Below are 72,089 nucleotides of genomic sequence, written 5' to 3' on the forward strand. Positions count from 1 at the left end.
GTGACATAATCATTCTTAACACTTCTGGACATTGCACAAAGCTACTGGACATTAATGGAACAAAGAAATTCATCCAACATAGCAAAAGAGGCAATGCGAAATAAAAGGCAGAATCTGTCAAAATAGAACAGTTCGTAAAGACGAATTTTAAAGTGGCACCAGACATGCTCAGATGAAAATGCCCAAATTTAATGAAAGTTGCGTACATATCTGAGGATCACGCACGTAAATTGGCATAATTTTCTGAGTTACCTACAGAGAATTAGGCCCAGATTCGTGACAGCAAGAAATCTGTTCCTGCGCAGTAATCCAAATCTAGTATTGGCTTTACTATCAAAGACTTTACTTGGCACAACAATGCAATAAAATAAAGATAAGGAAAGGTTGCTACAGTAGTAAACAACTTCCAAGACTCAAATATAAAACAAAGGTACTGTAGCAAAAACATGGGTTGTCTCCCATAAACGCTTTTCTTTAACGCCTTTCAGCTAGGCGCAGAAAGTGTGAATCAAGTATTATCAAGAGATGAAGCATCGACATCATAATTTGTTCTAATAATAGAATCATAAGGTAACTTCATTCTCTTTCTAGGGAAGTGTTCCATACCTTTCTTGAGAGGAAATTGATATTTAATATTACCTTCCTTCATATCAATGGTAGCACCAACAGTTCGAAGAAAAGGTCTTCCCAATATAATGGGACAAGATGCATTGCATTCAATATCCAAGACAACAAAATCAACGGGGACAAGGTTATTGTTAACCATAATACGAATATTATCAACTCTCCCCAAAGGTTTCTTTATAGCATTATCAGCAAGATTAACATCCAAATAACAATTTTTCAATGGTGGCAAGTCAAGCATATCATAGATTTTCTTGGGCATAACAGAAATACTTGCACCAAGATCACATAAAGCATTACAATCAAAATCATTGACCCTCATCTTAATGATGGGCTCCCAACCATCTTCTAACTTCCTAAGAATAGAAGTTTCAAGTTTTAGTTTCTCTTCTCTAGCTTTTATGAGAGCATTTGTAATATGTTTTGTAAAGGCCAAATTTATAGCACTAGCATTGGGACTTTTAGAAAGTTTTTGTAAGAACTTTATAACTTCAGAGATGTGACAATCATCAAAATCTAAACCATTATGATCTACAGCAATGGGATCATTGTCCCCAATGTTGGAAAAAATTTCAGCAGTTTTATCACAAACAGTTTCAGCAGTTTTAGCAGTTTCACGTAATTTTGCACGCTTTGCACTAGGAGTAGAAACATTGCCAACACCAATTATTTTACCATTGATAGTAGGAGGTGTAGCGACATGTGAATCATTATCATTACTGGTGGTGGTAATAGTCCAAACTTTAGCTACATTATTCTCTTTAGCAAGTTTTTCATTTTCTTCTCTATCCCACCTAGCACGCAATTTAGCCATTAATCTTATATTCTCATTAATTCTAACTTGGATGGCATTTGCTGTAGTAACAATCTTATTTTCATTATCCTTATTAGGCATGACTTTGAATTTTAAAAGATCAACATCAGAGGCAAGTCTATCAACCTTAGAAGCAAGAATATCAATTTTATCAAGCTTTTTCTCAACAGATTTGTTAAAAGCAGTCTGTACTAATAAATTCTTTAAGCATGGCTTCAAGACCAGAGGGTACACTCCTATTATTGTTGTAAGAATTCCCATAAGAATTACCATAACCATTACCATTAGCAGAAGGATATGGCCTATAGTTGTTACCAGAATTATTCCTATAAGCATTGTTGTTGAAATTATTACTTTTAATGAAGTTCACATCAACATTTTCTTCTTGAGCAACCAATGAAGCTAAAGGAACATTATTAGGATCAACATTAGATCTACCATTCACAAGCATAGACATAATCACATCAATCTTATCACTCAAGGAGGAGGTTTCTTCAACAGAATTTACCTTCTTATCTTGTGGAGCTCTTTCCGTGTGCCATTCAGAGTAATTGACCATCATATCATCAAGAAGCTTTGTAGCCGCCCCCAAGGTGATGGACATAAAGGTACCTCCAGCAGCTGAATCCAATAGGTTCCGCGAAGAAAAATTCAATCCTGCATAGAAGGTTTGGATGATCATCCAAGTAGTCAGTCCATGGGTTGGGCAATTCTTTACCAAAGATTTCATTCTCTCCCATGCTTGAGCAACATGTTCATTATCTAATTGCTTAAAATTCATTATGCTACTTCTCAAAGATATAATTTTAGCGGGAGGATAATATCTACCAATAAAAGCATCCTTACATTTAGTCCATGAATCAATACTATTCTTAGGCAAAGATAGCAACCAATCTTTAGCTCTTCCTCTTAATGAGAAAGGAAACAATTTCAATTTTATAATATCACCATCTACATCCTTATACTTTTGCATTTCACATAGTTCAACAAAATTATTAAGATGGGCAGCAGCATCATCAGAACTAACACCAGAAAATTGCTCTCTCATAACAAGATTTAGTAAAGCAGGTTTAATTTCAAAGAATTCTGTTGTAGTAGCAGGTGGAGCAATAGGTGTGCATAGGAAATCATTATTATTTGTGTTTGTGAAGTCACACAACTTAGTATTTTCAGGGGTATTCATTTTAACAGTAGTAAATAAAGCAAACTAGATAAAGTAAATGCAAGTAACTATTTTTTGTGTGTTTTTGATATAGAAAGCAAGACAGTAAATAAAGTAAAACTAGCAACTTGCAGCGTGTCTTGATCTCCCCGGCAACGGCGCCAGAAATTTAGCTTGATGCGTGCAGTTGACACACGTCCGTTGGGAACCCCAAGTGGAAGGTGTGATGCAGACAGTAGCAAGTTTTCCCTCAGAAAAAAACCAAGGTTTATCGAACCAGGAGGAGCCAAGAAGCACGTTGAAGGTTGATGGTGGCGGAATGTAATGCGGCGCAACACCAGGGATTCCGGCGCCAACGTGGAACCTGCACAACACAACCAAAGTACTTTGCCCCAACGTAACAGTGAGGTTGTCAATCTCACCGGCTTGTTGTGAACAAAGGATTAACCGTATTGTGTGGAAGATGATTGTTTGCGAAGAACAGTAAAGAACAAGTATTGCAGTAGATTGTATTTCAGATGTAAAGAATAGACCGGGGTCCACAGTTCACTAGCGGTGTCTCTCCCATAAGATAAATAGCATGTTGGGTGAACAAATTACAGTTGGGCAATTGAGAAATAAAGAAGGCATAACAATGCACATACAAATATCATGATGAGTACTATGAGATTTAATCAGGGCATTACGACAAAGTACATAGACCGCCATCCAGCATGCATCTATGCCTAAAAGTCTACTTTCAGGTTATCATCCGAACCCCTTCCGGTATTAAGTTGCAAGCAACAGACAATTGCATTAAGTATGGTGCGTAATGTAATCAATAACTACATCCTCGGACATAGCATCAATGTTTTATCCCTAGTGGCAACAGCACATCCACAACCTTAGAACTTTCTGTCACTGTCCCAGATTTAATGGAGGCATGAACCCACTATCGAGCATAAATACTCCCTCTTGGAGTCACAAGTATCAACTTGGCCAAAGCCTCTACTAGCAACGGAGAGCATGCAAGAACATAAACAACATATATGATAGATTGATAATCAACTTGACATAGTATTCAATATTCATCGGATCCCAACAAACACAACATGTAGGATTACAAAGAAACGATCTTGATCATGATAGGTAGCTCACAAGATCGAGCATGATAGCACAATTAGGAGAAGACGACCATCTAGCTACTGCTATGGACCCATGGTCCAGGGGTGAACTACTCACACATCAATCCGGAGGCGATCATGGCGATGAAGAGTCCTCCGGGAGATGATTCCCCTCTCCGGAAGGGTGCCGGAGGCGATCTCCTGAATCCCCCGAGATGGGATTGGCGGCGGTGGCGTCTCTGGAAGGTTTTCCGTATCGTGGCTCTCGGTACTGGGGGTTTCGCGACGGAGGCTTTAAGTAGGGGGAAGGGCAGGTCAGGGGGCCACACGAGGTGGCCACACAATAGGCCGGCGCGGCCCAAGCCCTGGCCGCGCCGCCTTAGTGTGTGGCCGCCTCGTGGCCCCACTTCTTATCCTCTTCGGTCTTCTGGAAGCTTCGTGCAAAAATAGGCCCCTGGGCGTTGATTTTGTCCAATTCCGAGAATATTTCCTTACTAGGATTTCTGAAACCAAAAACAGCAGAAAACAGCAACTGGCTCTTCGGCATCTCGTCAATAGGTTAGTGCCGGAAAATGCATAATAACGACATATAATGTGTATAAAACATGTGAGTATCATCATAAAAGTAGCATGGAACATAAGAAATTATAGATACGTTTGGGACGTATCAAACTCCTACACATATAACTCAATGCAACCATTAGTCCATAGGAATTATCATTAATTACCAAAACCACACATGGGGGCTCTATGCACTTTCATCTAGTGCAAGGGCGCTAGAAATTATTTCCTCTTCGTTCGGCGGTTGGAATGGGGAAACCCAGCGGTAAGCCTAGCGTCGACGCAAAAGAATGCAGCGGCGTGAAACTCTTTCCTCCTATCCTAGCTAAAGCACCAGAGCCAACAGGAAGTATATCTGCCATCAGCAATTAGCGTTGCAGTGAGAGCGCTTAGAGGATTTTACAATCTTTTGACATTCATTTGTTCTCTATTAGCGCCATATAAGGGTGTGTTTGGCAGCCCGTATCAACCCAGAATTTCCCATCTCAACAGAGATTTTTGGCCATACCTATGTTTGTTAACCCGGGTGAACACAGATGAGCTATGCCCACCTCATACAGAAAATGCCCCTCAGCCTGGCCCGGTTGTGAAGCTCAAATCGAGCTTCACAATCCAGCCGAGCTGAGTCCATCCCGCAAACCTCCTCGGGGCCCCACCAGCGAACCCCCAGACCACAGCCCGGCCTCGTCATTTGCTCTCGAACGAAAGGAACGGAAAGTGGTCTCGCTCCCGTACCCGTCCCCAGGCCGTCGTCCGTCACCACGCCCTGGCCGCCCGCCGGCCGCCGCCCGCCACCACCCCCTGGCTGCCGGCCGCCGCCCGCCGCCACCCCCTTCCCTAGCCTCCCTGGACGCCGCTCGCCGCCCGCCGCTGCTCCCTGGTCGGCGCCTGCCGCCCTGGTCGCCGCCTGCCGCCCCTGGACGCAGCTCCCGCAAGTAAGCCCCGCCGCCGACGAGCCACCGCCCCACGGCCCTACTCCCGCAACCGCCGGCGCCCCACGGCCCTCCGACCACCGCCACTGGCGCCCCACGGCCCGCCATGGCCGGCGATCTGCTCCCAGCACGGCTGAGGGCCTGATTGCTTTTTAGTTGTTTTGTTTAAGGTCCTTAGTGCAAGAGTTTGGACCTCTTTGTTATTTCTTAGGTCTTGGGCAAAATCTCCACCCATCCGGTTGCCAAACAAAGTATCACTTCGAATTCTCTCAACACATACAAGCTAACAAACACATCACAAAATTCCAAATCAGCTTGTATGGGTTGAGATATCTCAAGTGGGAAAGTAAATCTGAAGTGACACGGGCTACCAAACACACCCTAAGTGTATAGCATTTTATTGCCCTTATCACTGGTAGAAAAAGGGGCTTTAGTCCCGGTTCGCAACGGGCATTAATCCCGGTTGCGCAACAGGGACTAAATATCCGCGACTAAAGGCCCCGCCTTTAGTCCCGGTTGCTTACGAACCGGGACTAAAGGTCCATCCGCCTGGGTTCCGTCCGTCAGGACGAAAAATGTCCCCAGTTGAATTTTCTAATTTTATTTTTTTCTAATTTTTTTCACTCCAATTTTTTCTATTTTTCCAGAATTTCTATTATTTCAGTTATTTGCATAGTTTAGTCTCTATCTCTAACTACACTTATCTCTAGTCAAATTTCATACTCGTGGTCAAACTTCTCGCTCGGTCACCCATCCTCCCACAACTCTAGCACTAGCACGCTTAACTTCCGAGTTCCATCCCGTTCCGCATCCAAGTGCTTCGCGCGCATGTATGTGATAGTAGTATCATATCAATCCTATTAATATGTTGGTCGATGTCATATTTCTTTATTTGTTGAATTTCAAATAATTTTTTTAATAAACAAAAGTAATGACGTAATAATAATCTTGAATCAATAAATAAACATTAACTTTTAAATTTGTATTTTTTTAATTTTTTTAATTAATTTTTTTTTTTTGCCAAACCTAAAACCTAAAAATTTGAAAATCTAAAAAATGGGTAAAAATGATAGTAATCTTTATGCATGATGGAATTAAAAAAATTAATTTTTTAAAAAATAATAAAAAAATATAAAATCCCGAATTTATAGCAAAAACTAAAATCTTCCTGCTTTCGTATTTTCATTTGGAATTTTGAGAACCTAAAATTGGGCTAACCGGGTAACCCATTTGAATTCGAATGTAACTTTTTCCAACGATCATTTTGATATATTATACGTTTTTTTTCGACGTCGTATGCAAAAGTTATTGCGGTTTTACCATTTTTCAAACCTTTTTTGCAAAAAAAATGAAAATGAAAATTTGTTAATTTTCCCTAATACTAGGTTGCATAACATACAAGAATCTGAAAACATTTTATTTTTTTTAATTTCCTATCATTTTATTTTCTATTTTACGGTGCTAAAAAGGCGATCCAGGGGGGTGGAGGTGCGTGGGGAGCCAAAAACCAGAAAAAACCTTTAATCCCGGTTGGGGACACCAACCGGGACTAAAGGGTACCCTTTAGTCACCTTTAGTCCCGGTTGGTGTCCCCAACCGGGATTAAAGGTTCCTGACCTGGACGCAGCCCACCGTATCCCCTTTAGTCCCGGTTGCCCGAGCATTAGTCTCGGTTCACCAGTAGAACCTGCAAAATATTTGAAATCGTGGTTTAATTTGAGGGCATAATTTTTCAAAAAAAATTGGGGAGTGCACTCTTGTTCACCAAAAGTTCATAATTGATTTTAAACAACTAGAAAGGGAAACCATCACTCAAGATTGGATAAGATTTAAAAAATTCACCTGCAACTTGGAACATGGGCTAAAAGATAGGATGCTATTAAATAGTTTTTCTTTGGCTTAAACCATAAAACTAAGTATCTCTTAGAGAAAGCATCTAGCATGCTATTTATAATCAACAAGCCTTATGATGCATTTACTATACTAGATGGAATACTAATAGAGACTAATATTACTAAAAGCCTGAAGAAAGCTTGATTTGTTGATATGGATATTAGTAAAGAATTGAATAGTAGAGAAGAAGAAGAAGATATTACTACATTTATTGATAAGGAAAATACACTTATGTTAACAAATTATGAACAAATAGAAGAGGTAAAAATGCTTAGTGAAGTAAACGTGCTATTACTAGATCTTGATAAATGTAGCTTGCAGGAACTAATTGCTATTCTTGATAAATGTAGCTTGCATGCTCATATATAGCTAATTATGTTATCAAAGAAGAGATGGAGAGGTATAACAATGAAGTTATGATACCACCTAAGCTTGAAGATTCTTTGATCCCCAAGACATTAATTGTTGTAGACAACTAGACACACCATGCTATTTTAGATCTAGGATCTAGTGTGTCTGTTTATCTAAACTGCTATATGAATTGCTAAATCTTAAGTATATGGAAAAAATTCTCTATAGATCTTTTACTTGCTGATGATTCAACTAAAAAAATATTATGGAAGAGTTAATAATGTTATGGTTGAATTACATATGACATATGACATATGTGCCTGTGGATTTTATTGTCATGGACATGGAGAGCAATACCTCTAGTCCTATAATTCTTGGAAGACCCTTTTTAAAAACTACATGGGCTATTATTGATTCAAAGGAAGGGGACGTTAAATTTCTATTCCCACATAAAAAGTGTATGGAGCACTTAACAAGAAAGAAGGGGGTAGCACCAAGATTCAAGCTACGACATGATGTCCATACCACTTAAATCAAGTAAGCCTAGATATATGGCTATAAAGAAAGCGCTTTACGGGAGACAACCTGAAATGTTTTTATTTTGGTTTTTTTGCATCCTTGATGTTGCAAGAAGTTTTCTTTTTTATTTACTCTATGTATTTTTAAAAAGTACCAAGTTTTTACCCTTTTGGATGTTTTAAAGTGCTGAAACAAAGTGGGAGTTGCTGATTTCTGCGCTGCACTTTTAGTGCAGAAATTTTCTGATTTTTTTGTAACTCCTAAAATCTTGATAAATTCATAGCAGCTTTCACTTTTCATCCTCTATGTGCATAAAAATTGGCTAAAATCCCTGACATGTCGCCACCACCGGCGAACCGCCGAACCGCCGCCGGAGGCGAAGGCCGCCACGCTCCACGTACCTACTCCTCAACGACGACCGGCGAAGTGCATCATACCACCGCCACCGCACCAGTGCCGCCCAGCATCCTCAGCATGCGCCCCACCGCCTCCCATGAAGCGCCGCCGCGGAGCCCTATCCATCCCTTCGTCCTTCGACGGGAGGGGTGCCATCACCGCCACCAGAGTCGGTGGCCTGAGGGGCGGGGGATGAGGGGGGCTGCTAGGGTTGTGAGTTTGGGGGCCTCCGCCGCTACTCGGGAGGGGGGAGCGGCATGGGAGGGTTTCTCGGGACAATGTGTCCGTGTGAGGAGCAAGGCTCGAGGTCATCATTTTTTCACCACAATTCTAGCCACGGCGTGAATAAGGTTAATGGGGCAGCACTCTGAAATCTGCTCCGCACCCTGCTTTTTTTCGGAAGAAGAGCAATATTCACCAAGATGAGCCATTGGAAAATTTATCGGAGTGTAGGTTGGACAATAGTTTGATGGCTTTCACCTTGATTATATATGCCAACATGATTTATAGAAACTGCCCATGAAGCCATTGGGGACCAGAAGTCCGGAACATTCTCGCTCGACATTTGCATGATTTCGTCAAGAACTTCAGTCTCAAGTAAAGGCGCATCTAGATCAGCCAAGTCAAAGTTATCAAATTGCAGCGAAAAGATGAACAAGAATAGGGGGAATAGAAGGCACAGCTAGTTTTCCAAGTTTTGATTCGGGCTAAGCTAATTCAGGTTTGACAGTAGTAACAACAGTCTAACAACGAGATTGGACGTAGCACAGTTAGAACTGAAGGACTGATCCTAATGGTCAGCCGCAGCAGCTGCTGCCCTGGCCCTGGCTGCTGCGATGGCTGCAATACGTCTGGACCTGCGGAGTGGGATCGGGAGGATGTTCTCGTCGCCGCCGGGAATCGGCAGGTTCTGGTCGTCGCCGCCGGCGATCAGCAGGTTGTTAGCGTCGACGCCAGGGATCGGCAGGTTGTTAGCGTCGACGGCGGCCTGCTGCTCATCATTGTTGTTCGGCTCGTCGCCGTGTGCAGGGTCGTCGCCGTGCGCGTCCACGTCCTCGGCATGGTCATCGCCGTGCGCGTCCTCGTCGTTGTCCGGCTGCTGGGCGTCGTCGGCGGCCGGCAGCTGCTCTTGCGCGGGGTGCATCTGCTCTTGCACGTGCGGCAGCTGGTCTTGCCCGGCCTGCAGCTGCTCTTGGGCGGGCTGGTGGGGAAGGAGCCCCTGCAGAAGACCGTGAGGGTCCACGTCCTCGGCATTGTCGTCGCCGTGCGCGTCCACGTCCGCGGCATGGTCGTCGCCGTGCGCGTCCTCGTCGTTTTCCGGCTGCTGGGCGTCGTTGGCGGCCTGCAGCTGCTCTTGCACGTGTGGAAGCTGGTCTTGCCCGGCCTGGAGCTGCTCTTGCGCGGGCTGGTGGGGAAGGAGCCCCTGCAGAAGACCGTGAGGGTCCTGGTCGATCGCCACGTTGGCGTGCAGCGCACCGAGAGCAAGGAACAGCTGGAATCCCGAGCAGAACGCGAGTACTGCGTTCTGAGACTGCACACAAAGCAAAGGAGTGAGATCAGAACCCCCTATTGAGTATTGAGCAGCTTGAAGCATGTAGAAGCAGGGGATAAAATTTTGCACTATGTACCAGCATGTAAGGATTTTGAGGTTCCATCGTCAAGGCTCTTACACACACAAGGCCGTGCACCGTGTAGAAGAGCAACAGCCACCATTGGGGCAGGAACTGCACGATCGGGCCGTCAAACTACAATAAAAGATTGAGCGGTGCAAGGTGCATGTCAGTTTATAGTACTACTACTCCGGCTGAACAGGACTAAGCAGAACACATGTACAACTACAACATGAGCAGAAGAGGACACATGGGCTGGCAGAAGGTGACTCACCAAGAAGCTAAATGTCAGGAGGGGTGCCGCGGAGCCAACCATTCCAGCGAATGCGCACAGGATCTGATAGACCTCGACTTGCAGGTGGGAGAGGCCGACCCCCAACACAGCCACGTAGTAGAAGCCAGCCAGGGTAACTGGTATAATGAGGATCTGGGCGCGCTGGTGGTCCGTGAGAACAAGAAACGCCACTAGGGCCGTCACCTGAGCTCCGCCTCCCACCAAATTGAGTCGAAGCGGCTCTACGAGGTTCTCCGTCAGCCCGAACAACAACCATGATGCGTTGGCAAGGAGCGCGGCAATGGTTGGCTCCGGCCTGCGGTCGGCTGCGCCGAGCTGGCCCCTCCACAGGTTCGTCACCGCCCCAATGCTGCATTAGGAAGGAAGGAGCATTACAAAGTTATTTGCGATGCACAGATGCAAAAAAGAAAGAAGGTAAATAGAAGAGAGGGTGGGTGATCGTCGAAAGCTCACAACGGGGGCACTGATGCCAGGACAGCCGTCCCAATGCAAACCCAATCCAGGACTGAGTACCCCATACCCATCTCGTTCAGCTCTCCGGCACCTGACCTGATCAAACAAAAATGCAGGATTGAGAAATTAATCGACACAGTAAATTCGCTGCATCCGTCTTTGCTGCCCACCAACGAGAAAGAAAACATCATGAACCAAAACTAGTGACAAGTCCCAACCCTGGCCGCAAATCGATCTAGCAAATGCGTGAACAGCTACGTAGGTACGATTCGCCAAAACAAGAACACCATTAGAGCACAAAAAATAAATCTACCAAGTAATGTCCATTTAATTTCATCATTTGCAGAATTGAAGCAGAATACTCGAGGGCAAATGGGTTTGCTAATGTGCAGTGGTATAGAAGATGTACTGAAGGCAGAAATCAGCAAGGTGATGGTGCAATTAGCAGAGACAGTATTTCTTCAGAAGAAGTTAAGCAGATTAATTAAAGCAAGTTGAGTTACTGCATGCATGCCAATGCCAACTCCAGCCGCGCGCGAATCCATCTAGCGAAAATGCGTGTGCACATCTACCTACTACTACGTTCTCCACAGCAAGAACACCATCACTTGCAACAAGAAAAAATATTAGTTCAGAAGCATAGAGAGATCGATGATGCTTCCAATCCAATGTCCCGGCCAATGATTCATGAAGTAAACATACGCGGGCGACCCGCGCTGCATGGATGCAAATCAGTCGTGAAGACGTCATCTCTAGCTATACGCAGGATCTCTCTCCCTCCCCACTAATCGATCAGAAAGCAGCAGCAAGGCCTCGAGATTCAGCAGGATGAACCGAATCAAAGTAAACATCAACTAAGTAAAGTCCATTTCATGATCATTACCAGGAGTCACGTACTTGAGGCAAAAAGTTGGCGAATGCACTACTCTAGTAAAAAAGATGTGCTCGATCAAGGTGATGGTGCAATTAGCAGAGACAGTATTTCATCAGACGAAGTGAAGCAGACTGATTAAAGCAAGGTGATCATGGAAATGTTGATGAAACAAATCTACTGCATGCCAATGCCAGCCCCGGCCGCGCGCGAATGCATCTAGCGAGAATGCATCTACGTACTACGTTCTCCACAGCAAGAACACCATCAATTGCAACACAAGAAAACATTAGTTCAGAGTTGAGACCCATAGAGAGATGATGCATGCTTCCAATCCGAGCTCCCTGCCAATGATTCATGCAGTAAACAAAGGGACACATACGCGCGCGGGATCTCTAGCTATGCGTAGGATCTCTCCCTCCCAACTAATCGATCAGAAAGCAGCAGCAGCAAGACCTCGAGATTCAGCAGGATGAACCGAATCACAGCACGGGATGAACCGAATCACAGACAGCAGAATGAACCGAATCAAAGCCCCCTACACACATGCTCAGCGAAAACCACCAAGGATTGGGAGCAGCGTCGTCCTAGCTAGCGATTCCTCCATGGACGATTTGGTGCACCAAATTAATCACCCGATGATCGAGCCAAGCGCGCGTGACTACGCATCACCATCATCTACACGCGCGCGCGCGCCTACGGCCCGGAAATGGAGATTCGGCCCTGCAAAAGCAACGCATGTACTCGTCCAACGTCATCTCCAACAGTTGGTGCGGGATCTCCCCCATCGGAAAGCACAGCAGGATCAAACCAATTCAAACCAGCGGAAGGCAACGAGAAAAAACAACAGGCCGATTTGGTTCCTACTCCTACAGGATCCACAAGCGCGCCGACGCACGCGCGCGCACGCGCACGCACGCAGGGATTCACCGGCGGGCGCGCGTCGACAAGAGCAGCAGCAGTTGCTCCTATGGATTCAGGAAGCAGCACCATGGACGGATTCACCCAGACCAGAGAGCGTGTAGCGCGCGCGCGTGCTTGGCTACAAGGAGAGGAGGAAGGGAGGGGCGTGAGTGACGGCGCAGCACGTACCTGGTGCGCGCGCGCGCGAGCGCTCGCCGCCGGCAGCCGGCTGGCCCAGTCCACCGCCTCCCGCCGCGGCAGCGCCTCCCGCCCTCCCGCCCGATTGGGTTGTGTTGCGTTGTGTTGTGTGTGAGGGTGGCCAGCCTTGGGTTTAAAGGCCGGAGAGAGAGAGAGAGACACCCCCGGCCGTCGCGTGTGTGAAACTCTGCCTGCGTGGATTTCCGCACAGTCACTGACCCGTGGAACCCACGTCCTTTGGTCCCATCGTGCAGTGAAAGAATATGTTCCATTCACCGTGAGCAAATCACACCTTCTCGCCCACCAAGTGCGTTACGCTGTAGTGGTAAAACGAAAAACGTGACGGCGCGGTGCTTCAGGGGACAAGAAATTGGAGTTTGTTACACCATGTCGATCGGTGCTGCTACCTCACTCTAGTTTGTAAAAATTTACTAATAACTATACTAAGTACCTCCTCCGTCCCATTTCGAAAAAAAAAATACATCCTCCGTTCCACGAAGGATATCAAAAAATTGTAAAAATTTAGATATATCTAGTCATAAATAGTACTAGAGACATCTAAATTTTGATAAACTTCCGACATTCTTCGTGGGACGGGGGGTGATGTGCAACGAATAATCGGCTAACTAATGCATGGATTACTAGGAAAACTACTTTCCATCACACTGCATGTCAGCTATGAGCCTTCTTTCTTTTTTCTCTCGCAAGACCAAACCCAGCAAATCCTTCCAACATTATACTTCTTCTCGAGTTATAGTTTTCATGTCTAGAAACAAGTCGGTGTTCTCTATCCGTCCGAGAAAATTGAAGGGTAGCTTTGCCGACGAGCTGTCTGAGCTCCTCCTTGGTGGATTCTACTGCGGATGCCGCCATCCGCCGCGCGGTGTGATCAAGGGGCCTACGTAACCAAAAAAAAAAAAAAAACGGGGTTGTGCTCTACAGTTGCAAGAGAAGGGTTCCAAGATCTTTTTTAAGATCCTTCCCATTAGTAAAGGCCATGCCTGAGCTTTTCCTTTCGCTAATTCTTAAAATTGTCTTGATGTGACTTGTGGCACTACAATCTCCTCTATCATCTTTCCGTTGCCGCAGTCGGTTACGCAAGTCAACTTTGGGTTTGGCTGTGGTGCAACATTTTCCGGCGGCGAAGGATCTCTCTGCATGTTACTTTTATGCGGCAATCAATTCTATTCCTCCATATCGAACGTTGTTTTCGGTTCACGCGCGTTGCCGAAGGAGGAGGGACGACGCCCTTGCGAGGTCGAGCTGCGCGCTCGGGCGATCGAGTTATCACCAGGATTTCGAAATTTCAGGGGTGTAACCGTAAAAGAAATGTATGTCCACTGCATGCATCCTTTTTATGGACCGAGGGTTATACACCTTACACAAGTCAAATGGTGCACCATTGTTCAAGCCATCCAAGCAAGTAAGTTAATTATCACCTAGAACTACTTTATCCAATAAAAAAAATTATGACCTAATTTACGATGTGTTTGAGTCGTACCATTCAAAATGAGAAATACACACTTTAAGGCATGGCTGGGGCCTCAAAGGACAAACTCAAGGGTTTGTTACAATATGTCTGAGCCGGTGTTTTTAGATTTACAGCCGCTCTCGTCATTAATTTTTACGGGCGACATGATAGAGAGCTTACTTACTCATTGTGGAAGAGTGTATTCTTTTTCCTATACGGAGTAGCCAAAATCACGGATGTGTTCGAGCTGGTAATTAGGAGAAAGCATTTACTAACCGTCTTTAAGAATAGCATAGCATGCCTGAGCATGCCAATCAAAGATCCAAATAGGACCCACTTTATCCAAATCAACAACCACCAATCGTTGCAGTGCAGAGCAATCACGAAGACGAATCATATGGGCTCCACACCTCCACTATTTTTAAGGGGAAAGATATTGATGCTCAGATAGCACATATGTCGCTTCAAACTAGAATCCACAATTAATCGTTCCCGAGACAGTAAATTTAACGGAAGTTGAAACTTCAAAAGTTGAAATAGATCCAGAAATTGGATAGTCACATTTTAATTTAATTTTTAAATTTTTGAAGAGATCCAAAAAAATGTTGAAATAGATCCGATTTTTTAAAAAGTTTTTAAAACTAATCGTACATTATTTGAAGAGAACACATAATAGACCAATCCGTAAACATGCTCTATCTAGCTTCTGTCAAAAGAACGATACGATCTAGCTACTTCCACAAAGCACCCAAAATAACATATTGCTTCAGAAAAAACAATGTACACACAATCTACAAAGCACCCTAAATAAGAATTTTAATATCTTAAAACGTGCAATTATATTTTTACGGTTTTGTTAGAAATCAGGCGCATGCTTTTTATTAAGTCTAAGTCGACTTCTTAGCCATTTGATTTGTCTCTTGATGCGTGCTGATATGGGAATTGCAAGTGGGTTGCAAGTGGTATTTCTTAGTTAGCACGAGTTGCAACTCATATTTTCTCAGTTACGCACGGGTTGTAACTAATATTTTTCAGTTGCATATTGCTAGGTTGCAACTAATATTTTGTCGGTTGTGCATGGGTCGCAACTGATATTTTTCATAGTTGCACATATATTGCAACTTGTATTTTTTCTAGTTGCGAACAAGCTGCAATTGGTATTTTCTCAGTTGCCTACTAGTGATATTTTATCAGTTGCGCAAAGTTGCAATTAATATTTTCTTTGTTACATATATGATCATATTTTTTCAGTTGCGCATGGGTTGCAACTTGTATTTTTCCAGTTACATATGCAAATTGAATAGCTATGAAATCAACTTAGACTTAACAAAAAACCAGTCGCGATCCCATATTTCTACAGAACATGCCTCCAGAAGTGAAATATAGAACCTTTACCGAAATAAATATGCATACCACTTATGAATGTATTACATTTTTTCCCAATCAATTATCTATGAGTATATATACTAAAAGCAATGTACAAGCCTAAAATAGAGACACCACATGTTTCCACATATATAAAATAATGTAATATTTTAAATATATGTTAAACATAAAATATTAACAGTGGAGATTTTAAGTGTATACACATAAAATATGTCCTGATACGACCAACTGCGCGGTGCCCTGATATAACAAGGCGAATGAGTTTGTATCATATCTGTGCAATTGGCCCATATCTGCTTTTGAAATGTATTTTTTCCGTACCAGGTGTCTAAGCCATGCTTGATGGTGCATGAAACATAATAAATTAATATATAGACACATCAATTCGAAGCACCGCATGAAGACTCCATGTTTACACGACAAGAGCGGCTTATCCTGCTTAATTACCGCATCGGCTATCTTCTTCAAGTAGAACACATATTAATCATTACTAGCTTTGTCTTCCATCTTCTTCAAGTAGAACACATGTTCAATGAGAGAGAATGGCCGAAGAATTTTAGATGAGAACACCGATAATTATATTGCCCTAACTGGCAAAAAGACATTCAAAATTAGAGTTAGCAGCATGTACTTGTGGAAATGTCATGAAATGTCTCTATGCAAAAAATCAGCAAACACAAATGTTGAAGTGTTAACCTCACATACTAATGTAACACCACGTATAACAATCATATTTCGTCCAGGAAAATAATACCAAATATTCCCTACCCAAACGATAGTAAATTTAGCGTTACATTTATGGTGACTATAGGACTATATATACAATGTGGAATATCCATATATTGTAAATTTATTCCGGTACGTTTTTTAGCACACTAAAAATGATGCACCTTGGTAGTTACCAAAAAAAGGAAAGTTCAACCATGAATGACTTTCCAAAAATAGAAAGTGTAGAGAAAATGACCTCTCAGGAAAGGCATTTAGGAAAATCTTTCAACAACTAAGATATGCTATAGGTATGATATCAAAATATGTTTCATGATGTATCTGTAATATTGAGCGATCAGGATTTTCTCTCTGGCGTCCAGCGTAGTGGATTTTACTACAGGTCTCCCTAGTTAGTGTAGTACAGTACTCCCTCCGTTCCTTTCTATAGTGCCTATTGTTTTTTGGCACGGAAATTAGCGCAAGCAAATTTATTGACACAAAACCCCCCAACTCTATTTGAGAGAAAAAAAAAGGAAACTGGAAACAGATCGGAGACGTGATCTGCTCCCTCCCGCTAGTCTTTCTTCCATGTACACATACAGATCAACTCCCACGTAAATACACTTGCCTTAACCGACGCGCGCGTGATCTACTCCCACGTACAGATCAAGGCTACTTTTACTCAACGTGATTGCATACCATATTTTCATACCAGATTTTCTCTACGTCAACAGATTCGCTCCAGATTTTGTTGACGGGAACAGATCGGTGATCGGTCGGAGGACGCGCGAGAGGGGGAGGGATGTGTCGCGGTAGAAGAAAGGCCGTGGCTTGGCGCGCTAGAGGAAGAGGGAGGGGGTGGAGCTAGGTGGGCGGCGGTCTAATTCGCAACCGTTCGACAAGAGAGAGAGGGCGCCGAAGTTGAGAGAATTTCTTATTTGGCCCTGGCTGAAGTTTTCCTTCCTTTTTTAGCCCTGATAAATTTTTCTTCCTTTCATGACCCATAAAATTTGGTTGGTTCCTTATTTGGCCCTCTAGTACAATTTAAGCACTAAGATGACCATTTTGCCCTTGCTGCAATATGCTGGCAAATTTTTGAGTTTCACAAAAATCTCAAATTTATTCCAGAAATACATGTATATGCTTGGGATGTACGTGCAATGTTTCGGGCACAAACTCGTTTTATTTTGGGCTGTGAAAAAAAATAAAAATCTGACATTATATAGGTGTATAGTGTACATATAATCTGTCAAAAATTTGTCTTTTTTGTATCTTCAAAAATACAATGTATTTTGGGCTGAAATTTCTAGCATGCCTGCGGATTGTCTCTATGTTTGTTCCTATTTAATATCAATTTTTTTTGGAGTTGTGGAAATACAAAAAAAATGGAGTAATTTCCGAAATAAATTTGAGATTTTCCGGAATAAATTGCAGTAGGGGCAAAATGGTGCGCCGGTGCCAGCCACAGTGGGGGTCGTTTTTTTAATAACCAACTAGTATATCACAACTTTTTTAGTGCAATTTTGTCACATTGCAGCAGGGGCAAAATGATCATCTTAGTGTTTAAATTGTACTAGAGGGTCAAATAAGGAACCAACCAAACTTTGTGAGTCATGAAAGGAAGAAAAAAATATGCCAGGGCTAGAAAAGCAAGACAAACTTCAAGTAGGACCAAATAAGGAATTCTCTCGCCGAAGTTAGCGAGGAGAGAGGGAGATGTCAGCAAGGACCGTAGGTTTGGTCACGGATTACTCAGGGTTGTTTTTTTGCAAAATGTCCTGTCTGACAAGTAATTCGTGACGGAAGGAGTACATATCATGTTTTTTTTGTTGAGGGCACATATCATGTCATCGCTATTCAAATTCTGAAACAACAAAAACAAAAAAGTCAACCGTGGTTGTGTTAGTGGGCTCAATGCACAGCCCAAGTTGAATCAACAACTCATGAGTCTCTGTGTGAAGCTCGCATCTCAGCCCCCTTCCAGTTCCATAGCAAACCCCGACCAAACCGCCGCCGGCCATGTCAGGATCCCAATTGGATCTGACGAGATTGGATCAACTAAAACATGAATTTGAGAGAAATTTAGAAATAAACTAGGTAATTGCTGGATAGAAATTGAAGGATAAAATGCAGTAATTGAAGAGCTGGAAATAAGAACAAGATAAATTTAGGTTTTTGATTTCTTGATTGATTTGAACATGATACAACGCTAGCCTTATAAAGGCATAGCTATCTACAGGATGACATCCTAGGTGAAATACCGATACTGCCCTCAAACCACTAATAACCCCATATTACCTACATATCCTATTCCCTGACATTCCTTCCCCCTTGAGACCATTGCTCAGTAATGGATAAACAAGTTTCTACAGAAACTTTCATCAATGTACTTGAAAATTGATCAGCCAAAGAGGAATTCCATGACAATGAAATAGTGAACTTATTGCATTGCATCTCTGAAAAATCTGCCAGTAGTGTAAATCATTGCACCAAGAACTCCATTGTTGGGGTATCACTGCAACCTTTTCCTTTTATTTTGTGAACCATAACAAACATATGGACTTGTACTGAAGTAACGTAGTACCAGGATCCCATGCAAAAGAAGCATTGTTCACCAGACTTAGCCATGTTGTGAGTTCTGGAGTTTGAAAGGAGGACAAAAGATTTTCAGTAGCAGCAATCAAAATTTGCAACCAAGAATACAAGGAAGAAGATGGTCTAATTCCAGGATCCCATATACATACAACACTGCTTACTGACTGACTTGACCAAGCTGCTAAATCTGGGATGCGTGTGCAAGACAACGGTTTATCAGTTTTACTCCATATTGTCAAACTATTCAACCAGCGATACAAGGATACTTTAACTCCAGGATCCCATAGTACACATTTCATGGAAGTTATTGATAATTCCCACAAACAGTTGCGGAGAAGAAATATTCCATACCATGGATTCCAAGGCAAGGTCCGCCTAGCTGAGAAGATATTGCTCTTTTTCATTGATGTATCAAGAATAAGCTGAGCTGAAGAAATACTTGTAAGGGTATATTGCCCCTATGTGTGGTTTTGGTAATCAATGACAACCCCTATGGACTAATGTTTTCATTGAGTTTATATGAAGGAATATTCCATAGGTACTACTTGCTCTCCATGTGTTGGATTCAAGTATGGATGCCATGAAGATAAAGATATACCTTGTGTATTGGCATCAAGATCATCGGTATGAAGATATATATGTGATATGATCAAGAAGAAGAAATGAAGATGGAGTTCTTATGTGGAACTCAATATTAGCCATGCTCTATCTTAAGTGAGTATGAGAAGATACAAGGTTGAATTGGGCAAGTTCAAGATGAGCATCTTGAGTGGATCACATGCTTGAAGCTTGCCGTCCATTTGGTGATAGTGAACATGTGAAGATGTGCATCAATAGAGCTTTCCCATCATAGTGTATGGGGAGCATTTGTGAGTATACACGAAGCGACAATGATCAAGTGATGGGATGCGCAAGGCAAAGGTATGGCCTTGCTAGGTTTTCCTTTTACCGGTCTCAAGGTGGATGTTGGGAGACCGGATTATAGGATAGATAGCCGCACTATTAAGAGGGGCTTTCGGTTGAGTAACTTGATCACATCGTCTTAGGGAGCTCAATCCTTTGCATACTTTGCACATTCTTATTGCTTCTTGGTATTTCTCAGTGTGAGGTTCTTGAGCTTGTTGCTAGCTTTACAACAAGCCCAAGTTCATCGAAAACGGAGTTCACATGCATCTTCTATTGCGTTTTCGAGGTTGGGTGATTTTACCGGTTATTCATGATATAAGGTTCTACCTTTTATATTCATGATAAAATCCCCTCCTACAGATTCTTGGGTTTTCACTTTCTATAAGATAGCATTTGTTGTTATCTTCCAAACAAAATTGGTTTCATGCGAATCGGAGTTCGGGAGCATTAGTTATTAAAGAAAAAGGAAAAAGGGAAAAATGATAAAGAGAAAAAGAAAAAAAGAGGCCAGCGGACCGGCCGGCCAGACCGGACCAGCCACCGGCCCACCCGGTCCGCGCCGGGGTTTCGGCTGGTGCCTTCCGGGCCACATCCAGGGGCGTTGGGCCCGTAACCGGCAGCAGGCCCGGTCCGCCGACCGGCCTGCCCGGCGCCTCCCGGCCCGGCCGGAACCCACTCCGGGCCGCCTTCCCGCCGTTCGGCCCACGCGGCCGCGTGCCTCTGCGCAGCCCACGCGCCCGCGCGCCTGGCCGGGCTGGGCCTCTCCGCCGTCGGCCCACCGCTGCGCAGCCCGTGCGCCTGGCGCCTTGCCTACTCGCGCCGCGCGGCTGCTGCCCAGTCCGGTTGCTGGGCCGGTCCGGCCGGACCCCCAGCTGGGCTGGTCAGCGCCAAATCCGGCCGGCCGGCCTGGCAGCCGGCTGGGCCGTTTTCTGTCTAGTTTTTTCTGCCCGATTTTCTGTCTTTTTCCCCCAACAGCTATTTTTCCCCTTTAGCTATAAATAGGCTTCTTCCACCTTGAGCCAAACTAGTTCTTCCCATTCTCTCTCCTCCATTGCTACTATTTGAAGAACTTGCTCTTCCCCTTGAATCCTCCAACCATTCTTGCTCATATTTGAGGATTTGAGAGAGGGGATCTAGATCTACACTTCCACCAAACCGTTTCTTCTCTAAGTGAGGGAATCTCTTGGGATCTAGATCTTGGAGTCTTTGGTTGACTTTCCCCCTTGTTCTTCCTCTCCAATCTCATCCTAGCATTCGTTGCTTTGGTGGGATTTGAGTGTGAAGGACTTGAACACCTCCGGTGTTCTTGCTTTGCATCATTGCATAGTGTTGAGCTCTCCACCACGATTTGTTCGAGTGAGAGACCGTGAGCTTGTTACTCTTGGAGGGTGACCTCCTAGTTGGCTTGGTGATTGGTGCTCCGGTGATCTCTTCAAGAAGATTGTGAAGAGGCCCGGGCTTCTCCTTCGTGGAGCTTGTGAAGTGGTTGTGGAGCTTGCCATCTCCGGAGCGGAGGAAAAGCTAACCATAAGGAAAGGGCCATCATCCTTCGTGGGTGTGGTTCGGAGAATAGGGTGAGCCTTCGTGGCGCGGGGAATCCTTCATGGGACCTCCACTCCTCCAAACGTGACGTACCTTGTTGCAAAGCAAGGGAACACGGGAATACATCCTCGTCTCCGCGTGCCTCGGTTATTTCTATACCCGAGCTCTCTTTCCTTGTGATAGCCATCGTGCTTGAAGTACATATATCTTGCTATCACTTGTGCTACATATATCTTGTGCCTATCTTGCTTAGCTCTAGTTGCTATTGTTACACTTAGTTGAGCTTAGCATATTTAGGGTTTGTGCTTGTAAACTAAACGATAGTTTAATTCCGCATTCATACAAGACAAATCCGCAAGAGTTTGTAATTGCCTATTCACCCCCCCCTCTAGGCGACATCTCGATCTTTCAATTGGTATCAGAGCAAGGTCTCTCCTTGTTTAAGGCTTCACCGCCTTGAGAGTAAAGATGTCGGCTAGTATAGTGCACAATGACACAGTTATCTTTAATGGCACAAATTATCTTTTGTGGAGAAATTGCTTGCTTTGTAAGCTTCGGACCTTGTGTCCACATATAGAGCAATTTCTAGATGTCGGTTTTTCTCCTCCGATGGATTCTCAAAATCTATCTTTAGAGGATGAGAAAAACTTACATCTTGAAGCTCAAGTATCTAATGAGCTTTTATTCTCTTTGAGACCCGATTTTCGTAGGTTCTTGATATATATAAAGCGAAAATCGTCTCATGAGATGTGGATCAAGCTTAAGGAAATGTTTGGTGGATCCACTTCTCAATTGGTCGGTGGTGACTCCGAGGAGCTCTCTTCCCCTTCACATCATGAAGAGCTCCAAGTTGCTTCCACCTCCGATCGTGATGAGTTATCATCTTCTTTCACTTCACCAACGTGTAGCAAGACACGAGGTAATGATATGGTGAGTGGTGAGGAAAATTGCAATGTTGATATTGTGCTCAATAGTGATGATTCTTCATCTCTATCCCATTGTAATGCTTCCTCTTTGGACTTAAACACATCTAGCATTGAAAATGACCTACATGCTTGTGTTGATAGTCCTTGCATATCATGTGTAAATTGCTTACATAGATCTCATGAAGATATGCTTACCTTGTCTTGCCCCCATAATCAAAATGCTTATATTTCCTCTAGTTGTTTGTTGACTAACAATGTAGAGGAAACCGAACACTCTATGGATCAAGACATGTTTTCAAATGAGGATTCAAGAATATCTTCATCTTCATTCTCCGGTATGCACATGTGCCTTATGGAAAATGGATCAAAGGTATCTCCTACTTTGACTCCTAACACTTCCTCTAATGATGAGAGTGATGATGATGATAATGATGAAGAATATAATACCTTGGTGCATAATATGGCAACGATATATGCTACTCTTCATGGTAATAAAAAGCTCGTGCTAATCTCGAACACTCTATGGATATCTTGAATAAATATAAGGAAACCATAGTGAAGTTGGAGTCCCATGTTGAAAATGAGGAAATGAGATTCACTCTCCTCAAGCATGAGCTAAAAGATGAGAAGCATGCTAATTTCATGCTTACACAAAAAGTTGAATCCTATATGCATGAAAATGAGAAAACTATTGTTGATGCTTGTGCTACTAACTCTAATTCTTGTGAAGCATCGACCTTAAAGGAGAATGTTGAGCTAAGGGCTCAACTTGAGTTGCTAACTAGCAATTATAGGGAATTGGAAGAAAGTCATAAAAAGCTCTCAAGCTCTCATGATGATCTTCTAATTTCCTATGATGGGCTAAAGTTAGCTCATGAGGCAAGTATCACTAAGGTAACATCTTGTGAGCCTCATATGGATGTTAGCACAATCTCTACTACAAATGTTATATTGCCATGTGCTAGTCCTTGTAATCCATCTAGTCAAACTAGTGATACACCTTGTGTTGGATTACTCACTTTGCCTTGTTGCTCTAACAATGAAGCTTCTACTTCCTCTAGTACTTGTATTTCTACTAACCATGTAGAGGAAATAAGAGAGCTCGAGGCTCAAGTCCTTTCTTTGAAGAAAGACTTGGAAAAGCATCATGAAGGGAAAACCGCACTTGACAAGATGCTAAGTGTGCAACAATCCCCCAATGACAAAAGTGGACTTGGATTCAACTCCAATAACAAGAACAAGTCCAAGAGCAAGAGCAACAAGAAGAAGGGCCAAGACAAAGTCAAGAATCCGGCCAAGTTAGTTTGCTTCAAGTGCAAGGTTGAAGGGCATCATGTTAGATCATGCCCATTGAAGAAGAAGAAGCACTTGAGTGAGAAACAACAAGGGAAACGGCCACAAGGTCAAGGTCAAGCTCATGCTCGACCTCAAGTTGAAGATAGGGCACTTCCCAAGAAGAATCAAGATATAGTTCCCCAAGAGAAGAAATCAATAAAGAAGAGAAAGGGGAACACTTGCTACTTATGTCGTGAGAAGGGGCACTTTGCTTCTTCTTGCTTAGGTGGTACCTTCTCTAACCCTATAATTGTTGATGATTGATACGTCTCCGACGTATCGATAATTTCTTATGTTCCATGCCACATTATTGATGTTATCTACATGTTTTATGCACACTTTATGTCATATTCGTGCATTTTCTGGAACTAACCTATTAACAAGATGCCGAAGTGCCGCTGTCTGTTTTCTGCTGTTTTTGGTTTCAGAAATCCTAGTAAGGAAATATTCTCGGAATTGGACGAAATCAAAGCCCAGGGGCCTATTTTTCCACGAAGCTTCCAGAAGTCCGAAGGAGAGACGAAGAGGGGCGACGAGGGGGCCACACCCTAGGGCGGCGCGGCCCCCCCCTTGGCCGCGTGGCCCTGTGGTGTGGGGCCCCCGTGCCGCCTCTTGACCTGCCCTTCCGCCTACAAATAGCCTCCGTGACGAAACCCCCAGTACCGAGAGCCACGATACGGAAAACCTTCCAGAGACGCCGCCAACGCCGATCCCATCTCGGGGGATCCAGGAGATCGCCTCCGGCACCCTGCCGGAGAGGGGAATCATCTCCCGGAGGACTCTACGCCGCCATGGTCGCCTCCGGTGTGATGTGTGAGTAGTCTACCCCTGGACTATGGGTCCATAGCAGTAGCTAGATGGTTGTCTTCTCCCCATTGTGCTATCATTGTCGGATCTTGTGAGCTGCCTAACATGATCAAGATCATCTATCTGTAATTCTATATGTTGCGTTTGTTGGGATCCGATGAATAGAGAATACTTGTTATGTTGATTATCAAAGTTATATCTACGTGTTATTTATGATCTTGCATGCTTTCCGTTACTAGTAGATGCTCTGGCCAAGTAGATGCTTGTAACTCCAAGAGGGAGTACTTATGCTCGATTTTGGGTTCATGCCTGCATTGACACCTGGGACAGTGACAGAAAGTTCTAAGGTTGTGTTGTGCTGTTGCCACTAGGGATAAAACATTGATGCTATGTCTAAGGATGTAGTTGTTGATTACATTACGCACCATACTTAATGCAATTGTCTGTTGTTTACAACTTAATACAGAAGGGGTTCGGATGATAACCTGAAGGTGGACTTTTTAGGCATAGATGCAGTTGGATGGCGGTCTATGTACTTTGTCGTAATGCCCAATTAAATCTCACAATACTCATCATGATATGTATGTGCATGGTCATGCTCTCTTTATTTGTCAATTGCCCAACTGTAATTTGTTCACCCAACATGCTGTTTGTCTTATGGGAGAGACACCTCTAGTGAACTGTGGACCCCGGTCCAATTCTCTTTACTGAAATACAATCTACTGCAATACTTGTTCTACTGTTTTCTGCAAACAATCATCTTCCACACAATACGGTTAATCCTTTGTTACAGCAAGCCGGTGAGATTGACAACCTCACTGTTTCGTTGGGGCAAAGTACTTTGGTTGTGTTGTGCAGGTTCCACGTTGGCGCCGGAATCCCTGGTGTTGCGCCGCACTACATCCCGCCGCCATCAACCTTCAACGTGCTTCTTGGCTCCTCCTGGTTCGATAAACCTTGGTTTCTTTCTGAGGGAAAACTTGCTGCTGTGCGCATCATACCTTCCTCTTGGGGTTCCCAACGAACGTGTGAGTTACACGCCATCAAGCATATTTTCTGGCGCCGTTGCCGGGGAGATCAAGACACGCTGCAAGGGGAGTCTCCACTTCTCAATCTCTTTACTTTGTTTTTGTCTTACTTAGTTTTATTTACTATTTTGTTTGCTGCACTAAATCAAAATACAAAAAAATTAGTTGCTAGTTTTACTTTACTTGCTATCTTGTTTGCTATATTAAAAACACAAAAAAAAAAATTAGTTTACTTGCATTTACTTTATCTAGTTTGCTTAATTTACTACTACTAAAATGAGTAATCCTGAAGTTAAAGTTCGTACGTTTAAGCAACGAGGGGGAGAATGTTTGAGAGATGCTTGGTATAGAATTAGCGATGCCCATAATAGATGCACTAAGAAGCACTCCACCATTATTTTACTCAGGAATTTTTATGTTGGTATCTCTAGCTGGAATAGATATGTTCTTGATAGTCTCGCAAAAGGTGACTTCCTAAGTACTCCTGCATTAGAAGCTAGTTGCATTATTGAGAGTTTATTTGGAATACCCCCTGTTGATAAAGTTAAAACTGAAATCTCTCTTGAAGATGTTATAAAAAAATTGGAAACCATAGAGAAAATTTTTCCAAGTATTGAAGCTAAATTGGAAATATTACTTGATAAAACTGATGAACTTGATAAATCCTTGGGAGGAATTGATGAAAGAATTAGTGTCCTAGGAACTAATGCTGTCCATGATGATCAAATCAATAGGATTGACGAACTTGAAAAAGCTATGGGAACCTTGGGTTCAACATTTTCTTCTCTTAAATATAAGGAGAAAGCTTATGTGGGTAAGGAGCAAAAGTTTATGTATGTCTCTAAAGTGCCTAGACCAAAGAAGTATTATTAAAGGCCTAAAATTGACAAAGCCCTTAGTACCACTATGGATGGGGGAGCTCATGATAACAATGCACCACCTCTTGATAATACTTGATACACACTTTCTGCGCCTAGCTGAAAGGCGTTAAAGAAAAGCGCTTATGGGAGACAACCCATGTTTTTACCTACAGTACTTTATTTTTATTTTGTGTCTTGGAAGTTGTTTACTACTGTAGCAACCTCTCCTTATCTTAGTTTTGTGTTTTGTTGTGCCAAGTTAAGCCGTTGATAGAAAAGTAAGTACTAGATTTGGATTACTGCACAGTTCCAGATTTCTTTGCTGTCACGAATCTGGGTCCACCTCCCTGTAGGTGGCTCAGAAAATTAAGCCAATTTACGTGCATGATCCTCAGATATGTACGCAACTTTCATTCAATTTGAGCATTTTCATTTGAGAAATTCTGGTGCCATTTTAAAATTCGTCAATATGAACTGTTCTGTTTTGACAGATTCTGTCTTTTATTTCGCATTGCCTCTTTTGCTATGTTGGATAAATTTCTTTGATCCACTAATGTCCAGTAGCATTATGCAATGTCCAGAAGTGTTAAGAATGATTGTGTCACCTCTGAATATGTCAATTTATATTATGCACTAACCCTCTAATGAGTTGTTTCGAGTTTGGTGTGGAGGAAGTTTTCAAGGATCAAGAGAGGAGTATGATGCAACATGATCAAGGAGAGTGAAAGCTCTAAGCTTGGGGATGCCCCGGTGGTTCACCCCTGCATATATTAAGAAGACTCAAGCGTCTAAGCTTGGGGATGCCCAAGGCATCCCCTTCTTCATCGACAACATTATCAGGTTCCTCCCCTGAAACTATATTTTTATTCCATCACATCTTATGTGCTTTTTCTTGGAGCGTCGGTTTGTTTTTGTTTTTTGTTTTGTTTGAATAAAATGGATCCTAGCATTCACTTTATGGGAGAGAGACACGCTCCGCTGTAGCATATGGACAAGTATGTCCTTGGTTTCTACTCATAGTATTCATGGCGAAGTTTCTCCTTCGTTAAATTGTTATATGGTTGGAATTGGAAAATGATACATGTAGTAATTGCTATTAATGTCTTGGGTAATGTGATACTTGGCAATTGTTGTGCTCATGTTTAAGCTCTTGCATCATATGCTTTGCACCCATTAATGAAGAAATACATAGAGCATGCTAAAATCTGGTTTGCATATTTGGTTTCTCTAAGGTCTAGATAATCTCTAGTATTGAGTTTGAACAACAAGGAAGACGGTGTAGAGTCTTATAATGTTTTCAATATGTCTTTTATGTGAGTTTTGCTGCACCGGTTCATCCTTGTGTTTGTTTCAAATAAGCCTTGCTAGCCTAAACCTTGTATCGAGAGGGAATACTTCTCATGCATCCAAAATACTTGAGCCAACCACTATGCCATTTGTGTCCACCATACCTACCTACTACATGGTATTTTCCGCCATTCCAAAGTAAATTGCTTGAGTGCTACCTTTAAAATTCCATCATTCACCTTTGCAATATATAGCTCATGGGACAAATAGCTTAAAAACTATTGTGGTATTGAATATGTAATTATGCACTTTATCTCTTATTAAGTTGCTTGTTGTGCGATAACCATGTTCACTGGGGACGCCATCAACTATTCATTGTTGAATTTCATGTGAGTTGCTATGCATGTCCGTCTTGTCTGAAGTAAGAGAGATCTACCACCATATGGTTAAGCATGCATATGTTAGAGAAGAACATTGGGCCGCTAACTAAAGCCATGATCCATGGTGGAAGTTTCAGTTTTGGACAATATCCTCAATCTCAAATGAGAAAATTATTAATTGTTGTTACATGCTTATGCATAAAAGAGGAGTCCATTATCTGTTGTCTATGTTGTCCCGGTATGGATGTCTAAGTTGAAGAATAATCAATAGCAAGAAATCCAATGCGAGCTTTCTCCTTAGACCTTTGTACAAAGTGCATAGAGGTACCCCTTTGTGACACTTGGTAAAAACAATGCATTGTGATGATCCGGTAGTCCAAGCTAATTAGGACAAGGTGCGGGCACTATTAGTACACTATGCATGAGGCTTGCAACTTATAAGATATAATTTACATGATGCATATGCTTTATTACTACCGTTGACAAAATTGTTTCATGTTTTCAAAATCAAAGCTCTAGCACAAATATAGCAATCGATGCTTTTCCTCTATGGAGGACCATTCTTTTACTTTCAATGTTGAGTCAGTTCACCTATTTCTCTCCACCTCAAGAAGCAAACACTTGTGTGAACTGTGCATTGATTCCTACATACTTGCTTATTGCACTTATTATATTACTCTATGTTGACAATATCCATGAGATATACATGTTATGAGTTGAAAGCAACCGCTGAAACTTAATCTTCCTTTGTGTTGCTTCAATACCTTTACTTTGAATTATTGCTTTATGAGTTAACTCTTATGCAAGACTTTATTGATGCTTGTCTTGAAGTGCTATTCATGAAAAGTCTTTGCTTTATGATTCACTTGTTTACTCATGTCATATATATTGTTTTGATCGCTGCATTCACTACATATGCTTTACAAATAGTATGATCAAGATTATGATGGCATGTCACTCCAGAAATTATCTGTGTTATCGTTTTACCTGCTCGGGACGAGCAGAACTAAGCTTGGGGATGCTGATACGTCTCCGACGTATCGATAATTTCTTATGTTCCATGCCACATTATTGATGTTATCTACATGTTTTATGCACACTTTATGTCATATTCGTGCATTTTCTGGAACTAACCTATTAACAAGATGCCGAAGTGCCGCTGTCTTGTTTTCTGCTGTTTTTGGTTTCGAAATCCTAGTAAGGAAATATTCTCGGAATTGGACGAAATCAAAGCCCAGGGGCCTATTTTTCCACGAAGCTTCCAGAAGTCCGAAGGAGAGACGAAGAGGGGCGACGAGGGGGCCACACCCTAGGGCGGCGCGGCCCCCCCCTGGGCCGCGCGGCCCTGTGGTGTGGGGCCCCCGTGCCGCCTCTTGACCTGCCCTTCCGCCTACAAATAGCCTCCGTGACGAAACCCCCAGTACCGAGAGCCACGATACGGAAAACCTTCCAGAGACGCCGCCAACGCCGATCCCATCTCGGGGGATCCAGGAGATCGCCTCCGGCACCCTGCCGGAGAGGGGAATCATCTCCCGGAGGACTCTACGCCGCCATGGTCGCCTCCGGTGTGATGTGTGAGTAGTCTACCCCTGGACTATGGGTCCATAGCAGTAGCTAGATGGTTGTCTTCTCCCCATTGTGCTATCATTGTCGGATCTTGTGAGCTGCCTAACATGATCAAGATCATCTATCTGTAATTCTATATGTTGCGTTTGTTGGGATCCGATGAATAGAGAATACTTGTTATGTTGATTATCAAAGTTATATCTACGTGTTATTTACGATCTTGCATGCTTTCCGTTACTAGTAGATGCTCTGGCCAAGTAGATGCTTGTAACTCCAAGAGGGAGTACTTATGCTCGATAGTGGGTTCATGCCTGCATTGACACCGGGACAAAGGATGTAAAGTTCTAAGGTTGTGTTGTGCTGCTGCCACTAGGGATAAAACATTGATGCTATGTCTAAGGATGTAGTTGTTGATTACATTACGCACCATACTTAATGCAATTGTCTGTTGCTTTGCAACTTAATACTGGAGGGGGTTCGGATGATAACCTGAAGGTGGACTTTTTAGGCATAGATGCAGTTGGATGGCGGTCTATGTACTTTGTCGTAATGCCCAATTAAATCTCACAATACTCATCATGATATGTATGTGCATGGTCATGCTCTCTTTATTTGTCAATTGCCCAACTGTAATTTGTTCACCCAACATGCTGTTTGTCTTATGGGAGAGACACCTCTAGTGAACTGTGGACCCCGGTCCAATTCTCTTTACTGAAATACAATCTACTGCAATACTTGTTCTACTGTTTTCTGCAAACAATCATCTTCCACACAATACGGTTAATCCTTTGTTACAGCAAGCCGGTGAGATTGACAACCTCACTGTTTCGTTGGGGCAAAGTACTTTGGTTGTGTTGTGCAGGTTCCACGTTGGCGCCGGAATCCCTGGTGTTGCGCCGCACTACATCCCGCCGCCATCAACCTTCAACGTGCTTCTTGGCTCCTCCTGGTTCGATAAACCTTGGTTTCTTTCTGAGGGAAAACTTGCTGCTGTGCGCATCATACCTTCCTCTTGGGGTTCCCAACGAACGTGTGAGTTACACGCCATCAATGATGATTATTCTCTAGGGAAGGATAAGGATGGCAATGTGTTTGCCAAGTTTGTTGGAACTCAAAGTGGTCTCAAGAAAAGGACCATTTGGGTTGCCAAGCCTATTGTGATTAACCTCTTAGGACCCAACTTAGTTGGGGACCAACAATCTCAAACTTGATCAATAGGTACAAGTGGAGGTCATTGGAGACTTGGCTACTTCATGAAGAATTAAGGGATCTTCATATATTATATTTTTACCAAGCCAAGTCATATGGATTATCATCTATATCTTATATCCAATGTTCCTCTTTGCGGTAACTTATACTTCAACTCTTCATGTTTATTGTAAGTTACTTGCCCCTTTGCATGTTTGGTTTTGTACCAAATATGTGTATGTATGTGTTGTGTCTAACTTGCCTATATTGTGTATTCAAGTATGTTTGTTTGACTCATCATATACTTGTGTATTGTTTTGAGCCTAATGCATCTTGATGATATCTTATTTGGCTCTCTTTGAGTGATTAATGGAACATCCCATTTTGGGGGAGTGATATGCATTGTTGATACGTCTCCAACGTATCTATAATTTCTGATGTTCCATGCTTGTTTTATGACAATACCGACATGTTTTGTTCACATTTTATGTCATATTTATGCGTTTTCCGGAACTAACCTATTGACGAGATGCCGAAAGGCCAGTTGCTGTTTTCTGCTGTTTTTGGTTCCAGAAAGGCTGTTCGGGCAATATTCTCGGAATTGGACGAAATCAACGCCAAACCTCCTATTTTTCCCGGAAGGCTCCAGAACACCGAAGAAGAGTCGGAGAGGGGCCAGGGGGCCACCACACCACATGGCGGCGCAGGCCAGACCCTGGCCGCGCCGGCCTAGGGTGTGGCGCCCCCAGGTGCCCCCCTGCGCCGCCTCTTCGCCTATAAAATTCCTTTCGACCTAAAAACGCAGTACCAATTGACGAAACTCCAGAAAGACTCCAGGGGCGCCGCCGCCATCGCGAAACTCCAATTCGGGGGATAGAACTCTGTTTCGGCACCCTGCCGGGACGGGGAATTGCCCCCGGAGCCATCTCCACCGCCGTCTTCACCGCCATTGCTGCCTCCATGATGAGGAGGGAGTAATCCACCCCCGAGGCTGAGAGCTCCGCTGTAGCTATGTGGTTCATCTCTCTCCCATGTACCTCAATACAATAATCTCATGAGCTGCTTTACATGATTGAGATTCATATGAGTTTTGTATCACAATTTATCTATGTGCTACTCTAGTGATGTTATTAAAGTAGTTTATTCCTCCTGCACGGTGTAATGGTGACAGTGTGTGCATCCGTGTTAGTACTTGGTTTATGCTATGATTATGATCTCTTGTAGATTATGAAGTTAACTATTGCTATGATGGTATTGATGTGATCTATTCCTCCTACATAGTGTGAAGGTGACAGTGTGCTTGCTATGTTAGTACTTGGTTTAGTCGTATTGATCTATCTTACACTCTAAAGTTATTTAAATATGAACATTGAATTGTGGAGCTTGTTAACTCCGGCATTGAGGGTTCGTGTAATCCTACGCAATGTGTTCATCATCCAACAAGAGTGTAGAGTATGCATTTATCTATTCTGTTATGTGATCAATGTTGAGAGTGTCCACTAGTGAAAGTCTAATCCCTAGGCCTTGTTCCTAAATACTGCTATCGCTGCTTGTTTACTGTTTTACTGCGTTACTATTGCTGCAATACTACCACCATCAACTACACGCCAGCAAGCTATTTTCTGGCACCGTTGCTACTGCTCATACTTATTCATACCACCTGTATTTCACTATCTCTTCGCCGAACTAGTGCACCTATTAGGTGTGTTGGGGACACAAGAGACTTCTTGCTTTGTGGTTGCAGGGTTGCATGAGAGGGATATCTTTGACCTCTTCCTCCCTGAGTTCGATAAACCTTGGGTGATCCACTTAAGGGAAAATTTGCTGCTGTTCTACAAACCTCTGCTCTTGGAGGCCCAACACTGTCTACAGGAAAAGGAGGGGGCGTAGACATCAAGCTATTTTCTGGCGCCGTTGCCGGGGAGGAAAGGTAAAAGGTACTCACACTCCGGATCCCGGCTACTAAGCTATTTTCCGGCGCCATTGTAAGTACTCGAAGCTATTTCCTTTAGATCCTGCAATTGCAACTTTTTGTTTCTTGTTTACACTAGTTAGGCATAATGGAAAACAACAAAAAAATTGGTGAGCTTTTTAGTCTTTTTCCTGATTTAGAATTGTTTGATGCGAAAATTAAACCTATGGAACCTTATTTGCATGCTAGTAGCGATGTTATTAGTATGAATGCAATTACTGCTAATGCTATGGAGAAGTCTAAGCTTGGGGAAGCTAGTTTTTGTGATCTTTTTAGCTTCCCATCTTTAGGGGAGAAAATTTGCCCTGATAATACTTTATCTCCCATATGCAATAACTCTAATGATGCTTCTGATATTTTAAATCCACCTGCTGAAAGTATTCCGTATAAAATACCTATGAAAATTATTGAACGTGTTATGGACAACCACTATAAAGGGGATGGAACTGTCCATCCTAGAGATCATTTACTGTTTTTGCATGAATTATGCGGGTTATTCAAGTGTGCAGGTATCTCTATGGATGAAGTGAAGAAGAAGCTATTCTCCGTTTCATTGCCTCCGGTAAAGCGGCGCATTGGTATAAATTGTTGGAGAATAGTCATTCTCTTGGTTGGGAGGAAATTGCATCTCTCTTTTATTCTAAATTTTATCCTCCTCATGAAGTGCATATTGATAGGAATTATATTTATAACTTTTATCCTCGTGATGGAGAGAGTATTTCTCAAGCGTGGGGGAGATTGAAATCACTAATGCTCAAATGTCCCATTCATGAGCTCCCCCGTAATGTTATTGTTAATAATTTTTATGCGAGGCTTTCAGGACAACACAAGGACTATCTGGACGCGTGTTCGGAGGGATCTTTCACAAGCAAGGAGGTTGAAGCTAGGTGGGATCTTCTTGATCGGATTAAGGAGAACGCTGAAGGATGGGAGAACAATGAAGGTAAAGAGTCAGGTATAAATTATGATTATGAATGCATTGAAGCTTTTATGGATACCGATAAATTTCGAAATATGAGTGCTACTTATGGTCTTGACTCTCAAGTTGCTGCAAATCTTTATAAATCCTTTGCTTCTCATTTTGAATTGCCTAAGAAGAATTTTGATAAGTATCATGAACCTTTTAAAGAGGCTTGCATGAAGAATGAAATTGTTGTTAATTATTGCAATAAGCATGCTCAAACTCCTAAGAATGCTATTTCCTATAAGCATGTTAATTTTTGTGGAATGCATAGACCTTGTGGAATTAATCAAATCGAAGATGAATATTGTATCCATCATACTAATGAAAAAACTAGAAAGTGGTCTAGGGCGCTAGATGATCTTGGTAAAAAAGTTTGTGTCCTCTATCCTTTTATTTGTGAAGTTTGCCATGAAGTGGGTCATTTTAATTTTCAATGCTCCTCCAATGATAATTTGAACCCAATGAGTGCTGCAAATTTGTATTGTGATGATGAAATTACTCCTAATCAGCATGATGAACTTACTTTATTTTTGGGGTGTGAAGAACTGTCGAGAAAAATCTCTTTGTTACATATGAGTGATCTTGATATTGATGATGTCCTGCATGGGTGTTTTTCTTATTGCATTGATAATAGCCATACAAATACTTACATACAAAATATTTTAGAAGACGACACCTTGCCAAAATATGATAGGACCGCCATGTGTTTTGAACTAATTAATGAAAAGGAGGAATCCTCCCAAGTTTCTTCTATTGTTTCTAAAAGTAAATCAGGTTATGCGGATAAGCCACCCTTCAAGCCTCTTCCTCCTAAAGAAGGAAATGAGGAGAAGGAAGAGAAGAAGAAGAAGAAGAAGAAGGGAACGAAGAAGAAGAAGAGGAAGAAGAAGGAGAATAAAAAGAAAGAGGTAACGGCGTATCCCCGCGTGAATGAGATAACGCTAAGTAACCGTAAGTATGTTGCTCCTAATAATTATTGTGATGATGAATCTAAATATGATGATCTTCCTATGCCCTTTACATACATTAGAGATTATGATTTGAATGAGCACACTACTTTTGATATTGCAAATCTCTGGGAAACTAATTCTGAAAATGATGATGATAATAATTGCCATAGTGTCAGTGCTATCCATGTTTCCTCCCATAATGATATAGAAAGCTCTAAGCTTGGGGAAGAGGTGTTTGAAAATCCTTTTGCTACTGATCATTATGTGTTTGATACATCTCCTTCTAATAACAACGATGGTATGGTCATAGATAAACCGACTGTGAAAGATAACTATTCTATTTCTTATGATGACACTGTGCCTCCGATCTTTGATGATTATTATAAAGAATGCTATGATATAGGTTATAACTACCCTTATGAAACTTGTCATAGTCATGATTGGGTTACCAAAAACGATTCCCTTAATATGCAACTTGTTTACCATGTTCAAATTCTTGATAATAATCCTGCTCCAATTACTATTGATGAGAAGAACTCTCCTTATGCCAAAATTAATGATACTTCTATGCATATGAACCATGATAAGAATGTTTTAAGTGATGGGTATATTGTGGATTTCATCAATGATGCTACTGAAAGTTATTATGAGAGAGGGAAATATGGTTATATGCATCTTAATAATATTAAGTTTCCCCTCTTTATGTTGAGAATCTTGAAGTTACTCGTGTTTTATCCTATTATGCTTGTCACTTTGTTCTTCATGAATTCATTTGTGTACAAGATTCCTCTGCATAGGAAGCATGTTAGGCTTAAATGTGTTTTGAATTTGCCTCTTGAAGCTCTCTTTTGCTTCAAATACTATTTCTTGCGGGTGCATCACCAAAACTGCTGAGCCCATCTTAATGGCTATAAAGAAAGAACTTCTTGGGAGATAACCCATGTGTTATTTTGCTACAGTACTTTGTTTTATATTTGTGTCTTGGAAGTTGTTTACTACTGTAGCAACCTCTCCTTATCTTATTTTTGTGTTTTGTTGTGCCAAGTAAAGTCGTTGATAGAAAAGTTCATACTAGATTTGGATTACTGCGCAGAAACAGATTTCTTTGCTGTCACGAATCTGGGCTAAATTCTCTGTAGGTAACTCAGAAAATTAATCCAATTTACGTGAGTGATCCTCAGATATGTATGCAACTTTCATTCAATTTGAGCATTTTCATTTGAGCAAGTCTGGTGCCCCAATAAAATTCGTCTTTACGGACTGTTCTGTTTTGACAGATTCTGCCTTTTATTTCGCATTGCTTCTTTCGCTGTGTTGGGTGGATTTCTTTGTTCCATTACCTTCCAGTAGCTTTGAGCAATGTCCAGAAGTGTTAAGAATGATTGTGTCACCTCTGAACATGTGAGTTTTTGATTATGCACTAACCCTCTAATGAGTTTGCTTTGAGTTTGGTGTGGAGGAAGTTTTCAAGGGTCAAGAGAGGAGGATGATACAATATGATCAAGAAGAGTGAAAAGTCTAAGCTTGGGGATGCCCCGGTGGTTCATCCCTGCACATTTCAAGAAGACTCAAGCATATAAGCTTGGGGATGCCCAAGGCATCCCCTTCTTCATCGACAAATTATCAGGTTCCTTCTCTTGAAACTATATTTTTATTCGGTCACATCTTATGTACTTTACTTGGAGCGTCTGTTTGTTTGTTTCTATTTTTGTTTTTGTTTGAATAAATGCTTGTGTGGGAGAGAGACACGCTCCGCTGGTTCGTATGAACACATGTGTTCTTAGCTTTTAATTTTCATGGCGAAGGTTGAAACTGCTTCGTTAATTGTTATATGGTTGGAAACGGAAAATGCTACATGTAGTAATTGGTATGATGTCTTGAATAACTTGATATTTGGCAATTGTTGTGCTCTTGTTTAAGCTCTTGCATCATATACTTTGCACCTATTAGTGAAGAAATACATAGATCTTGTTAAAATTTGGTTTGCATGAGTGGTTTCTCTAGAGTCTAGATATTTTCTAGTGAGGTGTTTGAACAACAGGGAAGACGATGTATAGTCTTATAATGCTTGTAATATGTCTTTTATGTGAGTTTTGCTGTACTAGTTCGTGCTTGTGTTTGCTTCAAACAACCTTGCTAGCCTAAACCTTGTATCGAGAGGGAATACTTCTCATGCATCCAAATCCTTGAGCCAAACAACACTATGCCATTTGTGTCCACCATACCTACCTACTACATGGTATTTCCTGCCATTCCAAAGTAAATTGCTTGAGTGCTACCTTTAAACAATTCAAAATTTATCACCTCTGATTTGTGTCAATGTTTTATAGCTCATGAGGAAGTATGTGGTGTTTATCTTTCAATCTTGTTGGGCAACTTTCACCAATGGACTAGTGGCTTCATCCGCTTATCCAATAATTTTGCAAAAAGAGCTGGCAATGGGATTCCCAGTCCCAAATTAATTAACAAAAATAGACACTCCTCCATGGTATGTGATTGTTGGACGGCACCCGAAGGATTCGGTTAGCCATGGCTTGTGTAAGCAAAGGTTGGGAGGAGTGTCATCATAATAAAACTAAAATAAAAAGGCACTCCTTCATGGTATGAGATTGTTGGCAGGCACCCGAGGATTCGGTTAGCCATGGTTTGTGAAAGAAAGGTTGGAAGGAGTGCCATCCAAAAATAAAATAAAATGGGAGCCGCTCTTTGAAGGTTTGTCTGGCAAGGGGGTTAGAGTACCCGCTACCATTCGTTGACAACAACATACACCTCTCAAAACTTTATTTTTATGCTCTCTTTATGTTTTCAAAATAAAAGCTCTAGCACAAATATAGCAATTGATGCTTTCCTCTTTGAAGGACCATTCTTTTACTTTTATTGTTGAGTCAGTTCACCTATCTCTCTCTACCTCAAGAAGCAAACATTTGTGTGAACTGTGCATTGATTCTTACATACTTGCTTATTGCATTTGTTATATTGCTTTGCATTGACAACTATCCATGAGATATACATGTTACAAGTTGAAAGCAACCGCTGAAACTTAATCTTCCATTGTGTTGCTTCAATGTCTCTACTATGAATTTATTGCTTTATGAGTTAACCCTTATGCAAGACTTATTGATGCTTGTCTTGAAAGTACTATTCATGAAAAGCCTTTGCTATATGATTCAATTGTTTACTCATTGCATTTACGTTGTTTCTAATCGCTGCATTCATCTCATATGCTGTACAATAGTATGATTAAGATTATGTTGGTAGCATGTCACCTCAGAAATTATCTTTTATCGTTTACCTACTCGAGGACGAGTAGGAACTAAGCTTGGGGATGCTGATACGTCTCCAACGTATTTATAATTTCTGATGTTCCATGCTTGTTTTATGACAATACCGACATGTTTTGTTCACATTTTATGTCATATTTATGCGTTTTCCTAACTAACCTATTGACGAGATGCCGAAAGCGCAGCTTCTTTTTTCTGCTGTTTTTGGTTCCAGAAAGGCTGTTCGGGCAATATTCTCGGAATTGGACGAAATCAACGCCAAACCTCCTATTTTTCCCGGAAGGCTCCAGAACACCGAAGAAGAGTCGGAGAGGGGCCAGGGGGCCACCACACCACATGGCGGCGCAGCGGACCACGGCCGCGCCGGCCTAGGGTGTGGCGCCCCAGTGCCCCCTGCGCTGCCTCTTCGCCTATAAAATCCCTTTCGACCTAAAAACGCAGTACCAATTGACGAAACTCCGTAAAGACTCCAGGCGCCGCCGCCATCGCGAAACTCCAATTCGGGGACAGAACTCTGTTTCGGCACTCGCCGGACGGGGAATTGCCCCCGGAGCCATCTCCACCGCCATCTTCACCGCCATCTTCACCGCCATTGCTGCCTCCATGATGAGGAGGGAGTAATCCACCCCCGAGGCTGAGGGCTCCGCTGTAGCTATGTGGTTCATCTCTCTCCCATGTACCTCAATACAATAATCTCATGAGCTGCTTTACATGATTGAGATTCATATGAGTTTTGTATCACAATTTATCTATGTGCTACTCTAGTGATGTTATTAAAGTAGTTTATTCCTCCTGCACGGTGTAATGGTGACAGTGTGTGCATCCGTGTTAGTACTTGGTTTATGCTATGATTATGATCTCTTGTAGATTATGAAGTTAACTATTGCTATGATGGTATTGATGTGATCTATTCCTCCTACATAGTGTGAAGGTGACAGTGTGCTTGCTATGTTAGTACTTGGTTTAGTCGTATTGATCTATCTTACACTCTAAGGTTATTTAAATATGAACATTGAATTGTGGAGCTTGTTAACTCCGGCATTGAGGGTTCGTGTAATCCTACGCAATGTGTTCATCATCCAACAAGAGTGTAGAGTATGCATTTATCTATTCTGTTGTGTGATCAATGTTGAGAGTGTCCACTAGTGAAAGTCTAATCCCTAGGCCTTGTTCCTAAATATTGCTATCGCTGCTTGTTTACTGTTTTACTGCGTTACTATTGCTGCAATACTACCACCATCAACTACACGCCAGCAAGCTATTTTCTGGCACCGTTGCTACTGCTCATACTTATTCATACCACCTGTATTTCACTATCTCTTCGCCGAACTAGTGCACCTATTAGGTGTGTTGGGGACACAAGAGACTTCTTGCTTTGTGGTTGCAGGGTTGCATGAGAGGGATATCTTTGACCTCTTCCTCCCTGAGTTCGATAAACCTTGGGTGATCCACTTAAGGGAAAACTTGCTGCTGTTCTACAAACCTCTGCTCTTGGAGGCCCAACACTGTCTACAGGAAAAGGAGGGGGCGTAGACATCAATTGTGCATCTCTCTTTCTTTAAAATGTGTGTATGGGGGTACCACCACTTAGTATTGATATTGCAAGATTATCTAGTCACTATGTGGTGTGTCATACTCATGAGAAATTCAAATTCTTAATGTCCATTAATCATCTCTTGTTGAATTTTAGTTGCCTCTTGTTTAGAAGAAATGTTTTATCACATTATGGGGGAGTAATATGTTTTGTACATATCACAAGCCTAGAAAATGTGAACATATGAGGTTTTGCCACTTAGAGTTGATGCTCTTAATTATCTTGCTCCTAGGTGGCATGTTTGCTCAAACAAGCTCCACTTGTAGTAAAAAGCTTTTATTGCTCATCTTTTGGTTCTTGTTTGAGTAAGAGATCCTTGGTACGGTTTTCCTCAAATACATATCTCTATATCTTATTTAGGACACCATTTGCTTCAAGTTATTCTAATCATTGCCGTGCGTGATTGTTTGACTAATTGAAGCTATCAAGAATCTTCATCCATGCATAGTGCTTAATTCTATATACTTATCCTATGCCTTTTATTGTGAAGTTGATCCTTACTATCCTTGTCAATTCACCACCGGAAATTATTTCCAATATACTCATTGTCTTTGACAATTGATAACCTTATATGTGGTTGAATTTATGGATCACCTTCACCTTGGATTGCTTCTTATTTCCTTATATTATTTCCAAGAAATCTTTGTTGCTCCCACGTGTCTTCCGTGTCCCTTTGAAAAATCTTTTGATAAATTCTCTTGATTCACATCAAGTGTTTGTTTTGGAAGACAAACCTTTTCCTTACGGTACATTGTGCCATTGTGAAAAGTGTATAGGGTTTGGTTTATTTTGTTTGAACCTTGCTCTTTTGGGGAGTTTGCTATCTCATTCCTTCTTACATATTCTATTTGCTTGAATGAGATATATCCTTGAGCATGTTTGCTTTATTTCATCCTTTATGCTCAATGGTTTCTTCTTAGTTCATTTGTTGAACTTTGTTGAACAAATCTTTTGTGATTTGCGTCTTTGATATAATTTGGACAACAAATTTGTTTGGTTACACCTTTATGCCTTATTCGATTCATTTGGTGTTTTGTCCAAAGTATATCTTCCTTGGATCTTTAAAGTCTTTATGTGTGCTTATATGTAATTTGTTTATATTTGTAGCATGCTTGCTTTGTTTGATCCATTATATAGGGTATACTCCATCAAATCCTAAATGGCTAAGATGTGCATAAAGTTCAAATTTCATCTAAATATGCACATATTTACATGGAGTGTGTCCTATATATTGTGGTTGTCTAACCATGTTGGACCCAATAAGTTTGGGGGCCAAGATGTACTTGAATGATGTTTTAGGTACATTGGAGATGCAATGGAGGCTTGTCTCATCTATAAGGAAGGTGTTATCACCATATGAGAATTGGAGTCAAGCTAGGATGATCGATGAACTCTTATCTACTACATCAAGCCATTGCTATCTCGGTAACAAGTATCTTATTCATGCATACTCATATATCATCCAACCTCTTGTAGGTTGCATCTTGACATGAAATTCCTTATTTCGAAAATATTGAGGTTCTTGAAAAATCCTTTTAAAAGAAAACTTCTTATTGTACACTTGAGTAATTTGAGAAGATGCATATGATGGGGATATATAGATATATATAAATCATGTTTATGATTCACCTATCCCAAATATGCCCTCTAGCAATTTATTGCATATTAATTCCTCAAAGAAGTCTTATGTGCAATATTGATGAAATTGCGAAATAAATCCGTATTTATGATACTTGTTGCTTTTCTCGAAACACTCCAACTAGCTTTACTTCCCTTATTGTTGGTTGTGATGCTTTTGAGATTTTACTTGGTTGAAGCTCATTCATATACCATAAGTGAAAATTGGAGCCATAGGCTATATGTGCTTTTTAAGCAAACATCCTTTGGTATATTCTATGACTTCATCTTGGATATCTTGTCTTATTTACTTTATTAACCTCTCGTGTGTGCATGTTTCTTTATGGATCACTTTGTCCACTTTAGAAACTCATATACATAAGAGGGCTAATCCATCACCTTGATATCTGATACGTCTCCGACGTATCGATAATTTCCTATGTTCCATGCCACATTATTGATGTTCTCTACATGTTTTATGCACACTTTATGTCATATTCGTGCATTTTCTGGAACTAACCTATTAACAAGATGCCGAAGTGCCAGTTGCTGTTTTCTGCTGTTTTTGGTTTCAGAAATCCTAGTAAGGAAATATTCTCGGAATTGGACGAAATCAACGCCCAGGGGCCTATTTTTCCACGAAGCTTCCAGAAGTCCGAAGACGAGACGAAGAGGGGCCACGAGGCAGCCAGAGCATAGGGCGGCGCGGCCCCTGCCTTGGCCGCGCGGCCCTATGGTCTGGGCCCCTCGTGCCGCCTCTTGACCTACCCTTCCGCCTACTTAAAGCCTCCGTGATGAAACCCCCAGTACCGAGAGCCACGATACGGAAAACCTTCCAGAGACGCCGCCAACGCCGATCCCATCTCGGGGGATCCAGGAGATCGCCTCCGGCACCCTGCCGGAGAGGGGAATCATCTCCCGGAGGACTCTACGCCTCCATGGTCGCCTCCGGTGTGATGTGTGAGTAGTCTACCCCTGGACTATGGGTTCATAGCAGTAGCTAGATGGTTGTCTTCTCCCCATTGTGCTATCATTGTCGGATCTTGTGAGCTGCCTAACATGATCAAGATCATCTATCTGTAATTCTATATGTTGCGTTTGTTGGGATCCGATGAATAGAGAATACTTGTTATGTTGATTATCAAAGTTATATCTATGTGTTGTTTATGATCTTGCATGCTTTCCGTTACTAGTAGATGCTCTGGCCAAGTAGATGCTTGTAACTCCAAGAGGGAGTATTTATGCTCGATAGTGGGTTCATGCCTGCATTGACACCTGGGACAGTGACAGAAAGTTCTAAGGTTGTGTTGTGCTGTTGCCACTAGGGATAAAACATTGATGCTATGTCTAAGGATGTAGTTGTTGATTACATTACGCACCATACTTAATGCAATTGTCTGTTGCTTTGCAACTTAATACTGGAGGGGGTTCGGATGATAACCTGAAGGTGGATTTTTTAGGCATAGATGCAGTTGGATGGCGGTCTATGTACTTTGTCATAATGCCCAATTAAATCTCACTATACTCATCATGATATGTATGTGCATGGTCATGCCCTCTTTATTAGTCAATTGCCCAACTGTAATTTGTTCACCCAACATGCTGTTTGTCTTATGGGAGAGACACCTCTAGTGAACTGTGGACCCCGGTCCAATTCTCTTTACTGAAATACAATCTACTGCAATACTGTTCTACTGTTTTCTGCAAACAATCATCTTCCACACAATACGGTTAATCCTTTGTTACAGCAAGCCGGTGAGATTGACAACCTCACTGTTTCGTTGGGGCAAAGTACTTTGGTTGTGTTGTGCAGGTTCCACGTTGGCACCGGAATCCCTGGTGTTGCGCCGCACTACATCCCGCCGCCATCAACCTTCAACGTGCTTCTTGGCTCCTCCTGGTTCGATTAACCTTGGTTTCTTTCTGAGGGAAATCTTGCTGCTGTGCGCATCATACCTTCCTCTTGGGGTTCCCAACGAACGTGTGAGTTACACGCCATCAAGCTAAATTTCTGGCGCCGTTGCCGGGGAGATCAAGACACGCTGCAAGGGGAGTCTCCACTTCTCAATCTCTTTACTTTGTTTTTGTCTTGCTTAGTTTTATTTACTACTTTGTTTGCTGCACTAAATCAAAATACAAAAAAATTAGTTGCTAGTTTTACTTTATTTGTTATCTTGTTTGCTATATCAAAAACACAAAAAAAAAATTAGTTACTTGCATTTACTTTATCTAGTTTGTTTTATTTACTACTACTAAAATGAGTAATCCTGAAGTTGAAGTTCGTACGTTTAAGCAACGAGGGGGAGAATGTTTGAGAGATGCTTGGTATAGAATTAGCGATGCCCATAATAGATGCACTAAGAAACACTCCACCATTATTTTACTCAGGAATTTTTATGTTGGTATCTCTAGCTGGAATAGATATGTTCTTGATAGTCTCGCAAAAGGTGACTTCCTAAGTACTCCTGCATTAGAAGCTAGTTGCATTATTGAGAGTTTATTTGGAATACCCCCTGTTGATAAATTTAAAACTGAAATCTCTCTTGAAGATGTTATGAAAAAATTGGAAACCATAGAGAAAATTTTTCCAAGTATTGAAGCTGAATTGGAAATGTTACTTGATAAAACTGATGAACTTGATAAATCCTTAGGAGGAATTGATGAAAGAATTAGTGTCCTAGGAACTTGTGTTGTCCATGATGATCAAATCAATAAGATTGATGAACTTGAAAAGGCTATGGGAACCTTGGGTTCAACATTTTCTTCTTTTAAATATAAGGAGAAAGCTTATGTGGGTAAGGAGCAAAAGTTTATGTATGTCTCTAAAGTGCCTAAACCAAAGAAGTATTATTATAGGCCTAAAATTGACAAAGCCCTTAGTACCACTGCGGATGGGGGAGCTCATAATAACGATACACCACTCTCCGATAATACTTGATACACACTTTCTGCGCCTAGCTGAAAGGCGTTAAAGAAAAGCGCTTATGGGAGACAACCCATGTTTTTACCTACAGTACTTTGTTTTTATTTTGTGTCTTGGAAGTTGTTTACTACTGTAGCAACCTCTCCTTATCTTAGTTTAGTGTTTTGTTGTGCCAAGTAAAGTCTTTGATAGTAAAGTAAGTACTAGATTTGGATTACTGCGCAGTTCCAGATTTCTTTGCTGTCACGAATCTGGGTCCACCTCCCTGTAGGTAGCTCAGAAAATTAAGCCAATTTACGTGCATGATCCTCAGATATGTACGCAACTTTCATTCAATTTGAGCATTTTCATTTGAGCAAGTCTGGTGCCATTTTAAAATTCGTCAATACGAACTGTTCTGTTTTGACAGATTCTGCCTTTTATTTCGCATTGCCTCTTTTGCTATGTTGGATGAATTTCTTTGATCCACTAATGTCCAGTAGCTTTATGCAATGTCCAGAAGTGTTAAGAATGATTGTGTCACCTCTGAATATGTTAATTTTTATTGTGCACTAACCCTCTAATGAGTTGTTTCGAGTTTGGTGTGGAGGAAGTTTTCAAGGATCAAGAGAGGAGTATGATGCAACATGATCAAGAAGAGTGAAAGCTCTAAGCTTGGGGATACCCCGGTGGTTCACCCCTGCATATATCAAGAAGACTCAAGCGTCTAAGCTTGGGGATGCCCAAGGCATCCCCTTCTTCATCGACAACATTATCAGGTTCCTCCCCTGAAACTATATTTTTATTCCATCACATCTTATGTGCTTTGCTTGGAGCGTCGGTTTGTTTTTGTTTTTTGTTTTGTTTGAATAAAATGGATCCTAGCATTCACTTTATGGGAGAGAGACACGCTCCGCTGTAGCATATGGACAAGTATGTCCTTAGTTTCTACTCATAGTATTCATGGCGAAGTTTCTCCTTCGTTAAATTGTTATATGGTTGGAATTGGAAAATGATACATGTAGTAATTGCTATTAATGTCTTGGGTAATGTGATACTTGGCAATTGTTGTGCTCATGTTTAAGCTCTTGCATCATATGCTTTGCACCCATTAATGAAGAAATACATAGAGCATGCTAAAATTTGGTTTGCATATTTGGTTTCTCTAAGGTCTAGATAATTTCTAGTATTGAGTTTGAACAACAAGGAAGACGGTGTAGAGTCTTATAATGTTTTCAATATGTCTTTTATGTGAGTTTTGCTGCACCGGTTCATCCTTGTGTTTGTTTCAAATAAGCCTTGCTAGCCTAAACCTTGTATCGAGAGGGAATACTTCTCATGCATCCAAAATACTTGAGCCAACCACTATGCCATTTGTGTCCACCATACCTACCTACTACATGGTATTTTCCGCCATTCCAAAGTAAATTGCTTGAGTGCTACCTTTAAAATTCCATCATTCGCCTTACAATATATAGCTCATGGGACAAATAGCTTAAAAACTATTGTGGTATTGAATATGTAATTATGCACTTTATCTCTTATTAAGTTGCTTGTTGTGCGATAACCATGTTCACTGGGGACGCCATCAACTATTCTTTGTTGAATTTCATGTGAGTTGCTATGCATGTCCGTCTTGTCTGAAGTAAGAGAGATCTACCACCTTATGGTTAAGCATGCATATTGTTAGAGAAGAACATTGGGCCGCTAACTAAAGCCATGATCCATGGTGGAAGTTTCAGTTTTGGACATATATCCTCAATCTCAAATGAGAAAATTATTAATTGTTGTTACATGCTTATGCATAAAAGAGGATTCCATTATCTGTTGTCTATGTTGTCCCGGTATGGATGTCTAAGTTGAAGAATAATCAATAGCGAGAAATCCAATGCGAGCTTTCTCCTTAGACCTTTGTACAGGCGGCATAGAGGTACCCCTTTGTGACACTTGGTTAAAACAAAGGCATTGTGATGATCCGGTAGTCCAAGCTAATTAGGACAAGGTGCGGGCACTATTAGTACACTATGCATGAGGCTTGCAACTTGTAAGATATAATTTACATGATACATATGCTTTATTACTACCGTTGACAAAATTGTTTCATGTTTTCAAAATCAAAGCTCTAGCACAAATATAGCAATCGATGCTTTTCCTCTATGGAGGACCATTCTTTTACTTTCAATATTGAGTCAGTTCACCTATTTCTCTCCACCTCAAGAAGCAAACACTTGTGTGAACTGTGCATTGATTCCTACATACTTGCTTATTGCACTTATTATATTACTCTATGCTGACAATATCCATGAGATATACATGTTATAAGTTGAAAGCAACCGCTGAAACTTAATCTTCTTTTGTGTTGCTTCAATGCCTTTACTTTGAATTATTGCTTTATGAGTTAACTCTTATGCAAGACTTATTAATGCTTGTCTTGAAGTGCTATTCATGAAAAGTCTTTGCTATATGATTCACTTGTTTACTCATGTCATATATATTGTTTTGATCGCTGCATTCACTACATATGCTTTACAAATAGTATGATCAAGATTGTGATGGCATGTCACTCCGTAAATTATCTCGTGTTATCGCTTTTACCTGCTCGGGACGAGCAGAACTAAGCTGGGGATGCTGATACGACTCCGCCGGATCGATAAGTTCTTATGTTCCATGCCACATTATTGATGTGATCTACATGATTTATGCACACTTTATGTCATATTCGTGCAGTTTCTGGAACTAACCTATTAACCAGATGCCGAAGTGCCGATTCTTTGTTCTGCTGTTTTTGGTTTCAGAAATCCTAGTAAGGAAATATTCTCGGAATTGGACGAAATCAACGCCCAGGGGCCTATTTTTCCACGAAGCTTCCAGAAGTCCGAAGACGAGACGAAGAGGGGCCACGAGGCAGCCAGAGCATAGGGCGGCGCGGCCCCTGCCCTGGCCGCGCGGCCCTATGGTCTGGGCCCCTCGTGCCGCCTCTTGACCTACCCTTCCGCCTACTTAAAGCCTCCGTGATGAAACCCCCAGTACCGAGAGCCACGATACGGAAAACCTTCCAGAGACGCCGCCAACGCCGATCCCATCTCGGGGGATCCAGGAGATCGCCTCCGGCACCCTGCCGGAGAGGGGAATCATCTCCCGGAGGACTCTACGCCGCCATGGTCGCCTCCGGTGTGATGTGTGAGTAGTCTACCCCTGGACTATGGGTCCATAGCAGTAGCTAGATGGTTGTCTTCTCCCCATTGTGCTATCATTGTCGGATCTTGTGAGCTGCCTAACATGATCAAGATCATCTATCTGTAATTCTATATGTTGCGTTTGATGGGATCCGATGAATAGAGAATACTTGTTATGTTGATTATCAAAGTTATATCTATGTGTTGTTTATGATCTTGCATGCTTTCCGTTACTAGTAGATGCTCTGGCCAAGTAGATGCTTGTAACTCCAAGAGGGAGTATTTATGCTCGATAGTGGGTTCATGCCTGCATTGACACCGGGACAAAGGATGAGAAAGTTCTAAGGTTGTGTTGTGCTGTTGCCACTAGGGATAAAACATTGATGCTATGTCTAAGGATGTAGTTGTTGATTACATTACGCACCATACTTAATGCAATTGTCTGTTGCTTTGCAACTTAATACTGGAGGGGGTTCGGATGATAACCTGAAGGTGGATTTTTTAGGCATAGATGCAGTTGGATGGCGGTCTATGTACTTTGTCGTAATGCCCAATTAAATCTCACTATACTCATCATGATATGTATGTGCATGGTCATGCCCTCTTTATTTGTCAATTGCCCAACTGTAATTTGTTCACCCAACATGCTGTTTGTCTTATGGGAGAGACACCTCTAGTGAACTGTGGACCCCGGTCCAATTCTCTTTACTGAAATACAATCTCTTGCACATCGTTTCTCAAGTTTTCTGCAAACAATCATCTTCCACACAATACGGTTAATCCTTTGTTACAGCAAGCCGGTGAGATTGACAACCTCACTGTTTCATTGGGGCAAAGTACTTTGGTTGTGTTGTGCAGGTTCCACGTTGGCGCCGGAATCCCTGGTGTTGCGCCGCACTACATCCCGCCGCCATCAACCTTCAACGTGCTTCTTGGCTCCTCCTGGTTCGATAAACCTTGGTTTCTTTCTGAGGGAAATCTTGCTGCTGTGCGCATCATACCTTCCTCTTGGGGTTCCCAACGAACGTGTGAGTTACACGCCATCAATATCCTTGTTCTTTGCCAACCATCTTCTTATCCTTTGATTTTAGTGTTGTTGGTAAAGAAGATTTATGAGTGCTTGGTTTATTTGTTTTTCTTCATGCACTCATATCTCGTAATTGTTGGACTCAAGTTGTTCTTGATAAGCATATTCACTTTATCTTAGTTGTGTTCTAAATGATATATAGGGAGTGAGGATTCCATGTTTGTGCATATTGTATTCAAATGCAAACATTATAAATTGTGCACGAACCTTGGGGAGCTTTCTTATTTAGAGCACTATATCTCTCTTATCATGATATCTTTGTTTGTCCAACTGGATCTTTGATTGCTTGCTTTATTTATTGAAGCTCACTTCACCATGTTGTCTTTATGCAATCTTTGATCCTCAATATAGTTTGACTTCCTTCAAGTATTCATCATTGGATATGTGCACTTGATTCCACTCAAATTATGAGAAGTGCACACTTTGGGGAGGAACTCACATTATATTGGCCTTCTAAATTTTTCACCCATTTTGACAATCGATGCCAATGGGGGAGAAGTTTAGAGGGTTTAAGGGAATGGTTTTATACTTAAGTTTGGTTTGTGCTTAAGTGTTTTGCCTCTCATGCATTCCATATTTATATGTCTTGCATGGTTGTATATATATAGTGGAAACTATCCCAAAGGTTAATCTTGACAATGTATGCAATGAATTCATGTTCATCACACGTGCATACATTGTGGGGGAGTTTTCTCTATATATATTGGTTCTACTCACATCCATTGCATTTGTTGTAGTTGTGTGAGTAGAGCCGGTTTTGATATGGACTAGTTGCTTTGTGTTACTTGACCATATCAAATACAACCTCTTGTATACAACTTATTCTCGGATAAGTTGCGTACTTGTCACTAATATTCATTATATAAATCCTCTTATTGTGGTTGTCATCAATTACCAAAATGGGGGAGATTGTAAGGGTATATTGCCCCTATGTGTGGTTTTGGTAATCAATGACAACCCCTATGGACTAATGTTTTCATTGAGTTTATATGAAGGAATATTCCATAGGTACTACTTGCTCTCCATGTGTTGGATTCAAGTATGGATGCCATGAAGATAAAGATATACCTTGTGTATTGGCATCAAGATCATCGGTATGAAGATATATATGTGATATGATCAAGAAGAAGAAATGAAGATGGAGTTCTTATGTGGAACTCAATATTAGCCATGCTCTATCTTAAGTGAGTATGAGAAGATACAAGGTTGAATTGGGCAAGTTCAAGATGAGCATCTTGAGTGGATCACATGCTTGAAGCTTGCCGTCCATTTGGTGATAGTGAACATGTGAAGATGTGCATCAATAGAGCTTTCCCATCATAGTGTATGGGGGAGCATTTCTGAGTATACACGAAGCGACAATGATCAAGTGATGGGATGCGCAAGGCAAAGGTATGGCCTTGCTAGGTTTTCCTTTTACCGGTCTCAAGGTGGATGTTGGGAGACCGGATTATAGGATAGATAGCCGCACTATTAAGAGGGGCTTTCGGTTGAGTAACTTGATCACATCGTCTTAGGGAGCTCAATCCTTTGCATACTTTGCACATTCTTATTGCTTCTTGGTATTTCTCGGTGTGAGGTTCTTGAGCTTGTTGCTAGCTTTACAACAAGCCCAAGTTCATCGAAAACGGAGTTCACATGCATCTTCTATTGCGTTTTCGAGGTTGGGTGATTTTACCGGTTATTCATGATATAAGGTTCTACCTTTTATATTCATGATAAAATCCCCTTCTACAGATTCTTGGGTTTTCACTTTCTATAAGATAGCATTTGTTGTTATCTTCCAAACAAAATTGGTTTCATGCGAATCGGAGTTCGGGAGCATTAGTTATTAAAGAAAAAGGAAAAAGGGAAAAATGATAAAGAGAAAAAGAAAAAAAGAGGCCAGCGGACCGGCCGGCCAGACCGGACCAGCCACCGGCCCACCCGGTCCGCGCCGGGGTTTCGGCTGGTGCCTTCCGGGCCACATCCAGGGGCGTTGGGCCCGTAACCGGCAGCAGGCCCGGTCCACCGACCGGCCGCCGGCGCCTCCCCGGCCCGGCCGGAACCCACTCCGGGCCGCCTTCCCGCCGTTCGGCCCACGCGGCCGCGTGCCCCTGCGCAGCCCACGCGCCCCCGCGCGCCCTGGCCGGGGCTGGGCCTCTCCGCCCCGTCGTCCCACCGCTGCGCAGCCCGTGCGCCTGGGCGCCCCTTGCCTACTCGCCCGCGCGGCTGCTGCCCCGATCCGGTTCTTTGGGCCGGTCCGGCCGGACCCCCAGCTGGCTGGTCGGCGCCAAATCCGGCCGGCCGGCACAGCGGCCGGCTGGGCCGTTTTCTGTCTAGTTTTTTCTGCCCGATTTTCTGTCTTTTTCCCCCAACAGCTATTTTTCCCCTTTAGCTATAAATAGGCTTCTTCCACCTTGAGCCAAACTAGTTCTTCCCATTCTCTCTCCTCCATTGCTACTATTTGAAGAACTTGCTCTTCCCCTTGAATCCTCCAACCATTCTTGCTCATATTTGAGGATTTGAGAGAGGGGATCTAGATCTACACTTCCACCAAACCGTTTCTTCTCTAAGTGAGGGAATCTCTTGGGATCTAGATCTTGGAGTCTTTGGTTGACTTTCCCCCTTGTTCTTCCTCTCCAATCTCATCCTAGCATTCGTTGCTTTGGTGGGATTTGAGTGTGAAGGACTTGAACACCTCCGGTGTTCTTGCTTTGCATCATTGCATAGTGTTGAGCTCTCCACCACGATTTGTTCGAGTGAGAGACCGTGAGCTTGTTACTCTTGGAGGGTGACCTCCTAGTTGGCTTGGTGATTGGTGCTCCGGTGATCTCTTCAAGAAGATTGTGAAGAGGCCCGGGCTTCTCCTTCGTGGAGCTTGTGAAGTGGTTGTGGAGCTTGCCATCTCCGGAGCGGAGGAAAAGCTAACCATAAGAAAAGGGCCATCATCCTTCGTGGGTGTGGTTCGGAGAATAGGGTGAGCCTTCGTGGCGCGGGGAATCCTTCGTGGGACCTCCACTCCTCCAAACGTGACGTACCTTGTTGCAAAGCAAGGGAACACGGGAATACATCCTCGTCTCCGCGTGCCTCGGTTATTTCTATACCCGAGCTCTCTTTCCTTGTGATAGCCATCGTGCTTGAAGTACATATATCTTGCTATCACTTGTGCTACATATATCTTGTGCCTATCTTGCTTAGCTCTAGTTGCTATTGTTACACTTAGTTGAGCTTAGCATATTTAGGGTTTGTGCTTGTAAACTAAACGATAGTTTAATTCCGCATTCATACAAGACAAATCCGCAAGAGTTTGTAATTGCCTATTCACACCCCCCCCCCCTCTAGGCGACATCTCGATCTTTCAATACTCCATGGCAAAAACTTCAGAAAGACGCATGTATGTTCAGTATCATTGGTGGATATGCAGGTGAGCAAATTCTGCAAGTTAGCTCTTTGCCAAGCTAGAATAGCTTCACGTGAGTTACATGTAACCTGTATAGCTTGCATAACTGAGATTTGCTTACTGTTGCAGCTCAAGAAGTTTAACTGAGTGTATCCAGATGAATTCCCATCCCTTAGTACAACCATTAGAATACCCTGCGGTAATGAATCAGTTATATCATTCCTCTCGGGTGGTTTAGCTGGTGGTATATCTAGCATAGCTTCATCATCAGATACTCCTCCAAATGCAATGACCTGATGTTCAAATTGGGACCATATGTCGGTCTTATCATGGAAGGAGAAATTGCCAGTACTGCTGACCGTAGCCCAACAAGTTCATTACCCATAGTTTCTTTGCTGATGCTATTATTCAGAGGGGTCACTGGAAATGCTGAAACTCCTGGATCCCATAGCAGCCTCAGTTTTCTCATACTATGATCAATACTGAGCTGGCTAGATCTTGTGACAATTGAATCGGAGGCCTTCAGAACTGGATAGTTCCATGTCTTCCCATCATCTTGTTGCTGCAGCTCAAGGGTGTAATCCCTCACAACTGAGATAATATTTATGCAATCACTATCTTCTTTCTCATACACATCATAATTTGGCATGCTCTCGAACGCCTGAAACTGCATTTGGTTAGCAGTAGCAGACATGGGAGGTTGTTGGGGTGGTATCACATTATCTGATGCCTTGCTGAAACACTTGGTAAGCCATGCTTTGACTAACTCCTCTAAAGACTTGCTGGATTTAGTATATTCATGTGTCTTTTGCTCCAAAATACCGTCAACCACATCAACAAACACATCGGTGCAGCCCTTTGTGCCAACATCAAATGCATTGGATACTCGTTCTGGATAATCTTCACTGTATGCATTCTCGGATGCCTTGTGGAAGAACTTGGCAAATTGGTCACTCTCCTCTTCATATTTGTGCTGCTCCGGGATGCCAACAAACACACCAACAAATTCAGATAAGCAACCATTCCTTTCATCATCACAGGCGTCAAACACTGGACCAGGAGTAGCTCGCTCTAACGGATAATTTTCTGGTAGTGCATAGAAGCTATGCTCAGTACCATCTGCTAGGAACACACTTTGGCGCTTGAGATTATCAAAGCCATAATGGTGTGGCAGTCCATCAAGATATTGCTCAGACAGATTGCTGCTTCCACCTTGCATACAAGAACTCTGAATCTGGGGGGCAACATAAGCAGGAGCTGCAGAGAACATGGAGGGAGCAGACGAGAACACCGTGCTTCCTGATGATTCGTGGAGTGAGTCCAAGCTAGACTGGGATGGGCCTTGGTGCGTGTCGAAGTGGTGGTCAAGACCAGCGTTGGACATGGAGAAAATCCCAGGGCCCGTGTGCTCGCGGACGAATTTCTCGTCAGCGATGGACACACCACCGGCGCCGTTGCTCTTGGTGAGGCCGCCGCCTTTGCAGTCTGTAGTCGCAAGTTGGAGGACGCTGCCGCTCTTGCCGGCGCCCTTCTCGCCTGTGCACAGCGCGAGGGAGGTCTTCGCCGTGGAGGGGGACTCGTTCGCGTACGGCTCCATCGCGATGCAGCCAGTGGGAGAGGAGAGAGGAAATTGCACGTTCTAGCAATCCTTGGGGAGATCGTTGCAAGGGCCAGCGACTCAAAACTTTGGTTGCAAGGACCAGCGACTCTAGGTGTGAGTGCAGACTGCACAATTAAACGACATGTCATACCCACCCTTGCACCTGGCAACAAAAGCGGATGTTGGCTGTGTGCCACACTATGCGGACTCACCATTTTCCTTCCATATTTTGTCATAACAATTCTAATAGCTATATGAAAAGAAAATAATGTGCATAATATGGCTAAACCCTATCAACGGTACAACGACTGCAACTTTCTATGGCGAGGGTCTTGCAAATCTTCTTTTCGTAACTCGTTATTAGAGTCGGAGCTGCCTAGCTATGCGCGAGAAGTCACCGGCTTGTTTGTCATAGGCAGGCTTGATCTTCATGTTGCTGCTACCATGATGTCTTCGTTGGTGGTCGTTTCGTTGGAGAAGTCGGAGTCGCTACATAGTCATGACGATGATGTTAGTGGGCAACCTTGACGACGATCCTCGCTTCAGAGGTGTATGTGCAGCTCCCACAAAAAATGGCAAAAATATCTGGCCACGTCACAATTCCCGCCACCGGACCAGGGGCGGGCTAGGACACCATGCCACAAGGAAACGCGTGTACCGGCGGCATGTAGTGGATATGCCACGAGTTGATTGGACAGTCGGTTCAGAGAATTTCCTGCCATTAATAGGGCAGAAATTTAAAATAATTTACCACGAAATTTAAAAGAGAATATCATTCAAATTTAGGAGCTTGATTCCCGTCGTCGATGAACAATTTATCACCGTTGCCGACCAAACCTTGGATACAAGATCTCGACCGCCTTTAGGAGCTTGTCGAAGAGATCCAGGATGGCTTCAAACAGGGTAGGTGGTTGAGATGCAAGAGGGCAAGTACCCTGGGTAGGTGGTGGGAAAAGAGAACTTTAGAGGGCGAAGGAAGGAAAATGGTAGCCGCTGGTGGGTCATTTGTCGCTCATGACCTAGAAGAAAGCATATAGAGACGCATATACTGCTTGTTTATTTCTTATATAGACGTGTTTTGGGTGACTAATTTGTGCAGGTTGCACCGATTAATAGTCAACCAATTAAATCAGTTAATCGTCTGAATTCCGATTATTCGCTACCCCCAAGCTGACCGAGCAGTTAACGATTACCGATTTTCTTACCATTGACAAATTTGACATGATTTTGACAACTCTAGTGTAATGTCTTGTCAAGGACGTGCACCAGTAATATATATGCCATTGATAGGGTTTAGCCATATTATTCTGATTATTTTCCTTTCCATGTAGCTACCTGTTACAGCAATAGCTATGGCAAAATATAGGCAACGGTTGCCTACCAGGTTTTGTTTAATTGTGTAATATAGTAATTAGAGGGAATGGGCGGATCCAGCCTTTAGCTAATGGGGACGGCTGCCCCCACTCAAATTTTTACCACCTTGTATTATGGCATGCTAAATATTGATTTGCCCCCACTTAATAAAAATATTTGCACCACTAAGCACATCTTTGCTCCCACTAAAAATCAATCCTGGGTCCACCTAGAGCTATTTGCAAGCAATCACGCCTAAAGTCGCTGGTTCTTGCAACGAAATTTTTGAGTCACTGGTCCTTGCAACAATCTCACCAAGATTTGCTGGTACGTGCAATTTCCTCGAGAGGAGATGGCGGTGGAGGTTAGGGTGGAAAAGTCAGACGCTTGGACGGGGGAAAAGCCAATCGCGGGCTTGTACGCGGAGGTGGGAGGCGGGTAGGAGTATGTGGCGGCGTAGGGGAAGGTTGGTGGGGGTAGGGGTGGACTTGAAGCTCGAGGCTCCAGGCTCGGCTCAAGCTCGACAAGGCTTGGCTCGGGCTCGACTCGGCTCGAAGGTCGGACAAGCCAAGCCTAAACCTTCAAATCAAGGCTCGAGGCTCGACAAGCCCGCTCGATGAAGCTTGCAAGCCGGCTCGAAGGCTCGATGTTATAAAAAAAATAACCACACCCTTTACTAAAAATGTAACATTTCACAATTATAAACAATAATTGCTTCAGGTTTTATGTTGTACAAGACATGCCAGCAACTAAAGTGACCAAACAAGTTAAATTAATCTGCATCTTCCTGGATAATATTTCAAACAAGCAAGTTATGTCAATAATTTATGCTATTTCTTTATCAGTAAATTGAATTTCGACCGATCTGAGCACTCAACAATTTGTGAACCGATCAAGATGTATCCACCGTGGGGGCGCTAAGGGCATCTTCAACGGGGCGACCCATCCCGCGCCCGCGCGTTCGGATGGGTCGAGCCGGACAAAAAAGCAGCCCAACGCGGGGACGCACCGCAAAAGCGGACGGCCGCGGCGTTCGGAACGACGCAAACCCGGCCCAAATCTGGGCTAGGTTTGCGTGGCCGCGGATGGCACGCGGCGTCCGCTCGCGTCCGGGCGCTTGTCGCCTCGTCTCCCTTGGACCCATCGCGTCCGTTTGGGTCGCCCGGTTGGAGATGCCCTAAAGAAGGGAAAATGTGAGTTGTGGAGGTCGCCATGAATTGGACTTGTAGCAGGCGGCGGCGGATTTGGGTCAATTTGGATGGGAATTGGAGAGGGAAAAGAGGTTGGGGCGGTGAAGAAGGGGAAAGGGTGATGGTAGGCGCCGGCGGAGGATAAGGCGAACGGGGCGTACGCCGGAGCGGCGAAGGTGTCGTAAGCAGGTGCGGTGGTGGGGAAGTGGGAGGATGGGCTCTCCATGGAATCGAAGATACCATTTGTCAGGATCCCGATTGGATCTGACAAGCTAGGATCATTCTAATACAGGAATTTGACAAGAATTGAGAGAAGTGAAGGTAAAGTGTAGGAAAGTAAGAACAGAAATTAAGAACAAGATAAATTTAGGTTTTTGATTTCTTGATTGATTTGAACATGATACAACGCTAGCCTTATAAAGGCATAGCCATCTACAAGATGATGACATCCTAGGTGAAATACCGATACTGCCCTCAAACCACTAATAATCCCATGTTACCTATACATATCCTATTCCCTGACAGGCCACCTGCTCCTCCCTCATCCGCCTCCCTTGCTACGCTGGCTCCGGCGACTCCTAATTCCCCGCATCTCTGTAGCCTCCATGATCTTCTTCTCCCCCAACACTTAGCCCGTTGACCTTGACCGAGGCAAACCCTAGCCTCTGGTTCCCCATGGAGATCGAAATGGAGGCGGGTGGTCCTAGTTCCAGGAGGAGGAGATCGGTGTCGCCGGGGAAGGATGAAGATGGAGGAGGCGTAGACCACATCAGCGCCCTCCCCGATGCCGTTCTTGGCGAGATCATCACCCTCCTCCCCACCAAGGACGGCGGCCGCACCAGAATCCTGGCCTCCCGGTGGCGCCACCTCTGGCGTTCCGCTCCTCTTAACCTTGAATGCCGCGACCTGGGTCAACTCGCTGTTGTCTTGGTATCGCACATCCTTTCCTCACACCAAGGCCCTGGTCGCCGCTTCTGTATCACCCAGGGATCAATCATCTACACATCAGCTACCACCATGGACGCCTGGCTCCGGTCCGCCGCTCTGGATAACCTGCAGGAGCTCGACGTATGGTACGGCCCACACCGTCCGTTGTCAGCATCCACCCTCCGCTTCTCCAACACCCTCCGTGTATTCACCATCGGAGGATGTGACCTCGCCTACAACACCGGCCAACCACTTCACTTCCCCATGCTTAAGCAGCTAGGAATCGAACATGTCAGCGTCTCCGAGCACTCACTGCACAGCTTGATTGCCTCTTGCCCAATCCTGGAGTGCTTGTTCATTAAGTACTCCGTTGGATTCAGTTCCATCCGGATCAACTCCCCTAGTATTAAAAGCGTTGCCATCTCTCGCTGTGGGACTGATGGATCTGGATTTCATTTGGTCGGTCAGATTCATCTACATGAACTCATAATCGAGAATGCCCCTTGCCTTGAAACGTTGCTTGATCTCTGCAACAAATGTCTGCATGTATCGGTGGTTTCCGCGCCCAAACTGGAGACATTAGGCTTCCTTTCTGAGCAGCTGAGTGATGGCATGGACATCTCCACCCGGCTAGTGTTTGGCTACACAGCTATTCAGGTAACTGTGCTCCTAACCATAGTTATCGAGGGTTATAACATGCTGCTATGTTATGTGTGTGCGTGGAGGAGAAATTACATCTCTGCTGCACATGTCTATGGCCTAATACTGTCTGCATTCCATGTATGATATAAAGGGATTGCAGGTTGATGGCCTAGCAATGGTGGTGCGCACTGTCAAGGTTTTAGCCATCCGTATGGAGACTCTTAATTTGGATGTAGTTATTGAGTTGATGAAATGCTTTCCGTGCTTGGAGAAGCTGTACATTCAGGTGATGCTCCATCGTTGGTACTCATTTTGATCTACTTAATGTTGAAGTTGTTAATTTTATACTTGTCTGTGTTCTTCTTTACAGGGTTGGTCAACAAGGGAAAATTGTTTGTGGCGTCGTAAACACCGGGAGCTTATCAAATGTTTTGATATTCGTCTAAAGACAATAGTGATATCAACTTACATTGGCTTCTGGTCTGAAGTCAACTTTGCCACATTCTTTGTACTCAACGCTAAATCTCTGGAGTTAATGATATTTGAGGTTAACTCTTCCAACGAGGAGTTCATTTCAAAAGAGCAGAAGAAACTTCAGTTGGATAACAGGGCTTCAAGAGGTGCTCGGTTTCGTTTCACAACTGATAGATGTCTGCGTGGCCGTTTAGATATCGACCATGTCCGCGATTTGGATTTAGCTGATCCTTTCATACGCAGATGTTAAACTGAGTTTGCTCTTCTGAAGTACTGTTCCACCTATCTCATTTTGTGTTTTGTACAAATTATGACTAATTCTAGTATATCTAAATTACAATCTTTCTTAAGCTTATATTAGTTGAGTCATTTACGGGTGAACTTATCTGTGTGGATAGTTAATTTACTGATATACTGCAACAGCAGTAGTGTATGCGGCAAAGCGCCATACACAATCTGACTGAGAACCTGAGGAATAACTAACATTGGTAGCTCCAGACCTGCAGTCGAAGACAATAAATCATACAGTGAATGTTTAAACTCCTGGCTTGATGCTTGAACATATCAATGGCAAGTGTAAACTAGCTCTGTAACTTCAGCTAGAGCCTAGCCAATAAGGTTTCAAGTGGTGTTTGGTTTCTGGGACATCGAACATGTTGATTTGGACTTAATTGATCCATTTGTAGTGACCATGTTGAAAAAGAAACTTGGTTTGTTCTGTAGTAGGTAAAGTTTGTGTTAACCTGAAACCTTATCACAAACTATTTATATACTATTTATATTTTTGTTTATTGTGTTAGTTTGCGATTAGTTCTTGTCTTTCTAATCTTGTTTGCAAATTCTATTTATAAGTTAGCTTTGCCAAATCATCAAAACTATTTCGCCAAAGCAATGAAACCTAACCCGTCCTAATAGGATTTTCTCAGGGCATCTAAAGTTGTAAACGGCCACCACGTGGAGAGCTCCGGGGTTGTACACACTACAGGAAAACGGTTATATGCCGACGGCCACCAGCCGTCGGCGTACATGCGCAAGCCGTCGGCGTACTGTTGTGCCGACGGTGGCCGTCGGCGTAGCTCCGTCGGCGTATCTCCGGTCGGCGTAGCGGATCTGGCCGTCGGCGGATCTCCAACCGTCGGCGTCTACTCCATGCCGACGGTTTTTCTTCGGCCGTAGGCCCAGCTCAACCGTCGGCATCGTATTTCCACGGAGACGGCCGTCTGACGGCGTCGGTGATACGCCGACGGCCGGACCGACGGTGCAACCAAAGGTGCTTAGTCATATCAAATTTTCCCTGACGAAGACGCCTCTTGCACTGAGCGCAAGGGCAAAGTGGACGAACTACCTTTGAACAACGAGCTGCCTCCTTCACAAAAACATCAGTTTTCCATTCCCACTCAGCTGTTCTTTCATGAGCACTAATACGGCCACTATACATCCACTGATTATCAGCCATGACGTTAGAGCGATGCAAATGGAAGTTTAGCTCACCCTCGGCTGTAGAGAAAGTAGTCGAACAACAGTCGTAGGCACAGCTGGGGCTCCGGGACAACGTCGGGATCTGGGTCTCCTACCCTAACTCCTGCAACAAAAAAAAGCCAACGAAAAGATTAAATATGTTTTCCTTATGAGACAGTACGTTCTGACTGCTAATGCGGCACCAATGATGGCAATGGTGTGTGCGATCATGATACAGCCATCCCATTACAGCCAATAGTATCATGATACAGCTTTCTATGTAGTTATTAAGTACCATGACTCTGCACAGCATTATTAAGTACAGATTTCGCATCAATGCTCTCAAATGAAAATGAAAAAGATGTTGTTTGACCTTGCAGTAATGGCTCCAGTTCACATTTCTGCCTCAAATGAAAATGGTGACGGCATTTCTTCCTTAGGTTCAGATAATTAGCTACTGACACTGCTACTAGTACCTCAAAATACAGTAACTGGACATTCAGAAAAATGCAGCCTTAGGTTCAGCCAGTCTGCAAGCTTTAACATGGAAAATGTAGCTCTCATTCTGGCAAGGTCGGCATATGCCTGAGCTGAAATCCGTCAAAAATACACCCACCCCTGCCATTTCTCTACCTGAACCAGCACCATTTCCCTGTATTGGGTGTTTGTCTCTCGCATGTATGAGGCAAAGAAGAAAATAATACTGCAGCGAGCAAGAACAGGGGGAAAACAGGGCCGAGACGGGCGTGAGCTCACCATATCTTCGGGGTCGGTCGGCGAGGGCGTCGAGGTTGGCGAGGGCGTCGAGGTCGGCGAGGGAGCGAGGAGGGCGGCGCGGTCGTCGGCGAGTGCGCTGAGGTCGGCGACGAAGCGCGGAGGAGGGCGGCACGGTCGTCGATGAGGTGGGGGAACAGCGGCGAACCACGGGGTGGAGACGGCGGCGGGCCTTGGGGTGGATCCGGCGGCGGGGTTCTGGGTGGAGCGCGCCGGCGGAGGGGTTCTGCGTGGAGCGCGCCGGCGGCGGGATTTGCGCGGGGTGGACGGCGGCGGGATTTGCGTGGGGAGGACGGTGCGGGATGTTCGCGTGCACAGATCGAATGGACAAGAGAGCCGCGCGTGGTGGGCCTGTAGCGGCTTTGCCCTAACAGGCTATGCCTACGGCCAAACTAGGCCGACGCCACCGTCGGCGTACATATTAATTTTAGTTTTTCACTTCTTCTTTTTTTGAGGGAAAGCTGTAGCTTTATTAAGCCATAATAAGTTATAACTAGAAAATTGCACGTGCGTGGAAACGTGTCTAAAATAATGTGAACATATTCATTTTCATGTAAAGTTTTATTTTGGATGTATCATCGTTTTAGATGTATGTTGGCTTTCTCCCATATTTTAATTCTCTTACCTATCACTTCATACAACGACTTTGGAAAAGTAAAAGAAAAACCGACCACTAACTTTCTAATCATCTTTGTATATACATCATGGCTATAGAAAAGTATGAGGTTTAACTCTAATTGAAAAACACTATGTGGACAGACGTCCTAGAACTGCCTAAGTGTCGTCAGCGCATGTGCGTGAAGCCGGACAAACCCAGGGGTCCATTATTGGATCCAACAACATCCCTACACACTTGTGTACACACCATGTGGACACACACAAGTTTTGGGGGCATTCCCACCCTCCGAGGTGCGGCATCCAGACAAACCCTAATCCGTTGACCGCGCGGTCTACCCCATTGACTACGCCCCAGCGGCGATGCCCCAGTGGCATTATGCCTTCATTTGGGTTTGGTTAGGTCATAGGGACATGTGGTGGCAAGGATATGGATCCATACTATCTCAAGATTACCTCGGTTCACCCCATCGGGGAATTCCCCCTATACGTCCTGGAACTGCCTAAGTGCCGTCAGCGCATGTGCGTGAAGCCGGACAAACCCAGGGGTCCATTATATGGCCTCGTTCCGACAAACTATGTGGTGAAACGGGCCGTTTCCTACTCATTTCCCCTAAAAGCCATAGAACTCCGGACGTGATAGCCCTATTCGTGAAGGGTTTTTCAAGATAATTGCCGTATCCCAGTTCCGTCTTTTGCAGTGGTTACTAGGACACATAAAATGACGCCAAGCGGCTCCGCTAGATTTTTTGGCTCCGTTTGCTTTGCCAACTGCGCAAAACGGGGCCGCCGGGACATGCGGTATGGCCGTACCGGGCGCGCGCGTGCACCCGTGCGCCAACGCGCGCAACGGAAAACATTTAGCACATAAAATGACGCGTCCTAGACCTAAAAACATTTTTCCCTCTATTTATTGAGCGAAGGAAAGTGTCGCCCCAGTTCAAATCCGGTCAGTTTCCAGCGGATTCGGCGGGACACCGCAGGAAGCGGGAGGGATTCCCAGATGGCTGCCGCGCGCATATGGCATGTGATAGGTGGTGCGTACGAGGTATCCTACCGCCGCGCGGAGGTCCCGCGCAATACTAAAATGCGCACCATGCAGCTCCTTCACAAAAAAAAGCCCTTCCGGCACCCCGAAAATGGAAAACCCGTCGCTCGTGGTTCGGATTGGAAATCCGCGACCGGGGCCTTGATTCCCATCCTAAGGCCCACGCACGTGCCAAATATGGCCTCGTTCCGACAAACTATGTGGTGAAACGGGCCGTTTCCTACTCATTTCCCCTAAAAGCCATAGAACTCCGGACGTGATAGCCCTATTCGTGAAGGGTTTTTCAAGATAATTGCCGTATCCCAGTTCCGTCTTTTGCAGTGGTTACTAGGACACATAAAATGACGCCACGCGGCTCCGCTCGATTTTTTTGGCTCCGTTTGCTTTGCCAACTGCGCAAAACGGGGCCGCCGGGACATGCGGTATGGCCGTACCGGGCGCGCGCGTGCACCCGTCCGCCAACGCGCGCAACGGAAAACATTTAGCACATAAAATGACGCGTCCTAGACCTAAAAACATTTTTCCCTCCATTTATTGAGCGAAGGAAAGTGTCGCCCCAGTTCAAATCCGGTCAGTTTCCAGCGGATTCGGCGGGACACCGCAGGAAGCGGGAGGGATTCCCAGATGGCTGCCGCGCGCATATGGCATTTGATAGGTGGTGCGTACGAGGTATCCTACCGCCGCGCGGAGGTCCCGCGCAATACTAAATTGCGCACCATGCAGCTCCTTCACAAAAAAAAGCCCTTCCGGCACCCCGAAAATGGAAAACCCGTCGCTCGTGGTTCGGATTGGAAATCCGCGACCGGGACCTTGCTTCCCATCCTAAGGCCCACGCACGTGCCAAATATGGCCTCGTTCCGACAAACTATGTGGTGAAACGGGCCGTTTCCTACTCATTTCCCCTAAAACACTACAAGAAACACCCCCCTATAACAATACATACTTTGCAACGCCTTAAGTAAGTGTCGTAAAATTTTGTGATAGATACGCATATATGTGTTGTAGACTACATCCGTATGTTGAATAATAGATTGCAACCGAAATATGGGTCTGCTCCTTCTCGCGCGTGCACTGGACGAAAAGCCCGCGCTGGACTTTTTGTTTGGCGCCAGGTAATAGGATACGGGCGAGATTTATGCATGTGTATCAAGCAGTTTCCTTTTTTCCTTCCGATCTCATCCCCCCATCTATTCCTCATCTTCTCAACCCCTCCTCCAGTCCACCCCCAGCCTGGCGCCGCCGGTCCGATCTCCATCGACGAGGCAGCTCCGCCGCTCCGATCTCCATCGACGAGGAAGCTCCGCCACTAACGCCCACAGATCATAGTTTCTCTCTGCTTCTTCTATCTACTTCTACCACAATCTTTAGCAGCCACTTCCTGAAACTCCCAGGCCACTCCACCCTAGATCGTTGATCGATCTCTTCGATCTGGAAGTTCCCGTTTCGAGGGCATGCCAGAAGGAAGAATACCCCAGCCTGTGCGTGTGGTTAAGCCCATATGACCAAGCTGCATGCGTTCGAGGATTGTTGCGGTCAAGACTGTAAGCAATGGCTTTGTCGTGCTTCATATTCCCACCGCGTCCGGCAGTAAACCGGTGTGGAGGACGAGGACCATGTAGGAGTTCAAGGGCTGGTTCAATCTCAACTTCAGGTTGGCATACCATGAAATTCCCGGCCTGTTTGGATCACTCTATGGTCTGGACTTGTGGTACTCCCTGGTGTGGAGGTTAGTAGCGCACTTACCTAGTCACAAATAAGATCTGCACCCTCTGTGTCTAATTATTCCTTGTCTCATTATTTACCTTTTTCCTTTCATTCTCTGTGACTGAAAGATGGAGTTAATTTACCTGTTTTTCAAATCTCTAAAAATAGTTGCAGTAATTGTGATTATGTTATGGATTGTAGGCTTGTGATTGAAACCTTCGTACCACAATTTTTCTTGTGCTGATGCAATTTCTCTGCCAAAATTGTCAACCTAGTATTGTAGTATACTAGCTTGCCTTGGCTAACTATCGACAATACATGTGCAAATAGACGTGTCGATTTGTTAAAATACTAGCTTACCTTGGCTAACTGTCTAAGCTTGTAAACTTTATTAAACGCTGTTGGATGTCAATGTTGTGCAGCTTCATGGACTGATGGATATGTACTTACCTAACTGCAGCATTGAAGAAAATGGGGGCAACTACATAACCCTCTCACTTTGATGGTATAGAAGACCAACAAAGGTTTCAGTTTCCCCATCTTCACCTAACAATGTAGTGTTTTTTATATATAATATCTCTAACAATCTTTGTCTGCTTATACATGATCTTTACTAAGCCTATGCATACACATTTTTAACCAGTTTTTGGTGTGAAACCATCCCAGACCATAGTCAAATGATTTGGATGGTTTGGTTTTCAGGTTTCCACGGGTTGAACTGTTGAAGAATAGTGGGCAACACCATGACCACGACGACGGCCAACCGAATCGCTCGAGGCTGGACCTGCTAATGGCCAACATAATCGCCTGATCAGTCTACCTCGCCAGCGGCTAGAGGACTCACCGGTTCTGCTGCTTTCTCGCCGCCACCGGCGTGGGTACCGCATGGATGCTGAAGGACTCTGTTGCTTGCTCGCCTGGCTACTGCAAGGCTACTGACAATCTATACTGCGTGTTCTCCGGCATGTGAGTTCTTTCTTTCAAGTGCCAAAGTGTCGTTGCTTCCTCTCTTTGTTTGACTAGTACATGCAGCACACGGTTTTCATGGTTTCAACCTGAATCTTGACATATATACATGACGATAGTAATATTTTTTCAGTGAACCTGCAGTAACTTTCATGCAAGAATAATATTCATTTATTCTAAATGCTTCTAGGAAATTCAGTCTTTTACAGGTCGTTTTTGGTCTATCCTATTGTACCCTTCAACTTCTATGCACTCTTATTTTATTTCACATACAGTAATTTTTTAAATTCCTAATGCTGCACTAATAGGCTCCACTTTTTACTATGATATAGATTGGCAAGATAAGTGGATGCTATGGATGACATTCTGATTGCAATTTGTGTGTAACATGTCTTTGTCTCTCAATACTCCTTGTGCACCAGCCAGGCCACCAATATGGTAAGTACTACGCCCCCCCCCCCCCCCCCCCGAAATAATATTATATGCTGACTTTTCTGTTGGTGATGGTACAGTTGATCAATGCATTGTTGTTTATATAATTTCTTGACCTTGCAATACTCCTGTTATGCCATGAAAGACATGTGTGAACTTCTACTTAAGCCCATCATATCGTTGTCTACCTTCGTGATAATGCGATTGACCATTCAGTTGATTAGTTAATCGTAATCTTCCATCTTCTGTTAGAAGGATGGTCTAGTTAATTAATCGATCTTGATCTTCTGTTTGATGGATTTGTTCAGATCTTGTAGTTATTTCTTTATGTAGATTTCCTTTTGCATTTTTGTCCGTCGTAACAGACTTGTAGGTATAAGAGCAATTTCAAATGTGCATTCTTGCTTGCTGAATTTGTCTTGGCATACCACCAAAGCCAGTATACCTCATTGATAATTCTTTAAGTATGTGCATAGTAGAATTCGCTATACCCTTCACACTGCCTTTTGCCAATTTGATACTAAAAATCAAATCTTCCTTTTGCAGGTCACAGAGATCTGCATGACTTTGCTATATTCGGATCTGAGGCCTCAGTGTGTTAGGCATATTATTAAAACAATTACATATAGGATTAGGTAGAATACTATATTATGATTTGCAACATTGTAAATGTTCTATTATTGAGACACGTATATCATGTATGAGATGGTGGTTCCAATTATAAATGTTGAATTCTTTGTCACACAATGCTTACATATTCTATTCTATGACTATGTGTGACGTGGTGTGCCTTGTATCAACTATGTTCTCCCGCAAAGAAAAAATCTACCATCTTCTAGAGCGGTCAACCACCCATTCTAGAAAATGAGGTTTTAGGAAATACAAATTTCGATTCGAATAGGATGCATCTAACAACGCATACAATTGTTCCCTAAACTCCGTAGCTATTTTGCAACGCATATTCTACTGGTTACCAACGGATGTATATCCGTTGCATTGGGTGGTTGCAACACCCAAAAACGCAACGCATTATTATCCGTTGGTAAAGGCCCTAGCAACGCCAAATTAGATATTTAGATACAGATAAATGCGTTGCTGTAGGGGGGTTTCTCTTGTAGTGAAAGCCATAGAACTCCGGACGTGATAGCCCTATTCGTGAAGGGTTTTTCAAGATAATTGCCGTATCCCAGTTCCGTCTTTTGCAGTGGTTACTAGGACACATAAAATGACGCCACGCGGCTCCGCTCGATTTTTTGGCTCCGTTTGCTTTGCCAACTGCGCAAAACGGGGCCGCCGGGACATGCGGTATGGCCGTACCGGGCGCGCGCGTGCACCCGTCCGCCAACGCGCGCAACGGAAAACATTTAGCACATAAAATGACGCGTCCTAGACCTAAAAACATTTTTCCCTCCATTTATTGAGCGAAGGAAAGTGTCGCCCCAGTTCAAATCCGGTCAGTTTCCAGCGGATTCGGCGGGACACCGTAGGAAGCGGGAGGGATTCCCAGATGGCTGCCGCGCGCATATGGCATGTGATAGGTGGTGCGTACGAGGTATCCTACCGCCGCGCGGAGGTCCCGCGCAATACTAAAATGCGCACCATGCAGCTCCTTCACAAAAAAAAAGCCATTCCGGCACCCCAAAAATGGAAAACCCGTCGCCCGTGGTTCGGATTGGAAATCCGCGACCGGGGCCTTGCTTCCCATCCTAAGGCCCACGCACGTGCCAAATATGGCCTCGTTCCGACAAACTATGTGGTGAAACGGGCCGTTTCCTACTCATTTCCCCTAAAAGCCATAGAACTCCGGACGTGATAGCCCTATTCGTGAAGGGTTTTTCAAGATAATTGCCGTATCCCAGTTCCGTCTTTTGCAGTGGTTACTAGGACACATAAAATGACGCCACGCGGCTCCGCTCGATTTTTTGGCTCCGTTTGCTTTGCCAACTGCGCAAAACGGGGCCGCCGGGACATGCGGTATGGCCGTACCGGGCGCGCGCGTGCACCCGTCCGCCAACGCGCGCAACGGAAAACATTTAGCACATAAAATGACGCGTCCTAGACCTAAAAACATTTTTCCCTCCATTTATTGAGCGAAGGAAAGTGTCGCCCCAGTTCAAATCCGGTCAGTTTCCAGCGGATTCGGCGGGACACCGCAGGAAGCGGGAGGGATTCCCAGATGGCTGCCGCGCGCATATGGCATGTGATAGGTGGTGCGTACGAGGTATCCTACCGCCGCGCGGAGGTCCCGCGCAATACTAAATTGCGCACCATGCAGCTCCTTCACAAAAAAAAGCCCTTCCGGCACCCCGAAAATGGAAAACCTGTCGCCCGTGGTTCGGATTGGAAATCCGCGACCGGGGCCTTGCTTCCCATCCTAAGGCCCACGCACGTGCCAAATATGGCCTCGTTCCGACAAACTATGTGGTGAAACGGGCCGTGGCGGGAGTTTCCACATACAGATCCTGGATTTTACCAAGTGCTAGCCCATGTATGCGGAAATTGTCAATGCCGGGTACATGCAAGGTTAGCCAAACCTTACATCACACTTGTACATATATGTTAGGGGCAGATGCAAGTTTTCCAACAATTCTGACGCTCCGGTGATCTGTATCTTGGGAAACCCTAGGGCGGGGACCCCGCAAATCTACCCCTATTGCTTTCTCCGTGCGAGAGTTTACCAATGGAATTTTTTACTTGTTTTGGTTTATTTAGGACATATGTACATGGAAACCATAGGTTGGGCATACTTTACCATAAAATAGGCTCCATTTGAGCCGTGGCGGGAGTTTCCACATACAGATCCTGGATTTTACCAAGTGTTAGCCCATGTATGCGGAAATCGTCAACAACGGGTGCATCCAAGGTTAGCCAAACCTTACATCACACTTGTACACATATGTTATGGGCATATGCAAGTTTTCCAGCGATTCCGACGCTCCGATGGTCTGTATCTTGAAAAACCCTAGGGCGGGGACCCCGCAGATCTACCCCTATAGCTTTCTCCGTGTGAGGGTTTACCAATGGACTTTTTTACTTGCTTTGGTTTGTTTAGGACATATGTACATGGAAACCATAGGTTGGGCATACTTTACCATAAAATAGGCTCTGTTTGAGCCGTGGCGGGAGTTTCCACATACAGATCCTGGATTTTACCAAGTGCTAGCCCATGTATGCGGAAATCGTCAACGCCGGGTACATGCAAGGTTAGCCAAACCTTACATCACACTTGTACATATATGTCAGGGGCAGATGCAAGTTTTCCAACAATTCTGACGCTCCGGTGATCTGTATCTTGGGAAACCCTAGGGCGGGGACCCTCCCAGATCTACCCCTATAGCTTTCTCCGTGCGAGAGTTTACCAATGTAATTTTTTACTTGTTTTGGTTTATTTAGGACATATGTACATGGAAACCATAGGTTGGGCATACTTTACCATAAAATAGGCTCCATTTGAGCCGTGGCGGGAGTTTCCACATACAGATCCTGGATTTTACCAAGTGTTAGCCCATGTATGCGGAAATCGTCAACAACGGGTACATCCAAGGTTAGCCAAACCTTACATCACACTTGTACACATATGTTATGGGCATATGCAAGTTTTCTAGCGATTCCGACGCTCCGATGGTCTGTATCTTGAAAAACCCTAGGGCGGGGACCCCGCAGATCTACCCCTATAGCTTTCTCCGTGTGAGGGTTTACCAATGGAATTTTTTTACTTGCTTTGGTTTGTTTAGGACATATGTACATGGAAACCATAGGTTGGGCATACTTTACCATAAAATAGGCTCTGTTTGAGCCGTGGCGGGAGTTTCCACATACAGATCCTCGATTTTACCAAGTGCTAGCCCATGTATGCGGAAATCGTCAACGCCGGGTACATGCAAGGTTAGCCAAACCTTACATCACACTTGTACATATATGTTAGGGGCAGATGCAAGTCTTCCAACAATTCTGACGCTCCGATGATCTGTATCTTGGGAAACCATAGGGCGGGGACCCCGCAGATCTACCCCTAGGGTTAGGGTTAGGGTTAGAGTTAGGGTTAGCAATGTATGTGGAAACCCTAGGGTTAGGGTTAGGGTTAGAGTTAGGGTTAGGGTTAGAGCTAGGGTTAGAGTTAGGGTTAGGGAAACCGTAGGGCGGGGACCCCGCACATCTACCCATATGTACATCGATAGCAAATGTTGGGCCTAGTGGCTCCGGTTGACCCGTCTGCGAAGAGCGTCACTCGTGGGACCTACATATGCCATCTACCAATTCTTAAAAAATAGAACCATTTTTTACATAATTCATACTAGTAAATAAATAATACAAACATAATATAAAGTAATATAAGAGAGGAAAAAATAAAAAATAAACCCTACGGCGGGGACCATGCAAATCTACCCCTAGGGTTAGGGTTAGAGTTAGCAATGGATTTTTTTTCCTTTGTTTTAGGACATATGTACATCGATAGCAGATGTTGGGCCTACTGGCTCCCGTCGACCCGTCTACGAAGAGCGTCACTCGTGGGATCTACATATGCTATCTACCATTTTTTCCTTTAAAAAAGTAACTATTTTTACATAATTCATACTAGTACATAAATAAAACAAACATAATATAAAGTAAATGAGAGAGAAGAAAAAAAAGAAAAAAAATATGTATGCCGAGGGTGGCCATCGGCATAGGTGGGTGATGCCCTATGCCGAGGGTGGCCCTCGGCGCCTCGCTGACGCCGTGACCGAGCCGTCACGGCCGGAGCGGGACCGGAGCACATGCTTGTGCTACGCCGACGGCCTTGCGTACGCCGAGGGTGGCCGTCGGCGTAGCCCCATCTACGCCGAGGGTATTCATACGCCGCTGCCATGGGCCGGACGTACGCCGACGGCCCCGACATTTGGCCGTTGGCGTACGCCACGGCCGTCGGCGCAGCGAGCCATTCCTGTAGTGAAAAGATAGGTGAGATATGCCGACGGCCCTGGCCGTCGGCACACCAAACACCGTCAACAGACCGTTAACGGGGTAAACCGCAGCTGCCCATGTTCTGTACCTGTGCCGACGGCTATTGGACACCGACGGCTGCCGTCGGCACCTCTGGATCTACGCCGACGGCTACGTTACGCCGACGGTGGCCGTCGGTATATATGTAGCTACGCCGACGGCCTAGCTACGCCGACGGTTTCTTCGGTGGTCGAATGGTTCCAGACTATGTGCCGACGGCCCCGATAAATGGCCGTCGGCGTAGCTTTTGGCCGTCGGCACCTAATCGTTTTCCCGTAGTGACACGATAGCCGCGCGTTGGGGAAGGGCTGGCCGAGCCCCTCGTTTTGTCTCCAGAGATTAGTTCACGCGTCGCCTGACGATTGAGCAGGCCTAGAGCAAGGTGTCGGAAAACCGTAGCCGTGCCAATTCCATGCCATGTTTCTCCTCCCTCCGCTCCATCTCCTGGTCAGCCGCCGCCACCCCCGCCCATTCGCACTCATTCTCCTCCTCCTCTCGCCCCCTCTTCTCCCTCCTTCGAGCATGGCCGCAGCCGTGCGAGGTAGCCAGGACATCAAACTCCTCCGACCCTTCAAGTTCCTGCTGCCGACCTCTTGCATCCGAGGATGGGCCGCCACCGTGCTGGCGAGGACGACATCAAACTGAGGTCACCCGTCTGAGATCCTTGTGCAGGCTATGCTCCTCCTTGTCTCCCTCCGCCGCCACCTCTTAACTGCTCGTCCTTCTCCACCCTTCCCTAATCGCATCCTCTGAAATCTCTTGACCTCTGTTTGTTGGTATCTAGGAGCAGCAACGCTCAACAACAGCTACAACAGTGGGAGTTGTTGCCGGCGGTCGCAAGGAGAACTACATCCATCCACCTCTGCGGGTTCTTCGTCTTTGAAGATGCCTGCCAGCAGCGTATCTACATGGCCCTCCACCTCTACTTTGTCAAGCAGCGTATCACATGAAGACTGCATGGGAACCTGGTGGCCGAGGATATCGAATGGGTTGGCGAAGAGGCACGGGAAAGAGATGGATACCTTGATCGTTTTGATGGCGAGGATGATGTGGCTGGAGCGTAACGCGAGGGTGTTCGACAAGGCCACTGGCATGTCCATGGAGCTGGTCCGAAAGATCAATGCGGAGTTCGCGCTTTGGAAGCAGGCGAAGCTATGCGGAAGCGGGCAAGAAACTGGCATAACGTAGTGTTACTCTTTTCCTTCTTTTCTTGTAACATAGTGGAGGCTCGGCCTGGGCCTAGATCATATATGATCATCTCCTGCTGTAACTGAAACTGGGATTCTTTTCCCTCTCTATCTTAATGAATGAAGACACGCGATGCTCGCGCGTGTTCTTGAAAAAAAAAGGCAGGTACATGCTCTCTTTCTTTCTGTCTGTCTCTTTTATTAGCTCTCTCATAGCAACCTTGCTCTGGAGGGAGGATCACGGAGTGTGCAATCTCCTCAAGGTGAAGTTCCTCAGCCAGCTCGTTGCTAAATCTACCCCTAGAGATTTTCTCGGACGGATAGAGAACGTCGGCACGTTTCGAGGAATAAATACTATAACTCGAGAAGAAGTATAATGTTGGAAGGATTTGCTGGGTTTGGTCTTCTTAAATGGATTGGGTCGAGCGAAGAAGATCGATAGAAAATAGAAGGAAAATGACATGCTGGTTCCTCCCATATTTAGGTGTGAAGATAGAAGACCATAAGTCTTGAGATGTAGAGGTTGTTGCATATGCCTGCGTGTGATGGAAAGTATTTTCCATGGTAATCCTTGCATTATTTAGCCGATTATTCGTCGCACATCTGAGATCTTGCGTCAGAAAGATACTCCCTCCGTCGCACGAAGAATGTCGGAACTTACATTTAAATTTTAACAAACTTCTGATATTTTTTGTGGGACTGAGGGAGTACTTAGTGTAGTGATTAGTAAATTTTTACAAAGTAGATGTCGACATGGTGTAACAAACTCCAATTTCTTGTCCCCTGAGCCTGAAGCACCGGGATTCCTATACACCGACCAGGTCGGTGCCAACCAGGCACCGCACACCCCTGGTCGGGTATGGGTCTGGCCCATTTTTCGCTTTTTTATTTTTCCGTTTCTGCTTTTTTCCTTTTTGTTTGTTTTTCTGTTTTTCTTTTTCTTTTCTGGTTCTTTTTTTGTTCTAATTCGAAAAACTTCAAATTTGAAAAACTTTCAAACATCGAAAATATTTAATTTTGAAAATTGTTTAAATTTATTTTTTGTTCGTATTCAATTTTACGTTCGTATTAAAAAATGTTCAAATTAAATTTTTGTTCATTCTAAAAATTGTTCAAATTAAATTTTTGTTCATATTAAAAA

At 43.8% G+C, this 72,089-nt stretch overlaps 1 protein-coding gene across 2 annotated transcripts; it reads left to right on the top strand.

Annotated features, from left to right (window-relative positions):
* The first annotated feature begins 18,232 nt into the window (after window positions 1-18,232).
* Window positions 18,233-58,136, top strand: LOC127298903 (FBD-associated F-box protein At5g60610). Of its 2 annotated transcripts, none has more exons than XM_051328772.2 (4): window positions 18,233-18,266; window positions 56,264-57,322; window positions 57,459-57,593; window positions 57,678-58,136. In XM_051328772.2, the coding sequence occupies exons 2-4, from the start codon at window positions 56,414-56,416 to the stop codon at window positions 58,029-58,031; spliced, it is 1,398 nt and encodes a 465-aa protein (XP_051184732.1). In that variant the 5' UTR covers window positions 18,233-18,266; window positions 56,264-56,413; the 3' UTR covers window positions 58,032-58,136. The 2 variants fall into 2 exon arrangements, with proteins under 2 accessions (XP_051184732.1, XP_051184733.1); XM_051328773.2 differs by having other exon boundaries at window positions 57,468-57,593.
* The last annotated feature ends 13,953 nt before the right edge of the window (window positions 58,137-72,089 follow it).

Source organism: Lolium perenne, chromosome 5 (assembly GCF_019359855.2).
Source record: "Lolium perenne isolate Kyuss_39 chromosome 5, Kyuss_2.0, whole genome shotgun sequence".
NCBI classification, from domain to species: Eukaryota; Viridiplantae; Streptophyta; class Magnoliopsida; order Poales; family Poaceae; genus Lolium; species Lolium perenne.

Bases quoted from the DNA above. Each gene is read 5' to 3' on its own strand.
- LOC127298903 (XM_051328772.2), top strand. From the start codon at position 56,414: ATGGAGATCGAAATGGAGGCGGGTGGTCCTAGTTCCAGGAGGAGGAGA. The intron at 57,323-57,458 runs GTAACTGTGCTC...TATGATATAAAG, and splicing joins TTGGCTACACAGCTATTCAG to GGATTGCAGGTTGATGGCCT. The intron at 57,594-57,677 runs GTGATGCTCCAT...TCTTCTTTACAG, and splicing joins TGGAGAAGCTGTACATTCAG to GGTTGGTCAACAAGGGAAAA.